The sequence below is a fragment of the Saccostrea cucullata genome, unplaced genomic scaffold, assembly GCF_032062105.1.
Source record: "Saccostrea cucullata isolate Sc308-1 unplaced genomic scaffold, CSIRO_AGI_Scuc_v1 ctg8629, whole genome shotgun sequence".
In the NCBI taxonomy this organism is placed as follows: domain Eukaryota; kingdom Metazoa; phylum Mollusca; class Bivalvia; order Ostreida; family Ostreidae; genus Saccostrea; species Saccostrea cuccullata.
The window spans coordinates 1-52,488 of record NW_026932638.1 but is presented as its reverse complement, the minus strand read 5'-3'; the positions used below and the strand labels follow the sequence as shown (position 1 = coordinate 52,488).

Genomic DNA, 52,488 nt, shown 5'->3' with positions numbered 1-52,488 from the left:
TCAATTTTCCAATCTACTAACTTTAAAGATATTTTTGTGGTCCTGTGCTCCCAAGGAGCGAAAAGGAATACGTCAAAGTACAGAAAGTCATTAGGATATTTAAATATTAACCAACATACTTCAAAAAAATTAAAACTAGAATGGTTCTTCCAATTAAGCCATGCAATCATTTTCAAATTCTCAAATGGTTACTGGTGCAACCGTTCTTTCTCAGAGTAGAAATGCATCGATCATGGATCCGCTGGCTGTACTGAATTTAAATAGCATACTATACAAAAGGGTAAAATAAGTAAACAAGATACATGTGTAATTACAGTTTGAATATTTGAGAGTTTTTGAATTTTTTATCTAATATCGACAATATTTCGTCTAAGTATAAGACCCGAAGCGTATATTGTTTTTATCTTGTCTGTCTATCTGTCTGTTTGTCTGCAAACTTTAACCTTCTCCATAACTTTTGAACTATGAATGGTAGACTTCATAATTGGTATGCATACTCCACTAATTAAGCTCTTTCAAATGACATCAAGGTCAATGACCTTGTGACCTTGACTGTGACCTATATGCTAAAAATAGTTTTTTTCTGCAAACTTTAACCTTCGCCATAACTTTTGAACCATAAGAGATAGAGACTTCATATTTTGTATGCATACACCACTGATTATGTTCTTTTAAATGACACCAAGGTCAATGACCTTGTGACCTTGACTATGACCTATACGCTAAATATAGCTTTTTTGTTGGCAAACTTTAACCTTCGCCACAACTTTTGAACGAAGAAAGATAGAGACTTAATATTTGGCATGTATACTCAACTAATTAAGCCCTTTCACATGACACCAAGGTCAATGATCTTGTGACCTTGACTGTGTCCTATATGTTAAAAATAGCTTTTTTGAACCTTCACCATAACTTTTGAACCATGAGAGATAGAGACTTCATATTTGGTAAGCATACTTCACTAATCAAGTTCTTTTAAATGACACCAAGATCAATGACCATGTGACTTTGACTGTGACCTACATGCTTAAAATATGTTTTTTTTAACTTTTTGCCGCCGGGCGCGTAGTGTTTCACAAACACATCTTGTTTATTATAAACAATCCTTCCGAGAGTACAACATTTTTTATGGTAAATTCTCCTTCAGATGCCGTTTTCCCCACCCATTCCAGGATTTGGACAGTCAAGAAGTTTGTTGTTTTGTTTTTGATTCATGTCATATTTATGTTATTTCATTAGCTAATGTAATCATTATTTTGAAATGTTGGCCCCATTTACTTTTTGGTTAATTAATCATTTAATTTAGTTTTTATTCTTTTACAGTTAAAATCGTTGTTAATTGCCTGTTTTATACCCCCATAATTAAAGATTTAGTTTTTGTCTTGTCCGTCTTTTTGTTTGTCCGCAAAAACTTTGATCATTACTTTTGATTAAGTGGGGTTGCGGCTTTTATATTTCACAGATGTATTTCTTGTAACAAGACCTTTCTTTGGGTACCACAAAATTCGACCTCTTGATCCACTTTAACATCAATTACAACACTCTTACCTTAGATCTAATCAAAACTTTTGAACTGTTGGGTTTAGAACTTGTATTCTTCAAAAGCTTATTCATTGTGATAAGACCTTTCAGTTGGTTTCAGATGCTGGCCCCTCTCTCCACTTTTTGTCCTTGTAAGAGCAAGCACTGCCAAAGTCCTTCTTTTTTTTTTTTTTACAGTCAATTAGTTTTTTTTCTTCTAGAAACATTTATGTTATATTCTTAACTGATGTATTCATTATTTTGAAAAGTTGGCCCTCATCCACTTTTTGGTCAGTTTATTTTTTTTTTTCAAGTTGACTATTCAAACCATTATTGCAGGCCTGTTTTTTTTTTTTTTTTTTTTTTTTTTGTTGTTGTTGCTGTAATGTTGACCAAGACCCTCATGAAATAGTATATTTGAAATTGGAGAAAGTGTCGCAATCCCCTATTTTTTAAACCTGTTGCTAAACTTGGAAATGTGGAATAATTTATGGATAACAGGCTTTGCCAAGTATGTAAATGGTAATCCTTTGTTTCCAACTCTCTTCCATGCCATGGCATAACCAACAAACTAGACATTAATTCCTTTAATTAACAAATATCCATGGGATTTGAAATACAGTTAAAGATAAAGAATACAACTGTACTACTATTCTAACAGAGCACTCCATGAATACAGGTGTATTTTTCTGCAAATTCATGTTTGAAAATAATTTTGCTGAAAAAGGTATTGTAATGATGTAATAAAAATAAAACATGTTAAAAATATCATGATTTTATTTTAAAACTCCAGTCTGTTGTATAGGAAACTGAATGATTTAACTCTTCATCCTTTTCATTAATATGCAAATCACTCAGCCAATCAAATTCATTGTTATGAACTGTCTTCTGGGAATCAGTTTTTGATGCATCATGGGATTGTTCTACTTCCATATCTGAATCAGAATTTTGAGATTTTTCATCTGTTTTATGATCTTCTTCCTCTTCTTCATCCTCTTCTTTTTCTGATTTTCTAAATAAACACAAAAACATGCTGTTTTAATTTATATATTTTTCAACTTAATTTATAAAGATGGTTCACAATTTTCATTTTCTCAAGTCCACAATACATTTTAACTGAGTTTTTGCATGCAAAATCCAATGAACTTTTCAGAAATGGTGTTCAATATGACAAGGATGAAAGATAATTTATAAAAAAAAATCTAAAAATAGGATTTTGGGGAGTTATATTTTGGTCAAAACTGTAAATTTCTATAAAGTACCTTTCTTTTTGTTTTCCGTGGATAAAAGAGTTCAAAAATGGCAAACAAAGGGAAGTAACTGGTGGTTGTGCATGTGCTGCAGATTCCAATATCTGAAATACAAAATACTTCTTTCAAATCAACTTACTTAAACCAGAAAAACAAATTAATACATGAGGCAATTATTATTCATGACTTCTTTTCTTTGCAATTCAAAACCTATTCCCAATGATTAATTTTCGCAAATGAGAAGAATTACTCCACACACACATTAAAAATTAAATTCAATGGTTTGTAGCGACAATCTTTTGCTGTGGGTAAAAATAGATTTCTTAAGATAGAACACTTCCATGTTTTCCTTAAGGGGGACATCCAAGCTCACTGGCTTTTACCTTTTATACAGAATTTTTTATAGCAATTTAAATCCAAGGGAAAGACGGCAGCCTCCCCCTTCGCAACTGTTCCCTTTATCCGCATATTTGATGAGCCCAAAATATATAGCAAACAGGAGGCCCATGGGCCACATCGCTCACCTGAGAATCTTTTGTCATATTGTTCATTACCAGATTTCCCCCTTGTAATACATATTGTGGCCCCGCCCTACCCCCGGGGGTCATGATTTGAACAATTTAGAATCTACACTACTCCAGGGTGCTTCCACATCACTTTCAGCTTTTCTGGCAAAGTGGTTCTTGAGAAGAAGATTTTCAAAGATTTTTCCTATATATTTCTATGTAAAACTTTGATTCACCATTGTGGCCCCGCCCAACCCCGGGGGTCATGATTTGAACAATTTAAAATCTACACTACCCCACAATGCTTCCACATGAGTTTCAGCTTTTCTGGCCCAGTGCTTCTTGAGAAGAAGATTTTCAAAGATTTTTCCTATATATTTCTATGTAAAACTTTGATTCCCCATTGTGGCCCCGCCCTACCCCCGGGGGTCATGATTTGAACAATTTAGAATCTACACTACCCCAGGGTGCTTCCACATCAGTTTCAGCTTTTCTGGCCCAGTGGTTCTTGAGAAGAAGATTTTCAAAGATTTTTCCTATATATTTCTATGTAAAACTTTTATTCCCCATTGTGGCCCCGCCCTACCCTCGGGGTGTCAAGAATTGATCAATTTAGAATCTACAGTACCCCAGGGTGCTTCCACATCAGTTTCAGCTTTTCTGGGCCAGTGGTTCTTGAGAAGAAGATTTTTCCTATATATTTCTATGTAAAACATTGATGCCCCATTGTGGCCCCGCCCTACCCTCGGGGGTCATGATTTGAACAATTTAGAATCTACACTACCCCAGGGTGCTTCCACATCAGTTTCAGCTTTTCTGGCCTAGTGGTTCTTGAGAAGAAGATTTTCAAAGATTTTGCATATATATTTCTATGTAAAACTTTGATTCCCCATTGTGGCCCCGCCCAACCTCGGGGGTCATGATTTGAACAATTTAGAATCTACACTACCCCACAATGCTTCCACATCAGTTTCAGCTTTTCTGGCCCAGTGCTTCTTGAGAAGAAGATTTTCAAAGATTTTTCCTATATATTTCTATGTAAAACTTTGATTCCCCATTGTGTCCCCGCCCAACCCCCGGGGGTCATGATTTGAACAATTTAGAATCTACACTATCCCAGGGTGCCTCCACATAAGTTTCAGCCTTATTGGCCCAGTGGTTCTTGAGAAGAAGATTTTTAATGACCCCACCCTATTTTTGTCTTTTCTTGATTATCTTATATTGATTACCAAAGGCCATGAAATTCACAATTCACAATTTTGAAAGAGGCACCATTGCTTATCATATCAGTAATTATAAACTTAGCATGCTTACTCTATTTACTTAATACCCAGAAGTAGATCAGAGTAACAAAGAGAAAATGCACTTTCACTTTATAACCAGTTGTGCACCTCACCCCAAAGGAACCACTGACCCAGGGGTCACAAATTTCAAATTTTGCAAATTTTATTGTAAGAGTGATGATTTATTAATTAATTTCTAATTAATTAATAAATATCAGATTATTTTGTATTCTATTTGTATATATTTTTATTTCAGCTTATTAGATAAGTGTATGGCCATTCAGGTGTAACAGACAGTGCTACCCTGTTATTTGCCTTTAGGGTTATAATTAAGGTCCTGGCCATAAGTTCTATAAGTCATTTGTTTCTATTGGGTTTTAGTTTTGTGTTCTTGTGTTTTATTGGTTTGTCAAATTCCCTCCAAAGTGTTCTTGGTCTTTCTGGTCATTCTTTGTCCAGATTGTTGATAGAGAGGTTCCATTTATTTGGTTGTGACAGAATTTGACTATTTGACATTCTGACTGTGACTCTCTTCATATTCTGGTAAGCTAATATTTATTTACTAACTTTAACATATCTTTAATAAATAGTTCATTAAATGTGAAATCTGTAATTTCTGCAATATTAATTTCCATAGCACTTTTGCACAGTTAGAGAGATTTTGGAAGTCAGATTTTTACTTAGTTATTAGCAGTAAAGTTAAAGGTATTTTATGATCCAGATAATATGTACAATTATGTTTTTATGATCAGAGAATTATATAAAGTGTATGATAATTTATAGTTATCATCTGGACTCCCAGCCATATACTTTAGTTGTGTGATAAACCATATGGGAGCTTGCCTATTCCCTCAGAATGGTATGCTATTGTTTTTATGATTTATTGTTTATAAGAAAAAGGTACATAATGTCTATGAAGATATTATAGCTTTAATAGTAATATATATTTTGTTGTAAAGTATTTTAATTATATGCACAAAGTGTAAATTCTAAGGGAGTATTATATTATATGTCAAGATGTGTAAGAGTTACCTCCCTTTATGCAGCATTGTGTATATGAATTGTGCATTAATGATTTTATGATTTTACTCAATATTGTTATTATTTATTTCAGGGCAATAGTGAATATATTTATATCTACAACCATTAATAAACAGTTTGTCGAACCCTGACAGGTGTTTTCGTTATTACGATTCCATAACCCTGTTACAAATTTGGCGCCCACGTTGGGACCCTTGGGATAGACAGTGCAGCGAGACCCTCGGGACAGACAGTGAGGACCTCTCTGCAACAACCAGTAGCCTAACGCCATTTCTGATACCCATAGTGAACAGTCTGCCTGACCAGTGCCCGTCCTATAGTGTATGTCGTATTCATGGATGGATGGACGGACTTGTGATGTGTGATGTACGCGTACCATATGTTACGATGATGTAGTGACTGATAGTGACAGTACCGGTACATATCCGTCGAGATTACCTCTGCGGGGTACATATCCGTCAAGACCACCTTTGGACAATTTGGTGACTCATTATTCATTCTTTGAGTTATTTGTGTTTTGTGTTTTGTGTTTTGTGCCATATATGGTGTGCATTTTCTACAAGTGATTTTATCAGCTGATTGGTGAGTGTTACTGTTAGAATATTGTTTACCTGTATACTAAGAGCTCAATTATTTATTTTTTTTTCTTTTCTTTGCTTGCAAGCCTATTGTATTTTTGAAATTTAAATATTTATTGGGTACCCTTGGTATTGAAAATTTTTTTTGATTAATTTAGTTTTAAGTGTAAAGGTTAATTTTAAAAGTTTGACAGCTGAGTGCCAGATTGGTAAGTGAGGTATCACATATTCACATATCCAGAGATCCAGGTACCCTTGAATTACTAAAATGTAAGTAAATTAATTAATAATTCTATCTCTTTTGACAGTGACTTTTTGACAAAAATATATTACAGACATCACAGTTGAATAGTTGAATACAGTTTTCTTGGTAAAGTGTTAGTATTTGTGTGCAGGTGAATTATATCCTTTGGTTCTAAGTTGTGCAGTTTTCAGAGTTGTTGGAGGGTTGATTTGAAAAAGTTTTATTATTACATTTGCTTGTTTTATTGATTAGTGTAGTGCCCACCTTATACTTTATTGATTTTCATTTATTTAGTACTTAATTTACATCGGGTTCGTTCCGCTATTTGATCGAGATCGGTTTTCTTTTCCGATTGCGCATTTCCGATCGAGCTCGAAATCCGCGTTATTTATTTTGACCGGAAGTAAGTTTAGACAACGTGATTTGGTAAACAAATATTGAAATTTGCCTTATTTTCCCAGTGTTTGTTGTTCATTATTCATTTAAAGTCATTTGAAGTACAGCTACAAAGGTATTGAAAGTTATTATCTCTTTCAGGAAATTATTTTGCGTCAAATTTTCTTTATTTCAGCTTTTGAATTTCAGTCAGCTGATTTTTGATTTCATTCAGTAGAACATATCATTTAATATTTATTCGTTGAACTATATAGTACTCAATTGAAATATATCTTGAGTTTATTTGAAAAGCATTCATAGTCATACATATTTACTAGGGAACTACCTATCAGCAATATTCATTCGTTTTAAATATCTGAATCAAGCCCATTTTATCAGTTTATAGTTCTGTCATGAACTCCCACCTGTAAATAATACTTTGTTATTTGTTACTCCCCCATGATTAGTTCATGCTGAACTACCCTCCTATTCTGATTATATTTTTGTTTATTTCATCATTACTGTACAACATGCCGAAATCCGAAGGAGACGCAAGTAAAACAGATACTTCACCTGAGACAGAAGCTGATAAAGGAGCTACGGCTAGCCAAGTATCAGAGACTGAGTGGAAAAGTCTGTATGCCACGTTAGAGAAAATGAAGATAAAACCAGACAACTTCACATCATGGTTAGCTTCGCAGGAAGATCAGCCACAGGCTAAGAAAGAACTGAAATTTCCTACCACACAAGCAACCACACAAGCACCAACAATGCCACCACCATTACCTACCGGCTCTTACTATAAAGCACCCTTGAGGATCTCAGTGTTTTCTGGTGATGAAAAGGACTCATATGAACTGTGGAAGTATGAGGTTGTTTGTCTCATGAAAGAGTCTCATTCTGAGGAGTCCATTCTTCAAGCCATCAGACGTTCCGTCAAAGGGGAAGCAGCCAAAGTCATCATGAGATTAGGTGTAGGTGTAAGTGTGCAAGAAATCCTATGTAAGTTGGACAGTATTTATGGAAACGTGTTGGAGAAAGAGGATATTTTGGCTGAATTCTACAGCGCGAAACAAAAGGATGACGAGACTTGTTCTGCATGGAGTTGCCGTCTTGAGGATATTTTATGCAAGGCGATGAAGATGGGTAAAGTTCAGAATAGTGCAGCAAATGAGATGCTTCGCACTATGTTTTACAAAGGACTCAGACACGACTTGAAAGATATTTGCGGACACCTGTACCATTCGATCAATGACTTTGACAAGCTGCGAGTGGAAATCAGGAAAATCGAGACTGAACATCCAGCTCAAGGAAAAGTAAAGTCAAAGCCAGCAATAGCAAAAGCAGGAGTATCTCAGCCTGAAACAACGAGCACTTTCGATAGTAAGTTTGAAGCCCTGCAGGCTCAAATTAATCAGCTGAGAACGACACAAGAATCCTACTACAATCCCCCCTCTTATGGATTTAGTAACTTCAGAGGAAAACAACCCTATCAGAGAGGAAGAAGACAATTTTCAGGTCGTGGTCGAGGTTATACTCCCAGAATGCCTGAACCGAGAGTCACTGATGTTAATCCAGGACAACAGATGCCTCGAAGGAGTGGTAGTGTTGTATGTTATAAATGTGGACAGGAGGGCCACATTGCAGTGGGTTGTCATGTAAGGGTAGACCACAGGAGGAATTTAAACTACAGATGGCCGAATCCTGGGGACAAGGGTCTGGCCGACAACACCGTGGTCCCACCAGCTCGCAAATAGTAGGGACAGCCAATGAAGTACAAGTGGCTATAAATGGAATATCATGTTTGGCATTACTCGATACTGGTGCAACTGTTTCTACAATATCCCAGTCATTTTATACCACACATCTGCAGGGAACAACAGAGTTGCATCCATTAGATGAGCAGATAGACATTGAGTGTGCAGATGGGCAGTTGATGCCTTACATGGGATTTGTTATAGTAGACTTAGCCACTTATGGACTTTCATCTATTGATGTTTTGAAACAGTGCTTATTTTTGGTTGTTCCTGATAGCAAGTACAATTCACGAGTACCAGTACTTTTAGGTACCAATCTACTGGATAACCTGATGAAGATTACAAAGTCAGAGTATGGTACCAGATTTCTACAGAAAGCGAACATACACACTCCTTGGTATTTGACCTTCAGATGTCTTACCTTGAGGAACAGACAACTAGAGAGAAACAGAAACAGATTAGCAGTACTGAAGTCAGCTGAGTCATCTAGAATCCTTATTCCACCGAACGGAAAGGTATTGATAAATGCCTACATGGATAAGAAGATTCCATATCAGAGAGTGCTGACAATGATTCATGCTACTTCAGGTTCCTGTATCCCTTCAGATCTGGATATTACTCCTAGTCTACATTATTATGATTTTGAGAATGCCACTCATGTACCCGTTGAAGTCAACAACGTAACAACTCGGACTGTGTCTGTTGTACCTAAGGCGTTGTTATGTGAGATGCAGCCAGTTACATTAGTAGATCTACCGTCTACCAGCTCAGATGCACCATGTAGATTGGACGCTATTTTGGAGAAGATCAACTTATCTGATACTTTGTCTGAAGAAGAGAGACAGAGCTGTGAAAGGATCATAAGTGAGTATCAAGATGTTTTCTCCACAGGATCTACAGACATTGGTACAACGAATGAAGTATTCCATCATATTGAACTATCCGATTCGACACCATTCAAACAGCGTTATAGGCGTATACCACCTGCCATGATAGAAGAAGTGAGAACACACATTAAGGAGTTGCTTGCTAGTGGAGTGATAAGACCTTCCCACTCACCATTCTCATCTAACGTTGTATTAGTAAGGAAGCATGATGGTACATTGAGAATGTGTGTTGACTACCGGCAACTGAACTCACGGACAGTCAGGGATAACTATGCGTTACCACGAGTTGATGAAATCCTGGATTCCCTGTCTGGTAATCGCTTTTTCACAGTCCTTGACATGAAATCTGGGTATCACCAGATAGAGATTTTAGAGGAGCACAAACAAAGGACAGCCTTTACAGTTGGTCCGCTAGGCTTTTTCGAGTTCAACAAGATGCCCTTTGGACTTGCTAATGCTCCGGCGACTTATCAGAGACTACAAGAGCAGTGTCTTGGAGACCTTCATTTAAAAATTTGTTATATATATCTTGATGATGTTATAATCTTTTCCAGGACAATTGAGGAACACCTTGACCGCCTCAGGCTTGTTTTTGATAGGTTTAGGAAGTTCGGACTGAAGCTGTCTCCTAAGAAGTGTCATTTCATGATGAAAAGGGTCAAGTATATTGGACATATCATTTCAGAGGACGGGGTGCAGGCCGACCCAGAAAAGGTAAGTAAAGTTCTAAACTGGCCCAAACCTAAGACTCCCGAAGAGGTTAGACAATTTCTTGGATTTTCAGGATATTATAGGAAATTCATACATGACTTCTCTAAGATTGCGCGTCCCTTAATCGACATTATGGCCACTGGTAAGAAGTCAAGAGGAAAAAAGGCACCTCCATCAAGTTGGCATTGGGGACCAGATCAAAATGCTGCATTCAACAGACTTAAGGAATGCCTAACAGCAGCCCCAGTTCTAGGATATCCTGATTTTAAGAAGCCCTTCGAACTTCACACAGATGCTAGCCTCAGTGGACTCGGAGCTGTGTTATATCAGGATCAAGACGGAACAAAGAGAGTCATTGCCTATGCCAGTAGGGGTCTGACAAAGTCGGAGAGGAATTATCCCATTCATAAGCTGGAGTTCCTTGCTCTTAAATGGGCAGTTACAGAGAAATTTTCGGACTACTTGACTGGAACCCAATTCTCTGTATTTACCGACAACAATCCCCTCACTTACGTGCTAACTACGGCCAAGTTAGACGCCACTGGACACAGATGGATAGCTGCATTATCCTCGTATAACTTCAGTATCACCTATAAACCAGGTAAGTCAAACATAGATGCTGATATTTTGTCTAGGTTACCAGCACAGACAGAGACGCTTGATGCTGAAGCTGTTCGAGCCATTACAGACTCAGGAGAAAAGCAGCCTTATATCCAGACACTCCCTGTTTCACCTGCTGTTTGCCAACAGTTGCAGATACCTATAATAGATGACAAAGGCAGTCATATTGATCTGAAACAGATCCAGAAGGAAGATCCATACATTGCATCTGTCATAGACTATGTTAGAGAAGGAAAGAGACCTCCAAGAAACTCAGCAAGGTGTGAAGCAGAGGCAATTCTACACCAGAATTATAAGAAGCTGAAGTTAGACGAAGGCATACTTGTAAGAGAAACACAGAGAGAGGGTACTACTCAGAAGCAGTTTGTTGTGCCATGTAAATACAGTGAAGTGATACTGCAACATTTACATAACAACATGGGCCACCCTGGAAGGGACAAGACAACAGCATTGGTTCGAGAAAGATTCTACTGGCCGAGAATGTATGCAGATATTTCCAAGTGGATAGACGAATGTGGGAGATGCATCAAGTTTAAGACACCTGATAATCAGAAGGCATCCTTGGTCAACATTGTAACAACAGAACCACTAGAGTTAGTCTGTATGGACTACATGACCTTAGAACCATCCAAAGGGAACATACAGAATATACTAGTGATGACAGACCATTTTACGAAGTTTACTATCGCTGTACCCACTAGGAACCAAACAGCCAAGACAACCGCTGATGCCATCTACAATGAATTTATCGTCCACTATGGAATACCACAGAAACTACATTCGGACCAAGGAGCAAACTTCTGTAGCAACATCATAAAGGAACTTTGTCAAACATTTGGAATTTCTAAGTCTAGGACCACACCGTATCATCCTATGGGTAACGGAATTACTGAAAGGTTTAACCGAACACTCATCTCTATGTTAGGAACTTTAGACCCAGAGCAAAAACACAACTGGAAGAAATACATCAGTCCATTAGTTCAGGCCTACAATTCAACAATTCATGACTCTACAGGATACTCGCCATATTTCCTTATGTTCGGCAGAGACCCCATTTTACCCATAGATCTCATATTTGGAATTGACAGAAATCAACCTTCAAAATCAACTTCTTCTTATATACAGAAACTGCAGAAGAATCTCCAAAATGCGTACCAACAAGCCCAAACTGCCCTCAAGAATTCACAAGGAAGACAGAAGTTATATTATGACACCAAAGTAAGAGGAAGTACTCTAAAAGAAGGAGATCGAGTTTTGATCAAGGTTGTAAAATTTGAGGGTAAACACAAGATTCAGGACAGATGGGAAGAACATCCATACATAATTATAGGGCAACCTAACAATTCAGTTCCTGTCTTTCAGGTGAAAAGAGATGACCAAGGACGGACAAGGATTTTGCATAGAAACCTCTTATTACCCATTGGGTCCAAGCTCGCTTCACCTATTCCAGCACCTAGGCATAAACGTCCAGGGAAGCATAGACATGACAGAGACACAGAGACAACACAGAATCAAAGTGATACAGAGGACCTAGACAGTGAGTATTGTTTCAGCACAGTAAATCACACAGTGCCATTGCAACATACATCCGCTGTAGATCAAGGTCAGAATGTTCCCACTGTTACTGGTGACGATCAGGAAGGTGAGGAGCACCTGGAGGATGGATCAGGGGAGGACGCTTCCAGTCAGAATATTGATGCATCTGATGATCCAGAGTCCAGCGCAGTTGATGATGCTGATGACGCTCATGACGAGAGCGCAGCTGATGATGCTGATGACGCACATGATGAGAGTGCAGTTGATGATTCAGATGATGATCTGAATACTACAAGTGTAAACAGTCCTGAACTTGAAGAAGATGATAACGACGAAGACGACGAAGAAGAAATGCCCAGAAGATCAGGTAGAATACGGAAGAAACCAGGTTGGATGGGTGATTTTATTTGCAAACAACAGGTTTTAGATTGGACAAAGAAGGCAGAATGTTTTAAAGAAATGGCGTCTGAATTGAAAGGTATGGACGAAGAGATGTCGAAGGTATTTTTGAAAATGATTACAGAGAAATTTTAATTTGTACTATATTTTGATTTTAAAGATTATTTTTCAGCAGTTATCAAGGTAAGCCTCCTTTAAATGACGTGGAAGTCATTTCAAAAGGAGGGGGAGTATGTAAGAGTGATGATTTATTAATTAATTTCTAATTAATTAATAAATATCAGATTATTTTGTATTCTATTTGTATATATTTTTATTTCAGCTTATTAGATAAGTGTATGGCCATTCAGGTGTAACAGACAGTGCTACCCTGTTATTTGCCTTTAGGGTTATGATTAAGGTCCTGGCCATAAGTTCTATAAGTCATTTGTTTCTATTGGGTTTTAGTTTTGTGTTCTTGTGTTTTATTGGTTTGTCAAATTCCCTCCAAAGTGTTCTTGGTCTTTCTGGTCATTCTTTGTCCAGATTGTTGATAGAGAGGTTCCATTTATTTGGTTGTGACAGAATTTGACTATTTGACATTCTGACTGTGACTCTCTTCATATTCTGGTAAGCTAATATTTATTTACTAACTTTAACATATCTTTAATAAATAGTTCATTAAATGTGAAATCTGTAATTTCTGCAATATTAATTTCCATAGCACTTTTGCACAGTTAGAGAGATTTTGGAAGTCAGACTTAGTTATTAGCAGTAAAGTTAAAGGTATTTTATGATCCAGATAATATGTACAATTATGTTTTTATGATCAGAGAATTATATAAAGTGTATGATAATTTATAGTTATCATCTGGACTCCCAGCCATATACTTTAGTTGTGTGATAAACCATATGGGAGCTTGCCTATTCCCTCAGAATGGTATGCTATTGTTTTTATGATTTATTGTTTATAAGAAAAAGGTACATAATGTCTATGAAGATATTATAGCTTTAATAGTAATATATATTTTGTTGTAAAGTATTTTAATTATATGCACAAAGTGTAAATTCTAAGGGAGTATTATATTATATGTCAAGATGTGTAAGAGTTACCTCCCTTTATGCAGCATTGTGTATATGAATTGTGCATTAATGATTTTATGATTTTACTCAATATTGTTATTATTTATTTCAGGGCAATAGTGAATATATTTATATCTACAACCATTAATAAACAGTGTGTCGAACCCTGACAGGTGTTTTCGTTATTACGATTCCATAACCCTGTTACATTATCATAAAATGGTTGATTAAAACTAAAGAGCAGATTTCAAAGTATTAATTTATTTTCAGACTATGTACCCCCCCCCCCCTCCCGACCCAGGGGGCATAAAAAAATAACCATTTTGCTAGATGCACCTTTCTTCATCATAAATATATATATCTGGATCATTGGCATAAAACCCAGGAGCAAAGGTAAAGATTTTCAAAGAGTTAATGCATTTTCACTATGTAATCAATAGAGCCCTGCCCTAAAACCAGAGCCCCTGACCCTGTGGCCATAATACTTATAATGTTTCGATGGTTATAAATTTAGAAAACAACAATATGTCAAATGGCTTTCAAGGCTTTAGTGATAGTATTTAAAAAACGTTTGACAAAACTTCGTATTTTATCTATGAACAGTGCTTGATTTTAATTTTTTGTTTGTTTTATGAAATAAAATTGATTTTATTAATAAAAAAAAGACATCCTGCTCAAAGTCCTACTTTCACCTCCCCGTGGTGAGCAGGGGAAACGGGTCTTATGCATTTATAGGTTGTACTGTACACACATATGATATGTGGCTGGCTAACGAAAGAGGCAATGTAGCGATAATGTATACTTTTTTATGTAGCGGTAATATAAGGTTTTTTGTAGCGGTAATGACTATGTAGCGGTAATAAAAATTTTGAAAATGTAGCGGTAATGATACGCACCCTCTTTGTACATGTATGAATAAATAATAGGGGAGACTTATAAAGGGTAGTTTTGTACGGAACAGTTATTTGGAGTTTTAACCAAATTTTATGCATTGTATACGATAAATTGTAAGAAAAAATGTCAACAATTAAGGTAGGATTCTTCTCATATTTCTAATACATGTATTTAAAAATTAATGAAATTTTCACAGAATCAAGAAGACAATATCAGTAAGTGATAGTATCAGTGTAATTAAATTTGACCGTTTTATATTAGGGGCAAGGTCAGGTCAAGGTCATTATCTTTTTCCTTGAAATTAAGAATACAAAAATACTGTTGCCAATCATGTGATACCTACTTCTATTTCAAAAGTTTAAAGATTGTTCTTTTTGCATAAAAACATATTACTATATCGGGTCTATAGCATGATATTACTAAGTTTACATAAATAATATAACTTAACTGGATATTGCCTAATCCGAATTTTCTCTGTTTTTCTTAATATTTTAGGATATATTAGTTATTTTCATATGCTTCCTATATTTAACTTTTCCTTATTTTCACATATAATAAAGTAGTCTTATAAATGTACAAAATGATACAAAAACAAAAAGTTTTGATCGTTTACTAAGAGAGAAAAAATACTTTTTGTGGATTTTTGGCTTAAATCTGCACTTTGATATGAAGCGTTTAAAAGCTAACAAAGTTCTAGTTTGTTTGAAAATTCATATTTATTTGATATATTTTTAAAGTTTAGTCCCTCATTATTAATTTAACTTACATTTGAAAATTTCTCCAAGTCTTAGATTGTGTAAAAATTATAACTAAATTCATTGTTCTATTATAATTTTGAGAGGCAGAAAAGAAGATATTTTCATACGCCAACATTCCGCCAAAAATATAGTCCCTGCTAGTTTTCAAACGCAGTTTCCCATTTCTATTTAAAGTTGTACAATTGTGATGAGGAAAGAAAAATATGGTCTTTTAAATTCCTTACACCTCAATATATAAGACATATAAGCAAATATACTTTGAATGTTTCATCTAGTCAGAAACCAGAGAAGAATCTACCTTAAGCCCGGGGTCATATTTAGAGGGGGAGGGAGGGGGTTCATGTCCACAAGTGCCTGTGATCAACGTGTAGGAGAAAAATATTGAAATCTTTTCTTACATTGTATTTGAAATACAAAAGAAAGACACTTATAGTCTAGCATTTTTCCTTTATTACACATATATACAAATATCGTATCAATGAACATGTGAACACTAAATTCATTTGATACCGTGGTCCCTTCAGAAATGATGGTGTCCAAGAAAGGCCATTTTACATCTTGTACAACTCTAAATACGCAATACAGTTAAGGTGCGCAATGGAAATATCGACTAAATTTTGTATTTAAAAATGTATTCGTAATCGGGATGGCGATTATTTTTAGTACATTATTTATATCGGATAATTGAAATTATGATTAATAGCTTCATATCGAAGACGATTATATTTTATATTTAGACTAGTCACGTGATGCAGCAGTCACGCGATTTAAGCACATTGACTTGAAGTACTGATGTTACATATAAATGTCACTAGTGCAAGGGCATAACTAAATTAAATTTCCAAGTTTAGTACATAAATATTTTCAACACGCATTGTAGTTTCTAAAAAGTGCTGCGATCCTGTCTAAATTCTGCAATTTCATTGTTAAAATTATACTTGTATGACCGAACGTTATATTTTTTGCTGGTCAGCGGCATGAAATATTGATAATATAAAATTATTTTTAAGATTTCATCAGGATCGCAGCACCTTAATAGTTCTGTAGTTGAAATGTAAAAGCTTACTTTGATCCATAGAGTGTATGCCCTTGCACTAGATCGATTTATTAAGACCTCCCACATTACCCTCCGAGGTACTTGCATACAATTATATGGCAGTGTCAATTAAATACGTAATGCACAGAAAATATATTAATAAAATAGTAAAGAAGACATTAAATTCAAGTTATTGTCCCATATAATATCTGTAAATAGTGTTTTATTTAATTAGAGAATACATATTTTGTTGAGAAAATATTGCTGAATCTGTCTCTCACTGCATACAAATTACGTCACGTTGTAAGAAATGACGTCATATTGACAAGTGTATTGCGATCAGTGACTTGTTTATAACTTGTTATGTGGGATTTAACTAACGACAAAACGACACGCTGTAGTAAGTTTTTATGTCGTTTGATGATTTCTTACTGGTGAAATTAGCAGATAAACTCATTTTGTGGTATTTTTAAGAGATGTTGTATGACGTATATTGTGTATGATGTCATAGTCAATTTTCCCGTACAAATTAGGCTCCGCCTCCTTTTTGTAACCTTAACTGTGCTGCGTACGCAATTTTTGCAGATTCAATTGAAATTCGTTAAATTTTAATATGCTGGATAAAATCTAAAATGCATTTCTCTATCGTTTTAGCTCATCTGGGCCAAAGGCCCACCTGCATGAGCTATTTGTCTGTCGCCTTTTGTTCGTTGTCTTGTTGCGCATGCACAGTAGTCATCCTCATTGTTGTCACCTTTGTTGCAATTTTTCATCATGTTCAACTCTAAATACGGTACGCGATTTCTGCAGATTCAATTGAAAATCGTTAATATGCAGGATGAAATTGTCTTCATCCTCATCGTTTTCTTTTTTGTTGCAATTTTCTCACATTTTCCTCTTCTCTAGAACAACAATGCCCTATACATATATCCTATTTATATGAACTTCAAGGTATTTTCAGGTACATGATGTGCAAAGAAGATGGGGGGATAAGGCGGGCAGAATGCCTATAGTGCGACAGATAAGAAGTGAAAAATTCAATCTCAACTACACTGTATATCCAAATTTTATTTCATATTTCATCTAATATTAAAGTATACTTAATGTAAAATCTCTATAATTTATAAAAATCTCACAAAGACTGAAAATATTTGCCTATGAAAAAGTATACACAGACTTAAAAGAGAAAAAACGATCATTTTTTCATACTTTAACAAAATTTTTCAATATGAGTGGGTCTTCGATCCATCTTTTTTTTTGAACGATAATCTTAAAAGTTTGCGATATATAAAATAAATATTTTTTGGTTTACAAAAAATGGAGCGAAGACCCACTTTACCTTAAAAGTACACTTTTATGACAAAACATTCGCATCTTTCCGAGAAATACTTCAAGTCCATTAAGTCAAGGGTCATATCACAAACATGATTTAAATGCCCCTAATCACCATGTGCCATGTAGCATATAGTGGTTAGCGCTTTAGTCTCAAAGCAGTATGATACTTCGGTATTTTATTGCTGGGTGTTCGGATCCCACGTATACCATCTAATATTTTTAGAACTGAAATTTCTTTAAGAGATTTATTTTCTCTCAGAAATTTTTTTTCTCGTAATTTCATAAATTTCAATAATGAGAGGTAAATTTAAATACTCAGTTTACATTTAAAATGTGATTTCTTAATATCTGACGCTCTAGGCATTCTGCCCGCCTTATCCCCCATCTGTCTGTCTGTCATGATCCTCTGGCATTCGATTAGGTCACAATAAGCGATCAAGGTGTTTCACTGTAATACATAGGAAATGTCGCATAAAATTTATCATGGTTATTCAGATGAATGTTGGAAGATACCTCAAATACACGTAGAAAAAGTGTAAATAATTTTTTAGTTGGTAATAATTGAAAAGGATTACAGCCTTTTGTTTATTCCGGCTTTTGTATAATTACGCAAGTTTCTCGCAAATGAAGGGAAGTTTATCACTGCTGTAAGCATCACTCCAAACGCCTTGTTTTCGAATCTCCAGGCAATTGGCCAATACGCCGTTATTTGGCTCCCCGGGAATCCAATTCGTAAAACTTAGTGATGAATTGGAATATTGCCAAACAAATACACCTTCAGTGACGTCATCACGACCTCCGGACCAAATAGAAGTTCCTTAAAAAAATTATATGTACATGTATAATAAATTAATATTGATCTAGATTGCGTATGGGCGGCGGAAAGGGTAAAAAAGACGTTTATGCAAAACTAACAACTAATTTTATAAACGTAATGAAATACAAAACAGACAACCTTAAAAACAAAATCAACAGACTCGTTTGCAAAACCAACAGACTCCGATGCAAAACCAACGATCACCAATGCAAAACCAACGATTATTCACTGAATTGTCGCTAGATGGCGTGCAAAAAGCATACATTACCTGAATTAACGCTAGATGGCGCGCAAGTTTTTTTTTAAGTCATCATTATTTTTGTACTTTCATAGGAACGTATAATCTCGCGAAATTATAAATCAGGATCCAATTGGCAAACCTCGGAATGTATGATAGAATATATTATCGGTATCGAAATCATATACTAGTATACTAGTATATCGGAATACATATAATAGGGGATCATATACTATATAATACATTATAAATGTATACCCATTTTTATCTATTAGATTGACCCTGTGTATATTTTAGGGAATGACTAGAGTACTTTAAAATATAAAGAAAAGAAATTAAGGCAAGATGTGTGTGTATCCATATCTCTTTTTATGCTTAAAATAAGGCGAAGGAATGTAGGACAGCGATTCCTCCAGGTTTGAGGGATATACTGTTTTCGGAGAAATTAAGAAAATCAGTAGGGGCCCTAGGGGCACAGAGCCTGCAGGGTGAGGAGGGCGAAGGCCCCTGGCTGACATTGAGTTTGAGCATGCTTTTTTATGGCCATTTAGAGTGCATAAATTGCAACGCAGAACCATTTTCTGTGTTAGTTAAAATGTACATGGGGCAAGGCATACCATGGCAAAGATGCCATCACACCATGTACAGGTCTCATCCTTGTAGCCCTACAGTGTAAATTCTTTTACGGTTTCAACTATACTGAAAGGGAGAAGAAAGGCATAGTGAACTTTTAAATAAAATAAAAACTATCCTTCCGAATATATTTTCCAGATTTATTATCAAACATTTTAATTCATGTTTAATCAACAAGTTACCAAAATCTTATGAGACCTTTACTGAAACTCCATGAGTTATTATGTTCCCCAAACGGAGTTTGGGAACATATTGTTTTTACTCGGTTTCTTATTATTAAGGTCTTCCGTTTCCAACGGAAGACCTTATTGTATTAGTTTGGTTTCTTTTTCCCTATTATTATTTTTCTTACCGATTTTGTGCACGCGATTTCTCGGAAACGGCTCGCCCGACTTTTACCAAACTTTCAGATCTGATAGATATTTATCTGAACCTTGTCGGAAATTTTTGTCGTTGATGACGTCACTTCCGGTCGTGAGATATGGACGATTTTCTGATTTTTAGAGGGTCGGCTTGTCCTGAGATCTCCTCCTAAACGACTGAAGATATCGACTTGAGATTTTCAGTGAAGGTAGAGGAAGGATAGTAGATGTGACATTTTGCATATAGAGCTTTCCAGGTAAAAAGGCATCGACGCTCGCCTGGGCCCGAAAAATAGGCTCATACGCATCTCGCAAAAATTGATACGTTTTCTATTATATATTTTTACTGGTTAATATTTTGTTAAGACATATATAATAAAAAATGTGCAATAAAGTAAGACCTTTCATTTGATATGAAAAAAATGGGGTTAGCCCTTCAAATTAGGGGCATAGAGGGGCCAAAAGTCTCTCGTCTTTAAGTCTTAAATGATCAATATTTTGTGATACATTACTGAAGCAAAGATATTCAACTTAACTATTTGCAATAATATATGCTAAAACTTTGATCATATGTTACGTAATAAAGGGTCACAGGGGGCTAGAATGCTAAATCTTTGACGTTTTTTATCTCGAAAAGCGTGAATATTTTGATAAGCAGTATTAAACAAAAGATGGTCAAAATAATGTTCCCAACAATATGCATACTTTCATTTTGTTCATTTTGTCCGTGGACACTTCCGTTGTAAACCGGAAGTACATGTAATTTAAATACATGTACATGTATAGCGATTTATTTCATTTTCTAATGAATATAATTGTTCATAATAGGGTCTGTAAGTCTCGTTAACTTTCACTTTCGTTTTCTAACTTCCGGGTACCTGAGCGTTCTTGGAGACAATGAATTACCGCTTGGCATTTAGTTTTAAGCCTCGCGGTGGACTAGCAGAGCCTGTCATGTCGTTTGTTTCCCGATTATTGAAAAGAAGAGGATATAATGGATTGATTGATACAGGTAAACAGCGTTTAACTGCTTTATCGTTTTATTAAATGACGTACATACAAGCCATTCCGAATGGGTCACGATTAGCAGTGTGGTTAGCGAACATTTTAAAGCATAAAGGAAAATTTAAATAGTTTTAAAGCTGAAATAATGTGTTTCCAAACTAAAAAGGTTCCCTAAAGATTGGTTCCTTAAATTCATTTCATTTATTTAGCACACGGGACGGGTACATAGAATGGGGGGTGGGGGTGGGAGGGGGGGGGGGGGGCTTAACCAACAAAATAAAGGTAAACACCAATTTTCAATGCCAATATTATGTATATGTATATATTTGCAATAAATAGGGGGGCTAAAGTCTATGTATTATACTTGAATTACAGTAGAAATAAAATAGATAAACTTTTTATGTACTCTATCCAGAATTAAAGATGTCAAATATTACTTCTTTCATGTAAACAGGGATGAACTATATATTCAATTTCAATATAACTTGTATAGCCTTATGACTCCCTTCCCGAATACTCTTACAATTATGAGACAGACTTTTTTTTCTTTCTTAAAATAGGAATTAGAAATAAAAATATTTTTAATGAAGGCATTGGTCAGATAGATCAATCTAACGTTGTCTCCAAAAAGGCAATAACTGGGTCCATAGGACATTCATCCTTCAATGATAGAATATTTTATCTACATTTGTCATCATATTTTACAGGGATCCAGCAGATACGGAAAAAGGGACAACACTTCGACTGAATGTGTCATCCATATACCGGTATAGATCTGTTCTGTTCATGAGGCATACATACTGTAAATGTATTACATTTGGCGTGTACAATATTTGGTGGAAATTCAATTTTCAACAAGTTATCATACTATTAGATTTGATTTAGCGCAATCTGAATGTGCTAGTTATTAAATTCATATACAAGACATTTAGAGATGATTTAGTGATATACTTGGATAGGTGGACTATGTTTTCTGCTAAATAAAATATATGGCTTTAATGTAATATGTTTACATTATGTATAGTTATCTCATAATTCTTATACTCATGAAGAGTGTGACAACTTCCAAGTAGTTAATGATGGAATTTATTTTCTTTTGTATTGGGTAAATTTTGGGCTGCACTTTTTTCTTTCTTCATTATCAAACCTACTAGTTCATTTATTTATCAAATTCACGAAAGCTCACATACAATGGTAAATAAATTAAGTTGAATGAACTATAATACTAGTTAAATTTGGCACATACTTTCTTATTAAATATCAAATTTGATTGGTAAAAACATTTGTTAACAATTACTTTTCTCCTTCGGTGTGCCTAACATTAGATCCCCATGATTCAAAATGCACGTTGATAGGTACATGTAACTTCTCCATAAAAATAGCTAACTGTGCAGAGTGTTTGCACACTTGTTTCAACAAATAACATTTTCTTAAAAATACTTCAGTGTAACATGACAAATATTGCATGTTTATTTTGATACACTGTACATGAACTTGAGAAAAAAATTAAGGAAGTTGACATTGTTTATTTGCTAGTTACTTGTGTAATTAGTTATATATATATATATATTTAGGATGTACACAGGCATAATATATCACTGTTAATATTTGAGAAAGTATTCATTTTTTGTGTAGATGCTCACTTCCACTTTAATACATTTGCCAGGTTCTTGTGAAAAGTGTTTTATTTGGCACCATTCAGCTACAAATACCCAATGTACTCTTTGCCGGTGGAATTGTGACCTCAATCAACTGCTCATGACACTGCTAAATGGCAGAGAATTTTCTTCTGAGACAAGCAAATTGTTTCAAACATTTTACACCTGCAGGTTTGTACTTATAAAATTTTGTTTGAAGGAAAATAAAGGCTAACAAGATCTGAATATACAAGCCAGATGTAGTACAAAAGTGTTGATACAAGTCATTTAAAATTTTCATTTCTTTGCAGGTAGTGATGAGTGCAACAGAAGTTTTTATCAGGATCTCGTCCGACGTCATAGGTACAACTGGTCACAGTGATTTCTTAAATAAGAGGACATATTGTAAAGGCGCCTAGTCGGTTATATGTGTACACGTTGCTCCAAATGATGCTTGACTGTTTTCCTTCGCTTTATACGTAAACCTGGATTGGTCTCTGATGCAGTAATATAGAGCCATGTCATGTTTTAAATTCCATCTTACCACTGTCACAAAGTGCTGTAATAAAATGATTTTGATTCAAATATATATTTTTTGTTTTTATAAAATGTAACAAAACATTTTACAGAAATTAAAATACTGTACAAGTGGAAATTTTAGCGAGATCATGATGCAAATTTAGTGATTTGTCCTTAAAATTCGGTATTTTCTATTTAGCGAGAAGTAATTGTAGCGATTTTTAAAAGATTACTAACTTTATAATATTTGTATATAATTTTCATTAACATAATTATTACAACTTAAACACATTTAATTTTCAGTGATATTCAATTTTAGCAATCTCAGAAACCTAGCTGATAATGCCTCGCTAAAAATTATACTTACACGGTATTAAAACTACCAATTAAATAAGTATCTTAAATGAAAATCTTTTGAAGGTTTTGCTTGTCAATTCTTTGCTGATAGGGTTACTTACCTTTAATAATGTCATGACAAGTGAGGCACATGGCTGGTCTTCACGCTGGATGAGTTCTTGATCAAATCAGTGATGTCCTAAGATTTCCAGATAAGCTGACAAAAACCTGTAATTTAGCAAACTTCTGTAAAATGTCATTCGAATTATTGCACAGTTGTTCAAGTATGCATTACTGATAATTTAGGTGAAATGAGTTATAAATCTGGTAAATATCAATTTACTGGATATTTAATACAAATCTTAACCTTCTTCATTAAATTTTATCAATATTTTTACAAGAAAAACAGAGTAAAATTGTCCTTTTTATACCAAAAAATGTTTAAGGCCTTTTCATAAAAAAAATTTGATTTAAAAATATTTGTTTTATTTTCATATCTAGGGTGCCCCTACTAAGGCCAACAATAACAAAATGATATGTTTGATGTACTCAGACTGATCCGTTAAAATCTGTCCTACCATTAGCAATCATTTTTTCATCACTTCAATTTTTTTTGAAAACTTCAACAGATTTCTGAGTCTGTGATTTTTAATATGACAGTTATCAATGTTTTTCAATGCTGTAAGGCAAAAAAAAAAACCCCTACCAACTAATCTGGATAGTCTGGAAACAAACACATATTTAATGATGGCCAATGTTGACAAGTTTATTAGTCATTTTATAAAAAAAAATTCAATACATGTATATAAAATATCATTATTCATTTAAACTGTATACAAGGGTTTCATCCCATTTTAATACTGAGGTGATTACGTTGCACACTGTGGGACACGTGGATACTTCATATGAGACCATTTAAACTATGTCACCGGTACTGGCATGAAAAATATCCCTCACTGCTTAAATTGACAATGGCCCCGAGTATAGGACAAAATTTACATCTCTCCACCATCAAGTGGGTGCGTCTCCATACAAGTGAAAAATTCTTGAGAGGGAAGTTAAACAACAATCAATCAATTAATAGTGAGGTGAGATGACAGTATAGATGAATCATGGGTAAATGTCTAAAAGAATACCCTGGGGTGGGCAAGGGTAATGCATTACTGGACATCCATGACCTTTTCGTAATATTTTGATATACTATGTCTTATGAAAATAAATTCTATATATGTCCTAGAACTTATTCTGTTGCATCAATTTCATACCTGTATTTGATTTGCATTTTTAAGGAGGCTGATCATTCAAAGTCAGTTTAGTTTTATGTGCTTGACTGGATCTTTCAGCAACAGCATTTTTCATCTGTGTTACTGCCTGGTTCTCTTGTACTTCTGCTATAAAATAAGTTTTAATGTATATAATTGTATGAGATCGATGAATAAATAAAGAGGAGAAAATGCAGCGGACCAGACCGGGATTTAATGACCCAGGCCCCCTGAAACTCCAATCAGGTGCTATAATAACTGAGCTATCTGGCCACCGGCGATTACATTGACCCGGCTGACCGCCACATTCCTCCCTCCTTAATTTAGGTCTCACACAAGGAAATAATTTCACTGTATGTTACTATATAGCTTTAATTAAATTAATTAACTAGACTCTCAGCAGATAATTCATGAAATAGAAAATAAAGATGAATGCTTAGACAAAAATTTGAGATCAGAGAAAATACCCCCTTATGCGGCTTTTAAGAAAGAAAATTGAGATTAAACATACCTACCCTGAAATACACGTGGGTTTCAGATGTTCACGAACAGCCTACACACCATCCAGGAAGTTGCGTCACGTGCACCTAAAAAAGAGTTCCCTTTAATTCAGTGGAATAATTCTGCTAAAGATACGATATCCCTAGCACATGAGTCCAAAATTAAAATTGTAGACCTAAAAAAAGTTGCCGAAAATGAAAAAAGAAATGGTCTCTATGTATATGGAACTTCATTTGACTAAGTTCATTTTGATTGGCTATTTCCTTGCGTAAGACCTTAAAGGTCTTTAGACCCCAACCCAGGCTCATCCCTGGCAGGTCTTTCACCTGTCAGTTCCAGGGCATGGCACGGCACCATATGTAGTAGGAAAGGAGAAATGCATGAAGAAAACTTGTGGCTGGAACAGGAATCGAACCCTGGATCCCTGTATTACTAGTCAGGTGTCTAACCACTGAGCTATCCAGGTCGATATCCACGGTCCATAAAGCCCGAACTTCTACACATGTCTGGTCATTGTATTAAAGTGATTTGAATTTTGTTAAATGTTGAATGCAGCCAAATACTTCAAATAGCAAAATATAATTATATGAAAATCTTACCTTTGGGAAATAGATCTAAAATAGGTGATCCAGTGACACACAACAGGTAAAACTTTATTTTAAAAAAATATATTTACCGATGCAAAAGCGATGCAGCCACAATATGACGTTTGTACCCATCGGATACTGACAAAACTTCTCCTCTATAATTAGCTGATAATAACATTATCGTCCTCGAATTCGAGAAAAATCTGTGAACAAATTTAGGCGAAAGATGATTAAGGATCTATTTCATTCGGGTATAAAGTAAAACACTTGATTTTCTCTCAAAATAAAAAAAGAAACAGTTGACATTCTCTGATTGTTTACCTGTACTTCGATCGAATTTTTCCTGGTGGACACTCGCACCCAAGCTTTTATGACACGCAATTCATCCATCGTAAGTCGGAGAACCCTTCTGCTTTGTAAAACTACTTAACTTTTCCTCGAAAGCTTTGTATAAACCAGAAACATGCTTGACCCAATACACAGTTCCTTGTTTCAGGTACCCGGAAGTGAAAATTATCGTAGAATCTCGCGAGTCACGTGACGAGACTTACAGACCCTATAGAGATTTAAAGAATGCGTAGCATCTTAATATTTCCACCGGAAGTACGTTTTGTTCAAACCGGAAGTTGTCTAAATATGAGTATTTTCCATCGAAACTTTCAGGGATGATTACTGCTTGCTTGATGTAGAGTTGAAAGTAGTTTTGAGCACATACGGTCGCACCGGAAGTGAAGAAGTGGAACCGGAAGTTGATTGGAATTGATAGATCGTACATTTTTTTGTATTTCTAAACATATTTTGAAGAATTCTTGTGCCTTTTTGACATTTTTTATCCTATCAGTGGAATTATCCCAACACAGGTCTTATTCCATATCGGACGGAAGACCTACTCGTTGCTTGCAACGAGATCGCATCTAGTTATTATTATTATTATTATGTTCCCCAAACGGAGTTTGGGAACATATTGTTTTTACTCTGTTTCTTATTATTAGGTCTTTCCACCTTTCTGTGGAAAGACCTATTGATTTTCTTCTGTTTTTTTTTTTATTTTTTATTATTTTTCCGCCGTGTGATTTTGAGTTTCAAGATTTATCGAAAAGATTTTAAGTTCATATGAATGTACTCCGTAAAAGATTTTCGCAGTTGACCCTGCGTGTATGAACTATGACCCCTTTCGGAGTTATTACCCCTTTCGCAAAAAAGCTTGTTATCGCTACTCCTCCAAAACCATAAACCGTAGAGAAATGAAACCTTCACTAATGTCTTCGACTAATTTAGTAGACACTTCATTGATTCATTGTGAAAGCATTCGTTGACCCCATCAATGAGTTATTGCCCCTGGAAGATTTTGAATTTTACAAATAATTAAAAATTTTCAAAACAAGAAGTCATAGAGACATGGGACCAACTGCATAAGATTCAGTGACTTTTGACCTTAAAATTCATATAAAGGTCAAAGGTCAAGGTCATTCCAAAAATGAGAAAATTAGCTCTTTTTGTAACTCTTTTGTCTTTCAACATATACTTAATGTCTATGCATCATTAATATGTACTCTTAAACCTATTTCAAAGATTTCATTCTTGTCCCCTAAGATTAAACCTTTTAAAAGTTATTGCCCCTTGTGCGAAAAACCTTGTTATCGCTACTCCTCCAAAACCGTAGACCCTAGAGACACCAAACCTTCACTAATGTCTTAAGGGTCTTTAGTCCTAACTTCACTGTATAAGTGCAAAAGAATCTGATGACCCCTTATATGAGTTATTGCCCTTTAACTTCTTTATACTTAATATTAAACCTTATATCTTGAAAACTATAAATGGTAGAAGCATCTGGTCAATTGCATTGTGACCCTTGACCTTTGACCTTGAATATTTTGTCAAGGTCAAAGGTTAAGGTCATTTCAAAAATAAGAAATTAAGCTCTTTTTATATCTCTTTTGCCTTTTAACATATGCAATCATTCTTTACATCATTAATATGTACTCTTAAAATTATTTCAAAGATTTCATTCTTGTTCCCCAAGATTGACCCTATCAAAAGTTTTAGCCCCTTATGCGAAAAACATTGTTATCACTACTACTTCAAAACCGTAGATGGTAGAGGCATGAAACCTTCACTAATGTCTTAAGGGTCTTTAGGCACACCTTCATTGTATAAGTACTAAAGGATTTAATGACCCCTTATATGAGTTATTGCCCTTTAACTTCTTTGCCCTTAATATTTAAACTTATAACTATAGAACTAAAAGTCGTAGAAGCATGGGGTCACTTGCATTGTGACCCATGACCTTTGACCTTGAAGATCTGATCAAGGTCAAAGGTCATGGTCATTTCAAAATTTTTTTTTTAATTAGGTCTTTCCACCTTTCTGTGGAAAGACCTATTGATTTCCTTCTGTTTCTTTTTTTCCTTTTTCTTATTATTTTTTATTATTTTTCCGCCGTGTGATTTTGAGTTTCAAGATTTATCGAAAAGATTTTAAGTTCATAAGAATGTACTCCGTAAAAGATTTTCGCAGTTGACCCTGCATATATGAACTATGACCCCTTTCGGAGTTATTACCCCTTTCGCAAAAAAGCTTGTTATCGCTACTCCTCCGAAACCGTTAACAGTAGAGAAATGAAACCTTCACTAATGTCTTTGACTACTTTAGTAGACACTTCATTGATTCATTGCGAAAGTATTCATTGACCCCTTCAGTGAGTTATTGCCCCTGAAACTTTTTGAATTTTACAAATAATTAAAAGTTTTCAAAACAAGAAGTCGTAGAGACATGGGACCAACTGCATAAGATTCATTGACCTTTTACCTTAAAATTCATGTAAAGGTCAAAGGTCAAGGTCATTCCAAAAATGAGAAAATTAGCTCTTTTTGTATCTCTTTTGTCTTTCAACATATACTTAATGTCTATGCATCAGTGATATGTACTCTTAAAACTGTTTCAAAGATTTCATTCTTGTCCCCTAAGATTAAACCTTTTAAAAGTTATTGCCCCTTGTGCGAAAAACCTTGTTATCGCTACTCCTCCGAAACTGTAGACCCTACAGACACCAAACCTTCACTAATGTCTTAAGGGTCTTTAGACCTAACTTCATTGTATAAGTGCAAAAGAATCTGATGACCCCTTATATGAGTTATTGCCCTTTAACTTCTTTGTACTTACTATTAAACCTTATAACTTGAAAACTATAAGTGGTAGAAGCATGGGGTCAATTGCATTGTGACCCTTGACCTTTGACCTTGAATATTTTTTCAAGATCAAAGGTCAAGGTCATTCTTTTTTTTTTAATTTTCATTTTTTCTATGCTTTAAGAGAGTTTTGGTTTCTCTTTCATGGAATTTAATTTTTAGGAGTCAGATATAAAACAGAGTTAAAAGAAGGTGGAAAGACCTCTTATTGTTCTGGGAACAATAAGTCTCCTAGTTTTCATTTCCTTTTGTAAGCCATCCCCCTTAAAATTAAATTAGAGAGTAATATATAAAGCTATAAGAAATTTAAAAAGGTGGAAAGACCTCTTATTGTTCTGTGAACAATAAGTCTCCTAGTTATTTTTTATTATTTTTCCGCCGTGTGATTTTGAGTTTCAAGATTTATCGAAAAGATTTTTACTTGATAGGAATGTACTCCATAAAAGATTTTCGCAGTTGACCCTGCGTATATAAACTATGACCCCTTTCGGAGTTATTACCCCTTTCGCAAAAACGCTTGTTATCGCTACTCCTCCGAAACCATAAACCGTAGAGAAATGAAACCTTCACTAATGTCTTCGACTAATTTAGTAGACACTTTATTGATTCATTGCGAAAGTATTCATTGACCCCTTCAATAAGTTATTGCCCCTGGAAGTTTTAGAATTTTACAAATAATTAAAAATTTTCAAAACGAGAAGACGTAGAGGCATGGGACCAACTGCATAAGATTCATTGACCTTTGACCTTAAAATTCATTTAAAGGTCAGAGGTCAAGGTCATTCCAAAACTGAGAAATTTAGCCCTTTTTATATCTCTTTTGTCTTTTAACATATACTTAATGTCTATGCATCATTAATATGTACTTTTAAAACTGTTTCAAAGAGTTTATTCTTGTCCCCTAACATGAACCCATTTAAAAGTTATTGCCCCTTGTGCGAAAAACCTTGTTATCGCTACTCCTCCGAAACTTTAGACCGTAGAGACACCAAACCTTCACTAATGTCTTAAGGGTCTTTAGACCTAACTTCACTGTATAGGTGCAAAAGAATCTGATGACCCCTTGTATGAGTTATTGCCCTTTAACTTCTTTATACTAACTGTTAAACCCTGTATCTTGAAAACTATAAATGGTAGAAGCATGGGGCCAACTGCATTGTGACCCATGACCTTTGACCTTGAATATTTTGTCAAGGTCAAAGGTCAAGGTCATTGCAAAAATGAGAAATTAAGCTCTTTTTATATATCCTTTGTCTTTTAACATATGCAATCAGTCTTTGCTTCATTAATATGTACACAAAAAACTATTTCAAAGATTTCATTCTTGTTCCCCAAGATAGACTCTATCAAAAGTTATTGCCCCTTATGCGAAAAACATTTTTATCACTACTACTTCAAAACTGTAGACCGTAGAGGCATGAAACCTTCACTTATGTCTTAAGGGTCTTTAGGCACACCTTCATAGTATAAGTACTAAAGGATCTAATGACCCCTCATATGAGTTATTGCCCTTTAACTTCTTTATACTTACTATTAAACCTTATATCTTGAATACTATAAATGGTAGAAGCATGGGGTTAATTGCAATGTGTCCTTTGACCTTTGACCTTGAAAATTTTTTCAAGGTCAAAGGTCAAGGTCATTTAATTTTTTTTTTTTTTTTTACATTTTCATTTTTTTTCCCAAGCCATTTCCCTTAAAATTAAATTTAGAGTGTAAAATATAAAACTATAAGAAATTTAAAAAGGTGGAAAGACCTCTTATTGTTCTATGAACAATAAGTCTCCTAGTTATTATTCTTTTTTCTTCTTATTTCTTCTCCGGTACTTTTTTGTCCGGGAGTGTTCTCAGAAACTGTTCACCCAACTAAGTTAAAACCTTTTTAGGGTTAATAGGTGTGTTGTGTAGGTGTGCTGAACGAAGGTCATTTTGCGCGCATACGCCTGCACGTGCGTGCGCGTGATATGAGTGAAATGACCGATATACTTAATATAGCTATAACTTTTACATTTTTTAATTAAATGATTTGAAAATCATTCTGTAAAGATATAATAATAGTGTAGATAATATGACACTGTCAAATGAGCACGAACTCACGTGCATGCACGTGCGCTTCGATCTGATTGGCTGAAACAAAAATCTCAATATCTTTTCTGTTTTTTGACGAAATAATATGAAATATAAATTATAAGCATACTTTAGGATGTTCTACAATATGATATATAACAATTGTCTTGAAAACGTGCGCATGCACGTGCACTGCAATCTGATTGGCTTAAACTTTAAATGGCTATAACTCCCTTGTTTTTCATCCAAACAGGATGGGATTTAGAACATAGACACATATAAAGGACTCCTACAAGAAGGTATGATCATCATGCATATACATGCACGTGCGTGCACGTGCTCTTCGTTCTGGTTGGCTGAAACAAAAATCTCAATATATTTTCCGTTTTTTAACGAAATGCTATGAAATCTAAAATATATACATACATTAGGATGTACTACAATATAATACAATTTAGTGTATCTTATTTAATAGCGCTTACAGAAAATATTGCACCAAAAGGGAGTTGGGGAGCGTTTGGGGAACATCTGTAACGGTCCCCGTTACAATTAGCCCTAGTTATTCTTTTTTTTCTTATTTGTTCTCCGGTACATTTTTGTCCGGAAGTGTTCTCAGAAACTGTTCACCCAACTAAGTTAAAACCTTTTTAGGGTTAATAGGTGTGTAGTGTAGGTGTGCGGAACGAAGGTCATTTTGCGCGCATACGCCTGCACGTGCGTGCGCATGAAATGAGTGAAATGACCGATATATTTAAAATAGCCATAACTTTTAAATTTTTTAATGAAATGTTTTGAAACTTATTATGTAAGTATATATTGATAGTGTTACGTTAATAATTTGACACTGTCAAATTAGCACGAACTCACGCGCATGCACGTGCGCCTTGCTCTGATTGGCTGAAACAAAAATCTCAATATCTCTATTGTTTTTTGACGAAATGCTTTGAAATTTTAAACATTTTCATGAATTAGGATATATTACAATATGATATGGTAAAAAATTCATGAAATCACGCGCATGCACGTGCGCTGCAATCTGATTGGCGGAAACTTTAAATGGCTATATCTCCTTTGTTTTTTGACGAAATGCTTTGAAATTCAAAACATAGTCATGCATTAGGATATCCTGCAATATGATATACAACAAATTTCTAGAAATCACGCGCATGCACGTGTGCTGCAATCTGATTGGCTGAAACTTAAAATGGCTATATCTCCTTTGTTTTTTGACAAAATGCTTTGAAATTTAAAACGTTGTCATGCATTAGGATATCCTACAATATGATTTAGAAAAAAAATTCATGAAATCACGCGGATGCACGTGTGCTGCACTCTGATTGGCTGAAACTTGAAATGGCTGTAACTCCCTTGGTTTTCAACCAAACAGGATGGGATTTAGAACATAGATAGATATAAGGGTCTTCTACAAGAAGGTATGGTCATCATGCACGTGCACGCACATGCGTGCATTTTGAATGAGTGAAATTAAAAATAAACTTGAATGAGTGATTTTTAATATTTTTGGATTAAATGCTTTAATATATAGTAAATTTAAATATATATAAAGTGTAGACAAGATGATATGATCATTACGCACGTGCATTCACATGAGCACGCATGCAATGTTAGAATTTGAATATAATTGGTATCCTTTTGGGAAAACGATGTTAAAGTCAAAAATGCAAAGATGTTGTCTTATTTAATAAGGCTTACAGTGAATATGGCACCAAAAGGGAGTTGGGGAGTGTTTGGGGAACATCTGTAACGGTTCCCGTTACAATTAGCCCTAGTTATTATGTTCCCCAAACGAAGTTGGGGAACATATTGTTTTTACTCTGTTTCTTATTATTATTAAGTCTTCCGTTCACAACGGAAGACTTATAGTTTTGTATTGTTTCTTTTTATTATTATTAGGTCTTTCCACCTTTCTGTGGAAAGACCTATTGATTTTCTTCTGTTTATTATTATTATTATTATTATTATTATTCTTCTTCCGCTGATTTTTTGTTTCGACATTTATCGAAAAGACTTTTTGTTCATCGTAAAGGTCATTAAAAGTTATGAACAAATTTGACCCAACGCGTATGAACTATGTCCGCTTTCGAAGTTATTGCCCCTTTTGCAAGAAATGCTTGTTATCGCTACTCCTTCAAAACCGTAAACCGTAGAAATATGAAACCTTCACTAAAGTCTTCGACTAATTGAGAGGACTCTGGAATCTATTCATTGCGAAAGTATTCGGTGACCCCTTCAATGAGTGATTGCCCCTGAAACATTTTCAATTTTAGAAATAATTAAAAATTTTCAAAACGAGAAGTGATAGAGACATGGGACCAACTGCATAAGATTCATTGACCTTTGATCATGAAATTAGTACAAAGGTCAAAGGTCAAGGTCATTCCAAAATTAAGAAATTAAGCTCTTTTTATATCTTTTTTGTCTTTTAACATATACAGATTGTCTTAGCATCAATAATATGTACTCTTAAAACTATTTTCAAGATTTAATTCCTATTCCATAAGATTGACCCTATTAAAAGTTATCACCCTTTGTGCGTAAAACCTTGTTATCGCTACTACTTCGAAACCGTAAACCGTAGAAATATGAAACCTTCACTAAAGTCTTCGACTAATTGAGAGGACTCTGGTATCTATTCATTGCGAAAGTATTCGGTGACCCCTTCAATGAGTTATTGCCCCTGAAACTTTTTCAATTTTAGAAATAATTAAAAATTTTCAAAACGAGAAGTGATAGAGACATGGGACCAACTGCATAAGATTCATTGACCTTTGATCATGAAATTAGTACAAAGGTCAAAGGTCAAGGTCATTCCAAAATTAAGAAATTAAGTTCTTTTTATATCTTTTTTGTCTTTTAACATATACAAACTGTCTTAGCATCAATAATATGTACTCTTAAAACTATTTTAAAGATTCAATTTGTATACCGTAAGATTGACCCTATTAAAAGTTATCGCCCTTTGTGCGGAAAACCTTGTTATCGCTACTACTGCGAAACCATAAACCGTACAAATATGAAACCTTCACTAAAGTCTTCGACTAATTGAGAGGATTCTGGAATCTATTCATTGTGAAAGTATTCGGAGACCCCTTCAATGAGTTATTGCCCCTGAAACTTTTTAACTTTAGAAATAATTAAAAATTTTCAAAACGAGAAGTGATAGAGACTTAGGATCATCTGCATAAGATTTATTTACCTTTGAAGTTAAAATTCATGTAAAGGTCAAAGGTCAAGGTCATTCCGAAATTGAGAAATTAAGCTTTTTTTTTATATCTTTTTTGTCTCTTAACATAAAGAAACTGTCTAAGCATCATTAATATGTACTCTTAATACTATTCGAAAGATTCAATTCGTATTCCGTAAGCTTGACCCTATTAAAAGTTATCGCCCTTTGTGCGGAAAACCTTGTTATCGCTACTACTTCAAAACCGTAGACCGTATAGACACTAAACTTTCACTAATGTCTTAAGGGTTTTAAAGATAGGCCACGGTACTTTTACTCATCAACGTAATTCACTAAACCTGCTTCATAAAACATTTTGGCGAAAATCCGACTAAAATTGGTCCCGCCGTTTCAAAGATAATCAATGTTAAACATCTGCATTTGCACCTGTGAAAACGATCGAAAATCCTTGACTATGTCACTTCCGGTTTAAATGCAATCAAGTTAAATGACGTCACAAGTGTGTCTCGCTTCCCTCAAGTGATAGACAGAAAACGCTGTTTCGGATAATTCTGACAGTCCATTAGAGGAAGAATCGTTAGAACTTTCTTGTGAATCGTAAAGTTTTGATGAGGATTCATTGCTGTGCAATAATACAGAAAATGTGGGAGTAGAACCCTCTCGTTTTGAGCCCTACGCTAGTGAACCGTCGACGAAGAAGAATCGACCACAAACGATGTTGAACCTGAGGTAGCAAATCGTTTGCATACTATTGATTGGTATGTGAGTTAAAAGATAGAAAATATTCACAAGTAGCATTTTAAATCATTAATTAAAAAAAAAATTAATAATACATAATTCGACACGTACATTACCTATTTACCCCCCCCCCCCCCTAAAACTTTAACATATATAAGGCCTAAACAGCTGATAGCATGAATAATGTTAGTCCCTACTGATTTTAATTTTGCCTTCATTTTTTTCATTTGTTGTGGGAACCCACTCTTTTTTCTACACGTTTTTAGTTTTAGAATATTTTTTCATAGTTATTTTTTTTTGTTTTGCAATGATTTTTTTTAACAAATGACCTCACCTCCGGATCCTCCAGTAAAACTGGATGCATGACTTTTTAAAATTAATTTAGAACAAAGGCACGTTATTTCGGTGCTTGCAGTTGTTTTACAATTTTATGAAAAGAAAAAAACACGTTTTAATTCTCATGTTAAAATATTGAGGAATTTAATTTGTTCAGCTATTAAAAAAAATAAATAAATTTAAAAAAAGGGTAATGTATATATCTAGGCTTGATGCAACACAATCAACTAAAAGTCAGATGTTAAATTCGACTTTCAGAGTTTAGTGAGTTTACTAAAATTGTTAGAATATAATTGATATATATGTTTCTGTTTTTTATGTGTCACATTATTCACGTTTTTAATAGTTTCATGCAATATGTATTTAATTCAATTTTGAACAAGTCAAGGGTACCGGATGATCGTTATTCTACCTTGTAGATGTCCAATCTAAACATTACTGTAATATAGAAGCTGATGCACAGTTACATTTATGTAAATTAAATAATCAATTAAATTCGTATTCAGTGTCAATGAGAACAAGAAAATTGATGTATAGAACTATAGACGGTGTGAAATGGGCCTCATCCCTGAAAATCCAATCAATTTTCAATGTACAATACACACTGTTCTCGGTAGAAATTCAAAGCGTGACTGTAAGCAAAAACTTCAATTATCTGTGATAGAAAGATCATTTTGGCATAATGTGCACAACCGGCAATCCTCGACTTACTCCGCTACACTCCATTCAAACAGGTATACGAGCCATCCAAGGAGCTCCGAGTGATGTGTATACGCCATACCCCCCCCCCCCCCAATAGAATTGATAAAGCCACAAATTAATGATGATTGTAGGATTTTATTTAAAATAAAAGCGTAGTTAAATTTTTTTTTAAAAATCCTATTCGACATTTCATTCTTAAAGTCAGGTTATGACAGGGTGGGTAAATCTTAAAATAAATATGTCGAAATGTCTTTCATTCCTGATTGAAAAAAATTGAAGAAAAAAAATAAAATCATATGCTTTTATGAAATGGCTTTAAAAAGGTTATTTACAGAGATAAAAAAAGAAAGTCAACAGACAATACATGTATTATTAAGAGTTCACAAGCGTAAATAAGCAGTGATTAAATACAATCGCAGAGTAAATTGAGATAGGTTTACGGCAACACTAAGAAAGGGATGAACATGAGCTTCTAAATGTCAAATTATTATGATCCTCTGAAAATGACATCTTTGATTGAAAAAGAATACGGAAATGAGGTTTGAAAAAAAAAATTCTACAACATGCACTTTACCGATGATGTTAACTTCAAAACAATGATCCGGCACTTCATTACAATTTAATTGATCAAATGTATAAGCGATGTTTTTTTTTTTAGAAGGGGGGATGCGGTGCTTGTACCAGCGTTTTCAAGGTTATGGTCGAACTAAAAAGGAAATTTTTAGTAAATTAAATGTGTAAAAACGAAAATGGAGAAGCAAAACTGATAGAAACTAAAAAAAATTACTCAAAAAAAAAAAAAAAAAATTAAGAGAGAATAAAGAATTAAAAAATTCGGAATTATTCTTTGAAAGGCCTCCCTTTCCGTACTGATTAAAAAAAACTTGCGCATCCAAAAAAATTGGTGTTGGGGTGGGGTGAGAGGGGTAATCAAACCAATATTTTTACATGTTGTCCGAAGTATATTGTTTTTGCCAGAAGTAAAATTAGTAATCAAAAAATAAAACTAACGTTCTGCCTGCATGCGTTTGATTTTTTAACAACACCTCGTTTCGTTTTAATGTAGACAATGAAAACAGGACATCAAATTAGTTTTGAAAATGACCACTGCATATTATCTTCACATTTTATTGCGTCTTGCAGTTTTTAAACCTCTGAGTGTTGCGCCAAAGGTGAGGGTGTTGATGATTAACTAATATATACTAATTCTGCAAGTCACACTTGTGACGTCACACACGTCACTTCCGGTTTACAGCCAATTTCAGTGCGAGCTCTCAGGTGTAAACTAAGCTATTTTTAGTAATATCTCTAATCAGCAAGAGAGATAGTAGCTGTGCTGTATATCATTTTACTCGTAATTATAATGACTATCGAACTATGTTTAAATGTAAAACCTACCAAGCCTTTCTTTAAGGCCTAACTTTAGTATATAAGTGCAAAAGGACTTAATAACCGCTTATATGAGTTATTGCCCTTTAACTTCTTTGTACTTCCTAGTTAACCTTATAACTTGAAAACTATAAGTCTTAGAAGCATGGGGTCAATTGCATTGTGACCCTTGACCTTTGACCTTGACTATTTTTCAGGGTCAAAGGTCAAGGTCATTTCTTTCTTTTTTTTTTTTTTTTAAATTTTTGCCATTATTTAAGAAAATTTTAGTTTCTTCTTCATGGAATTAAATTAAAAAAAAAAAAAATGAAATTCAAAGAAGGTGGAAAGACCTCTTATTGTTCTTTGAACAATAAGTCTACTAGTTATTATTATTATTATTATTCCTCCCAAATTTTGTGAGCGCGATTACTCAGAGACGGCTGGATAGATTTTCACAATTTTTCTCATGTAAGTAGGTTGATATATGAAGTTTATATAAAATTCCGTTTTTTGAAAAATTCACTTCCGGTCCGAAGTTATGGCCGATTTTCGAATTTTAAAATGGACTTTTGTCCGGCAGTTTTCTCGGAAACGGTTTGAGGTAAAGATATTAAATTTACAGGAGTATTAGATCATGATATTCTATTTGTTTTGAAGTTGTTTTCGTGTGTTTCCAGTACTTTCTGTCCGAACCGGAAGTGAATTTGTTTCTGGTCAATTTTTGATTTTTTTGTTTTTAGATATTTTTTCAAGATATTCTTATGTAAAACAGAAATTTTTCTACAAATACTAAATATATAATTTGTTTTTAAATCAGATTCCGCATTTTGTATATTTTCGGTACCGAAATTTTCTCTATTAACGTAGTATGTATAAGGTGGGCAAAGAAAGATAACTCTGACCTGTGAATGAGAATAGAACTTTCGAGATAAAGGCGGAAATAGTATTGATGACGTTAGAGACATATATACGCTCTCCAGATCAACATATTTACACATTCAATATTCTCTCTTTTGCATGTTACTTAATTCACTATATGCATGTAAGTTTAAATTTGGCTGTGTAGTGTTAGTCTGTATATTGAAAGTTTTTGATTTACAAATTTATATCTTAAAAAAATATCCGTTCTGTGTCAACTAAGCACTTTGAAGAAAATAATATTGTACGCAGTATACATTACAGCGATGTATATACAAATTATTCTACAAAAATACTAAATATATTATTTATTCAATCGGATTCTGCATTTTGGAGATTTAAGGTTCCGTCAATAGGGTCTGTAAGTCTCGTTAACTTTCACTTTCGTTTTCTAACTTCCGGGTACTTGAGGCGTTCTTGGAGACAATGGAAATACCGCTTGGCATTTAGTTTTAAGCCTCGCGGTGGACTAGCAGAGCCTGTCATGTCGTTTGTTTCCCGATTATTAAAAAGAAGAGGATATAATGGATTGATTGATACAGGTAAACAGCGTTTAACTGCTTTATTGTTTTATTAAACGACGTACAATGTACGTACATACATGATACAAGCCATTCCGAATGGGTCACGATTCGCAGTGTGGTTGGCGAACATTTTAAAGCATAAAGGAAAAATTAAATAGTTTTAAAGCTGAAATAATGTGTTTCCAAACTAAAAAGTTCACTAAAGATTGGTTCCTTAAATTTATTTCATTTATTTAGCACACACTGACACAGGACAGGTACATAGAATGGGGGGGGGGGGCGGGCTTAACCAACAAAATAAAGGTAAACACCAATTTTCAATGCCTATATTATGTTTATATTTGCAATAAAAAGGGGGCTAAAGCCTATGTATTATACTTGAATTACAGTAGAAATAAAATAGATTAACTTGTTATGTACTCTATCCAGATATAAAAATTTCAAATATTACTTCTTTCAATGTAAACAGGGATGTATACACTATATATTCAATTTCAATATAACTTGTATAGCCTTATGCCTCCCTTCCCGAATACTCTTACAATTATGAGACAGACTTTTTTTTTCCTTTCTTAAAATAGGAATTAGAAATAGGAATATTTTTTTTAATGATTAGGCATTTGTCAGATGGATCAATCTAACGATCAATCTAACGTTGTCTCCAAAAAGGCAATAACTGGGTCCATAGGACATTCATCCTTCAACGATAGAATATTTTATCTACATTTGTCATATTTTACAGGGATCCAGCAGATACGGAAAAAGGGACAACACTTCAACTGAATGTGTCATCCATATACCGGTATAGATCTGTTCTGTTCATGAGGCATACATACTGTAAATGTATTACATTTGGCGTGTACAATATTTGGTGGAAATTCAATTTTCAACAAGTTAGCATACTATTAGATTTGATTTAGCGCAATCTGAATGTGCTAGATATTAAATTCATGTACAAGACATATAGTGATGTACTTGGATAGGCGGACTATGTTTTCCGCTAAATAAAATATATGGCTAAATGTAATATATTTACATTATGTATTATAGTATATCTCATAATTCTTATACTCATGAAGAGTGTGACAACTTCCAAGTAGTTAATGATGGAATTTAATTTCTTTTGTATTGGATAAATTTTTTGGGCTGCACTTTTTTTTCTTCATTATCAAACCTACTAGTTCATTTATTTATCAAATTCACAAAAGCTCACATACAATGGTAAATAAATTAAGTAGAATGAACCATAATACTAGTTAAATTTGGCACATACTTTCTTATTAAATATCAAATTTGATTGGTAAAAACATTTGTTAACAAATACTTTTCTCCTTCGGTGTGCCTAACATTACATCCCCATGATTCAAAATGCACGTTGATAGGTACATGTAACTTATCCATAAAAAAAGCTAACTGTGCAGAGTGTTTGCACACTTGTTTCAACGAATAACATTTTCTTAAAAATACCTCAGTATAACAAGACAAATATTGCATGTTTATTTTGATACACTATACATGAACTTGAGAAAAAAATTAAGGAAGTTGACATTGTATATTTGCTAGTTACTTGTGTAATTAGTTATATATATATAATTTAGGATGTACACAGGCATAATATATCACTGTTAATATTTGAGAATGTATTCATTTTTTGTGTAGATGCTCACTTCCACTTTAATACATTTGCCAGGTTCTTGTGAAAAGTGTTTTATTTGGCACCATCCAGCTACAAATACCCAATGTACTCTTTGCCGGTGGAATTGTGACCTCAATCAACTGCTCATGACACTGCTACATGGCAGAGAATTTTCTTCTGAGACAAGCAAATTGTTTAAAACATTTTACACCTGCAGGTTAGTACTTATAAAATTTTGTTTGAGGATAATAAAGGCTAACAAAATCTGAAAATACAAGCCAGATGTAGTACAAAAGTGTTGATACAAGTCATTTAAAATTTTCATTTCTTTGCAGGTAGTGATGACTGCAACAGAAGTTTTTATCAGGATCTCGTCCGACATCATAAGTACAACTGGTCACTGTGATTTCTTAAATAAGAGGACATATTGTAAGGGCGGTTACATATGTACACGTGGCTCCAAATGATGCTTGACTGTTTTCCTTCGCTTTATACGTAAACCTGGATTGGTCGCTGATGCAGTAATATAGAGCCATGTCATGTTTTAAATCCCATCTTCCCACTGTCACAAAGTGCTGAAATAAAATGATTTTGATTTAAATATATATTTTTTGTTTTTATAAAATATATCAAAACATTTTACAGAAATTAAAATACTGTACAAGTGGAAATTTTAGCGAGATCATGATGCAAAATAGTGATTTGTCCTTAAAATTTGGTATTTTCTATTTAGCGAGAAGTAATTGTAGCGATTTATAAAAGCTTACTAACTTTATAATATTTGTATATAATTTTCATTAACATAATTATTACAACTTAAACACATTTAATTTTCAGTGATATTCAATTTTAGCAATCTCAGAAACCTAGCTGATAATGCCTCGCTAAAAATTATGCTTATACGGTATTAAAACTACCAATTAAATAAGTATCTTAAATGAAAATCATTTGAAGGTTTTGCTGATAGGGTAACTTACCTTTAATAATGTCATGACAAGTGAGGCACATGGCTGGTCTTCACGCTGGATGAGTTCTTGATGAAATCAGTGATGTCCTAAGATTTCCAGATAAGAAGACAAAAACCTGTAATTTAGCAAACTTCTGTAAAATATCATTCGAATTATTGCACAGATGTTCCAGTATGCATTACTGATAATTTAGGTGTAATGAGTTATAAATCTGGTAAATATCCATTTACTGGATATTTAATACAAATCTTAACCTTCTTAATTAAATTTTATCAATATTTTCACAAGAAAATCAGACTAAAAATTGTCCTTTTTATACCAAAAAATGTTTAAGGCCTTTTCATAAAAAAAAAAATTGATTAAAAATATTTGTTTTACACACTGTGTTTTCATTTCTATATAGAGTGCCTATTCTGCCACAATAAGAAGTCTTTCAGATCCGTTAGAAAGTTTTATTTGACAGATAGATAACCCTTGTATCACATGTGTGATGTGTGTCTTGGTAAAAAGCTACAATAGAATAAAAAACCATAGTAAGTAATGACAGGTACTGCTTTCCATACAAAAATTTCTCAAAACAGGATTCATGTAATATAAACAAATTACACAGCTAAGTATAATCTCTTAGACATCATTAACTAACTGTAACTTATCATTAATATCAAATTTCTTTCATAAAATACATTTTTAAGACAAATACAGACTAGTAAATTATCGACTTTAAACGATGACACAAGTAGCGCACCATACTCTAAGCACATGGCAAAATAATATTTGTAAATTATGCAGAACTGCGTAAATTTGCACAGTCGACATTTAACACACAATTGAGCAATGATATGATCTAAAGAATAAACAAAGTATCAAGACTTTAAACTACTTACACCGTGGATTACAGGCGTTTGACAGGTGGAAAATTAACTTGCCGAGCAGTATGGCGGCATAAACACATCAGATTAACTCGTACTTAAAACATTCGTATTGACCTAAGTCTAACTGACATAGTCGTACAACAAAAATTCTTATGATTAGAAAATAATAGAAACAATAGACAGAACAGTGCCCCTACTAAGGCCAACAATAACAAAATGATTTGTTTGATGTACTCAGACTGACTCATTCAAATCTGCCCTACCATTAGTAATCATTTTTTCAGCACTTCAATTTTTTTGAAAACTTCAACAGATTTCTGAGTCTGTGATTTTTAATATGACAGTTATCAATGTTTTTTAATACTGTAAGGCAAAAAAACCCCTACCAACTAATCTGGATTAAGTCTGGATACAAACACATATTTATAAATTAATGATCGATGGCCAATGTTGACAAGTTTATTAGTCATTTTATAAAAAAAAATTAAATTCATGTATATATAATATTATACATTATATTATTGGGCGAGGGTAATGCATTACTGGACATCCATGACCTTTTTGTAATATTTTGATATACTATGTTTTATGAAAATAAATTCTATATGCCGGTATATGTCCTAGAACTTATTCTGTTGCATCAGTTTTATACCTGTATTTGATTTGCATTTTTAAGGTGGCTGATCATTCAAAGTCAGTTTAGTCTTATGTGCTTGACTGGATCTTTCAGCAACAGCATCTTTCATCTGTGTTACTGCCTGGTTCTCTTGTACTTCTGCTATAAAATAAGTTTTTCATTTAAACTGTATTCAAGGGTTTCATCCCATTTTAATACTGAGGTGATTCAGTGCACGCTGGGGGACATGGAGACTTCATATGAGACCGTTTAAATTATGTCACAGGTACTGGCATGAAAAATATCCCTCAATGCTTAAATTGACAATGGCCCCGAGTATAGGACAAAATTTACATCTCTCCACCATCAAGTGGGTGCGTCTCCATACGAGTGAAATATTCTTGAGAGGGAAGTTAAACAACAATCAATCAATTAATAGTGAGGTGAGATGACAGTATAGATGAATCATGGGTAAATGTCTAAAAGAATACCCTGGGGTGGGCGAGGGTAATGCATTACTGGACATCCATGACCTTTTTGTAATATTTTGATATACTATGTCTTATGAAAATAAATTCTATATATATGTCCTGGAACTTATTCTGTTGCATCAGTTTTATACCTGTATTTGATTTGCATTTTTAAGGCGGCTGATCATTCAAAGTCAGTTTAGTCTTATGTGCTTGACTAGATCTTTCAGCAACAGCATCTTTCATCTGTGTTACCATGGTTACTGCCTGGTTCTCTTGTACTTCTGCTATAAAATAATTTTTAATGTATATAATTGTATGAGATCGATGAATAAATTGAATATACAGAAAGTATAAACACCATACTGTCTGAAGTGATAAATACATGTATGGTCATTGTATTGAAGTGATTTGAATTTTGTTAAATGTTGAATGCAGCGAAATACTTCATATAGCAAAATATAATTATATGAACATCTTATCTTTCGGAAATAGATCTAAAATAGGTGATCCAGTGACACACAACAGGTAAAACTTTATTTTTAAAAAATATATTTACCGATGCAAAAGTGATGCAGGCTCCACAATATGACGTTTGTACCCATCGGACACTGACAAAACTTCTCCTCTATAATTAGCTGATAATAACATTATCGTCCTCGAATTCGAGAAAAATCTGTTAACAAATTTAGGCGAAAGATGATTATGAATCTATTTCATTCGGGCATAAAGTATAACACTTCATTTTCTCTCAAAATAAACAAGAAACAGTTGACATTCTCTGATTGTTTACCTGTACTTCGATCGAATTTTTCCTGGTGGACACTCGCACCCAAGCTTTTATGACACGCAATTCATCCATCGGAAGTCGGAGAACCCTTCTGCTTTGTAAAACTACTTAACTTTTCCTCGAAAGCTTTGTATAAACCAGAAACATGCTTAACTCAATACACAGTTCCTTGTGTCATGTACCCGGAAGTGAAAATTATCGTAGAATCTCGCGAGTCACGTGACGAGACTTACAGACCCTATAAATTCATTTTCTCTATTTACGTAGTGACAATGAGCAAAGATAGATAACTCTGACTTGTAAGTGGGAATAGAACTTTCGAGATAAAGGCGGAGGTAGTATCCATGACGTCGCAGACGTCTATATCCACACTTTTCACATAAAAAAAAATATTTAGACTTTGAGTTTCCATATCCACTTCTGCATGAAAGATTACGTTGGTTACTGCTTTCAGTATATACACAGTTTAAAGTTGTCAGCGTAGTGTAAATCTGTAATGTCTGTTATGATTATATTAAAAAAAAAATTCTTAATTCATTCTCTAATTTGAATGCGAAATTATCCCAGAATCCGAGTTTTATTTTCGATTCTAAAATATTATATGTACTCAAAAGGGAACTGAGAGATAGAAGAGTAATGTAATACCGTTGTAAAGCCTTTAGAAATAAATTGATATCTGCAACTTAAAAGAAAGAAAATCAATCTATAGATTGGATTTGGTTTTAACACGTATATTTCATTGATTAAAAGTCTTATAGTGTTATTTATTATACATGATCTATACTTTTATATACCCGAGAAGTTATTAAAGATGAGAAAAAGCGATTCTTGGATTTTTGTGAAATACTAGTACTCAAAGGGTTAACATTATGTGAAAGTTACGCGTTTCTCTGAGAAATAATGCTACGCTAAAAACATGATACAAAAACATCTGCAAAGGTCTGTTGATATGTTAGATAAAGTATACGAATGAACACAATTTTATGCAATGCTATATAATTATATGTATGTACATGCAACCTTAAGTATTTTCCTTTTAATTCATAAAACATAAAATTACCGAGTATGTAATTCTTTTGAAGCCCCCCCCCCCCTCTTGATTTTATTCGGAGACATTATTGCAACTATAGGCCTTTGAATTATAAATTTGTTATACAATTAAATCTGGAACATTTGGTTATAATTACCATTAACATGTATACATAATTCACATTCTATAATAGTAGATTTTTCATTACGCAAGATACTGAAATTTACATGTCTGAGAGAGAGAGAGAGAGAGAGAGAGAGAGAGAGAGAGAGAGAGAGAGAGAGATATTCCCTTTTAATCCTGATTATCATATCCATTTACATAGACAAAAAATCAGTTCTATATCAGTTGTACCCATTCTTTATTAAATATTTTCTGATTTCATAGTCCGTCATAGTCACTCTCTGTATATTTTTTCTGCTTAAGAAGTATTACACTAAGTGCACATGTATTGACCTGTCAATCAAAATCACCAGACGCTGTATGCATTGCAATAAAGTTGTTCGAAATGATTTTTATTAAGTATGATCTTTAAGAAAATCTTATGCAACAAATTTGAGAAATGAAAAATAAAAAAAAAAAACATGGCTAGAGCATCATATATCTGTATTATGGACTTCAGTTGTGGGACGTAGAGACCGGTCCGTCAGATGAGATCGTTTAAATCGAGGTCCCGTTTGTCAGATGGTACTGACTCAAAAAGATTCCTCACTGCTCAATGGCGATTAGAGCCAAATTATAGGACAACATTTTGCAGTCTCCACCGGCGAGTGGAGGCTTCTCCATGTGAAAAATTCTCGAGAGGGACATTAAACAACATATAATCAATTAATCTCTGAATAATTCCTGTAGTTGAATTCGAATAATCTTTCTGCTGACAAATCTCGATAGTATTACTGTAAAAATCAACGACTTTACGTTTAATGTGGTGCTAACTTAGTTCATGACATTTTTATAACACCATCACAATTGTGCCAGAACATGAACACAGTGAACTTTATGAGAGTACGGTGTTCGTTCGTCCGTTGGTTTGTCTATGATAAACGTGTAGCTCTTATGAGTGCCAAAATGCATAAGAACAAGATTGGTAATGAAAATCAAAGTACCTTAAGTACTGAAAGACCTTTTTGCAGTTTTTTTTTCTTTCAGAGTACATATGATATCTTTGTTTTTTGCAGAGAAAATAGCAAATTCTTACAGATTTAGAAAAACGGAAGACTTATTTGTTGCCATGGCAACAAGATTCTAGTTATTCTTATTTTTCTTCCTGGGAAAATTTTGTCCGCGAGTGATCTTGTAAACTACACATCCGACGTAGGTAAAACCTTTTTAGGGTCAGTAGGGATGTTATGTAGATTTGCCGAACGAAGGTCATTTTGCGCGCACGTGCTTGCAAGAGCGCGCACGTGCAACACGTGAAATGACCAATATAATGGATATTGCTGTAACTTTTCTTTTTCTTGATGAATTTTTTTGAAACTCATAATGTAAGGATACATTAGTAGTATAGACAAGATGGCATGGTCAAAATAGCAAGATCTCACGCGCATGCACGTGCGCTTCGCTCTGATTGGCTGAAACTAAAGTCTCAATATCTTTCTTGTTTATTGTCATAATCTTTTGAAATTTTGGACATAGTACTACATTACGAAGATCTACAGCATGATATATAAAATATTTCATGAAAGCATGCGCATGCGCGCGTGCTGCAATCTGATTGGCTGAAATTTTATATGGTTATATCTCCTTTGTTTTTTGACGAAATGCTTTGAAATTTAAAACATAGTCATGCATTAAGATATCCTAAAATATGATATAGAAAAAATTCATGAAATCACGCGCATGCACGTGTGCTGCAATCTGATTGGCTGAAACTTTATATGGCTATATCTCCTTTGTTTTTTGACGAAATGCTTTGAAATTTAAAACATAGTCATGCATTAAGATATCCTAAAATATGATATAGAAAAAAACTCATGAAATCACGCGCATGCACGTGTGCTGCAATCGGATTGGCTGAAACTTTATATGGCTATATCTCCTTTGATTTTTGACGAAATGCTTTGAAATTTAAAACATAGTCATGCATTAAGATATCCTAAAATATGATATAGAAAAAAACTCATGAAATCACGCGCATGCACGTGTGCTGCAATCTGATTGGCTGAAACTTTATATGGCTATATCTCCTTTGTTTTTTGACGAAATGTTTGGAATTTTAAAATATAGTCATTCATTTAGATATCCTTTAATACGATAAAGATAAAAATTTATGAAATAACGCGCATGCATGTGTGCTGTAATCTGATTGGCTGAAACTTCAAATGGCTATAACTCCCTTGTTTTTCTACCAAACAGGATGGGATTTAGAACATTGATAAATAAAAGGGAATCCTACAAGAAGATGTAGTCATTATGTACGTGCTTGCACGTGCGTGCACGTTAAATGAATAAAATTAAAAATACACTCGAATGAGTGAATTTTTTAATACTTTTGGATTAAATGCTTTGATATTAAGTATATTAAAATTTGAGATAGTGTAGACAAGATAATATGGTCGTTATGCACATGAACACGCGTGCAATGCCTATTTTTAAATATATTTTGTATTTTTCTGGGAAGACCTTGTTTAAGTCTAACTTCCATAAAGTATTTCTTATCTAATAGAGATTACAGGGAATATGGCACCAAAAGGGAGTTGGGGAGCGTTTGGGGAACATCTGTAACGGTCCCCGTTACAATTAGCACTAGTTATTATTTTTTTTCTTATTTGTTCTCCGGTACTTTTTTGTCCGCGAGTGTTCTCAGAAACTGTTCACCCAACTGACCTAAAACCTTTTTAGGGTTAATAGGTGTGTAGTGTAGGTGTGCGGAACGAAGGTCATTTTGCGCGCATACGCCTGCACGTGCGTGCGCGTGAAATGAGTGAATTGACTGATTTACTTAATATAGCTATAACTTTTACATTTTTTGATGAAATGCTTTGAAACTCACTACATAAGGATATATTAATAGTGTTAATAATACGACACTGTCAAATTAGCAAGAACTCACGCGCATGCACGTGGGCCTCGCTCTGATTGGCTGAAACAAAAATCTCAATATCTCTTTTGTTTTCCGATGAAATGCTTTGAAATTTTTAACGTTGTCATGAATTAGGATATCCTACAACATGATATGGAAAAAATTTCATGAAATCACGCGCATGCACGTGCGCTGCGCTCTGATTGGCTGAAACAAAAATCTCAATATCTCCTTTGTTTTTTGACGAAATACTTTGAAATTTAAAACATAGTAATGCATTAGGACATCCTGCAATATGATATATAAAAAATTTCAAGAAATCACGCGCATGCACGTGTGCTGCAATCTGATTGGCTTAAACTTTAAATGGCTATATCTCCTTTGATTTTTGATGAAATGCTTTGAAATTTAAAACATAGTCATGCATTAAGATATTCTACAATATGATTTAGAAAAAAATTCTTGAAATCACGTGGATGCACGTGTGCTGCAATCTGATTGGCTGAAACTTGAAATGGCTATAATTCCCTTGGCTTTCAACCAAACAGGATGGGATTTAGAACATAGATAGATATAAGGGCCTCTAGCAAGAAGGCATGGTCATCATGCACGTGCACGCACGTGCGTGCATTTGGAACGAGTGAAATTAAAAATACACTTGAATGAGTGATTTTTAATACTTTTGTACTAAATGCTTTAATAAAGAGTATATTTAAATATATAGAAAGTGTAGACAAGATTATATGATCATTATGCACGTGCATTCAAATGGGCACGCGTGCAATGTTAAAATTTGAATATATTTGGTATCCTTTAGGGAAAACGTTGTTAAAGTCAAAAATGCACAGATATTGTCTTATTTAATAAGGCTTACAGGGAATATGGCACCAAAAGGGAGTTGGGGAGCGTTTGGGGAACATCTGTAACGGTTCCCGTTACAATTAGCACTAGTTCTAAAATAAATTTAATAGACTTCACTTAGTCGTACAAAGAAAAGCAAAAATGATACAACTGAAGTACAATTTGTCAAGTGAATTTTCATGTATCAACAAATTGTGTAATGCATGAACACAATAAAATAATTTTATATGAACTTTTTTAAGAGTGTAAGAGGATTTTTTCCTTTCAAAAAATTTTTTCTTGGGGAAAAATACCAATATCTGCTACTGTTTTGTTGTAATATATTTACAGTCATTTGTAGATGTCTTGCTGCTCAATATGTTTGAATTTTGCAAGTACGACATGATGCTAATGGATGTTAATAGACAATTTCGCGGGATTTTGACCCGGACGACACTTAGCTTACATATATAGACTTATATAGAAAAACATGTGTTTTGTTTTCTTTGTAACTTTTTTAAGAAAGATTCATTTCCAAAATATTTTTACCACATGACAGCAATGTGTCAGATAAATATTCACATAAAAATGGGGGTGTTCAGCGTGGAAATACCTGGTTATTAATAAACTTCTAACGTCATGACCTCCGAATAGCTCTAGCTTGGCTTAAAAAGTGTAAACAAACCAAATGATCTCTCATTTCAATACATATTTCTGTGCATAATTTATGCTTGAAATGCACCTTGATGCATATCATTGTAAACTTTTTATATTAAACTTTTATTCTATACCTAGAAAGTCACACAAACATGTGAGCTGTTTTTATTTTTATCATTGAAAGGGAGGCATGCGAATTTCCTACATGTGCTACTTTTCAGCCTTTTGATCTTCACTCTTTGATTGTGGCCCTGATCCATTTACCTTCCTATGAAAGTACAAAATTAATGATGACGTAAAAAAACTTGCGCGCCATCTAGCGTTAATTCAGGTAATGTATGTTTTTTTTGCACGCCATCTAGCGACAATTCAGTGAAACAATCGTTGGTTTTGCATTGGTGATCGTTGGTTTTGCATCGGAGTCTGTTGATTTTGCAAACGAGTCTGTTGATTCTGTTTTTTAGGTTGTCTGTTTTGTATTTCATTATGTTTATAAAATTAATTGTTAGTTTTGCATAAACGTTTTTTTTACCCTTTCCGCCGCCCATAATTGCGCTGTCCAGAGACTTCAATGTAAAAGTCAAGGAGCGATTAATTGGAAAATAATCAAATTCCTCTGGTTGAGCATTTTTATTTCAGAACAACTTCAAATTGATACCATGATTGAAACTATAGAGTGTTCCAAGGAACGCATGTGTCGCCTGCTTTTAGCTTCTTTAAAGATGTAACTAAATCTAAGAGTGGACAGCTATTTACATGCTACTGGCAGATACAGTATTTCATGCCAAATAAATCGAGCATGATACATGTAGTTCACAAATGCATCAAAAACTAAACATCCACACATAGTATCAGACTGTAATAGAGTCTGTAAATCAAAACAAGGGCCCATGGGCCACATCGCTCACATGAGGAACTTTGATGGTGCCGTTCTTTACCAGATTTCCCACCTGTAATACCTATTGTTGCCCCCCCCCCCCCAGCCAGGGGTCATGATTTTAACAATTTTGTATTTACACTAACCCAGGATACTTCCACATAAGTTTCAGCTCTTCTGACCTAGTGGTTCTCGAGAAGAAAATTTTTTAACGACCCCACCCTATTTTTGTCTTTTCTTGATTATCTCTCATTGTTAGGGGACTTGGCTCCTCATTTTAATTTAAACTCCCCATTGCCGAAGGATGCTTTGTATATAAATGGTTAAAATTGACCACAGTGGTTCTTGAGTAGTTCAAAATGTGAAAAGTTTACAGACGGGAGGACGGACGGAAACAGGTGACCAGAAAAGCTAACTTGAGCTTTCAGCTCAGAGGAGATAAAATATGATTCCCAACCCTCAAATGAATTATCACGTTGAAATCATTATAAATAATTATTTATCATTTTACATGCGTTAATATGTGTTTCAAAGTCTTTACATTCTTAGGATTCTACACGATCCGTGGTGGGATCCCGATCCTGATGAATTTATCAGTTTGTGTGGTTAACTGAATATCATACAGTTTTAAAGAACAGCTAGTATTTTGAGCTCATAAACATGTATAAATGTTATTATCAACACCCGCCACTCAAAATTCCAATGTCTGAAGTTATTTTGCTCGGGGTTTTCTTTGTAAAGTAGGTTAAAGGTCAAAGCCATGTGAATTGTAACGCTGGTATTTTTCATTCTGTTTTATGACAATCAGTACACATGCTAAATAGCATAGAATTATCCCCTTGAATGTCAAAAATACGCTGTATATTGGCACTTTTGTTTTCATTAAAATAGGTCAAACGACAATGTCGAGGATCAAGAGGTCACTATTCGGTAACCATGACAATTTACAAATGCTATAGTGCCAGGCAATAAATGTGCAGATCTCTTACAGTTCTTGAGATACAAGGTGTGACAGACAGACGCCGGGTAAAGTGATCCCTTAGTGCCTCTCTGCTCTGCAGACGAAACAAGACACAAAAATATCTGACCAATCATTAAGGACAGATGATACAAACAAAAAATGGATGTCTGGAATGGTATAACTTTTTTGGTATTATTTCATTGAAAATTATGTAAAAAATAATTTACTAGAATATAAAGAATTTGTAAACCTTCTATGATGTTAAAAATTCTACCTCTCTGAAACCATCCTTATTAATCTATACAAATGTTGTTCACTTCAAATCCCATTTTTGTGAGAATTTGAATAAAAATGCAAAAACTACGCGGTTCAACTTATTTATTTTACTCATTAAAACATGACTCAAGTTATTATTTTCAAGTTTTTTGACAAAAGTTTGTTTGCATCATCTGTCCTTAATTAGGTAATAAACAAGAGGCCCAGGGGCCACAGCGCTCACCTGAGCACATCGGGCTTGAATTTACTCCCCCCTGCAGGCGTTCATCATTTGAACAAACTAGAATCTACACTACCTGAGGATGATTCCATATAAATATCATAGATTTGAAGTACTTGAAAAGAAGATTTAAAAGGTTTCCCTATATATCCCTATGTAAAACTTGGGTCGGCCATTTTGGCCCCACCCTAGCCACGGGGGTCATGATTTGAACAAACTTGAATCTACACTACCTGAGGATGATTCCACATGAGTTTCATCTTTCCTGGCCCAGTGGTTCTGGAGAAGAAGATTTTTAAAGATATTTCCTATATATTCCTATGTAAAACTTGGGTCAGTCATTTTGGCCCCACCCTTGCCACGGGGGTCATGATTTGAACAAACTTGAATCTACACTACCTGAGGATGATTCCACATGAGTTTCATCTTTCCTGGCCCAGTGGTTCTGGAGAAGAAGATTTTTAAAGATTTTTCCTATATATTCCTATATAAAAATTGTGTCGGCCATTT

At 34.2% G+C, this 52,488-nt stretch overlaps 1 protein-coding gene and 3 long non-coding RNA genes across 6 annotated transcripts; 1 reads left to right on the top strand and 3 right to left on the bottom strand.

The window, feature by feature from the left end:
* Positions 1 to 2,282: 2,282 nt before the first annotated feature.
* Positions 2,283 to 3,114, bottom strand: LOC134235708 (uncharacterized). The gene is made up of 3 exons (XM_062717861.1): positions 3,109 to 3,114; positions 2,784 to 2,875; positions 2,283 to 2,533 (listed from the first exon to the last, which is right to left on the bottom strand). The coding sequence occupies exons 1-3, from the start codon at positions 3,112 to 3,114 to the stop codon at positions 2,290 to 2,292; spliced, it is 342 nt and encodes a 113-aa protein (XP_062573845.1). The 3' UTR covers positions 2,283 to 2,289.
* Positions 3,115 to 22,916: 19,802 nt separating this feature from the next.
* Positions 22,917 to 26,242, bottom strand: LOC134235710 (uncharacterized). 3 transcript variants are annotated; one of them, XR_009985467.1, is made up of 5 exons: positions 26,013 to 26,242; positions 25,781 to 25,894; positions 24,607 to 24,732; positions 23,464 to 23,587; positions 22,917 to 23,045 (listed from the first exon to the last, which is right to left on the bottom strand). It is a non-coding gene; the product is annotated as an uncharacterized LOC134235710 (long non-coding RNA). The 3 variants fall into 3 exon arrangements; XR_009985465.1 differs by having other exon boundaries at positions 23,464 to 23,569; XR_009985466.1 differs by having other exon boundaries at positions 23,464 to 23,569; positions 24,607 to 24,729.
* Positions 26,243 to 40,350: 14,108 nt separating this feature from the next.
* On the top strand, positions 40,351 to 40,977 carry LOC134235711 (uncharacterized). Its single transcript, XR_009985468.1, has 2 exons — positions 40,351 to 40,593; positions 40,712 to 40,977. It is a non-coding gene; the product is annotated as an uncharacterized LOC134235711 (long non-coding RNA).
* On the bottom strand, positions 40,815 to 44,328 carry LOC134235709 (uncharacterized). Its single transcript, XR_009985464.1, has 5 exons — positions 44,096 to 44,328; positions 43,862 to 43,978; positions 42,869 to 42,994; positions 41,354 to 41,459; positions 40,815 to 40,951 (listed from the first exon to the last, which is right to left on the bottom strand). It is a non-coding gene; the product is annotated as an uncharacterized LOC134235709 (long non-coding RNA).
* Between the last annotated feature and the right edge of the window lie 8,160 nt (positions 44,329 to 52,488).

Excerpts from the sequence above, each read along its gene's own strand:
- LOC134235708 (XM_062717861.1), bottom strand. Across the intron at positions 2,534-2,783 it reads CACGGAAAACAAAAAGAAAG|AAAATCAGAAAAAGAAGAGG; the intron begins GTACTTTATAGA and ends GTGTTTATTTAG.